The 72,089-nt window shown below is 38.7% G+C and overlaps 3 protein-coding genes and 1 long non-coding RNA gene across 6 annotated transcripts in view; 2 read left to right on the top strand and 2 right to left on the bottom strand.

Annotated features, from left to right (window-relative positions):
• Positions 1–276, top strand: part of Pex23 (peroxin 23) — a 44,986-nt gene extending 44,710 nt beyond the window's left edge. The window contains exon 21 of the mRNA XM_071661301.1: positions 1–276. This exon is cut by the window's left edge and continues 12,594 nt beyond it. The gene's annotated coding sequence lies outside the window, so the exon portion shown is untranslated.
• Positions 277–11,298: 11,022 nt separating this feature from the next.
• Positions 11,299–13,523, bottom strand: LOC139748179 (uncharacterized). Its single transcript, XR_011712557.1, has 2 exons — positions 12,302–13,523; positions 11,299–12,018 (listed from the first exon to the last, which is right to left on the bottom strand). It is a non-coding gene; the product is annotated as an uncharacterized lncRNA (long non-coding RNA).
• Positions 13,524–26,885: 13,362 nt separating this feature from the next.
• LOC139748353 (beta-galactosidase-like) lies at positions 26,886–56,341 on the bottom strand. 3 transcript variants are annotated; one of them, XM_071661433.1, is made up of 14 exons: positions 56,285–56,341; positions 54,708–54,807; positions 53,971–54,143; positions 53,167–53,317; positions 52,421–52,484; positions 52,171–52,265; positions 47,751–47,931; positions 42,800–42,924; positions 40,484–40,577; positions 38,905–39,023; positions 36,473–36,673; positions 34,911–35,108; positions 27,754–28,011; positions 26,886–27,470 (listed from the first exon to the last, which is right to left on the bottom strand). In XM_071661433.1, the coding sequence occupies exons 2-14, from the start codon at positions 54,786–54,788 to the stop codon at positions 27,261–27,263; spliced, it is 1,950 nt and encodes a 649-aa protein (XP_071517534.1). In that variant the 5' UTR covers positions 54,789–54,807; positions 56,285–56,341; the 3' UTR covers positions 26,886–27,260. The 3 variants fall into 3 exon arrangements, with proteins under 3 accessions (XP_071517534.1, XP_071517533.1, XP_071517532.1); XM_071661432.1 differs by lacking the exon at positions 56,285–56,341 and adding an exon at positions 55,628–55,739 and having other exon boundaries at positions 27,126–27,470; XM_071661431.1 differs by lacking the exon at positions 56,285–56,341 and adding an exon at positions 55,186–55,325 and having other exon boundaries at positions 27,126–27,470.
• Positions 56,342–56,824: 483 nt separating this feature from the next.
• LOC139748352 (uncharacterized) lies at positions 56,825–62,454 on the top strand. The gene is made up of 2 exons (XM_071661430.1): positions 56,825–56,872; positions 59,145–62,454. The coding sequence occupies exon 2, from the start codon at positions 60,035–60,037 to the stop codon at positions 62,099–62,101; it is 2,067 nt and encodes a 688-aa protein (XP_071517531.1). The 5' UTR covers positions 56,825–56,872; positions 59,145–60,034; the 3' UTR covers positions 62,102–62,454.
• The last annotated feature ends 9,635 nt before the right edge of the window (positions 62,455–72,089 follow it).

Below are 72,089 nucleotides of genomic sequence, written 5' to 3'. Positions count from 1 at the left end.
AAGAAATAAATATATAGATATGTTGAAGCATGCTAGTCATTAGTTTGAAATGTATTACATTTCAGGCTGGGACAATAAACTAAGTTCTTTTAATAAATTTTGATGGAAGGAGATTTTATATTAAGGTGATGTAGACTTTTCTAGGTGTATTTTATCATGACTTCCTTTTGTTAGACTTTTAATGTTATAGTTGATCTCTGTATTGTAAACAGAAATGGATATCTGATGCATATAGAGTAAGTGCATTAAAGTACTCTTCATTTCTTAATGATTTTTCATGCAGTGTTTTCATATCCCTTGAAATTTGTTTATTCATCAAAGGGATTTTATTGTTTCAGTAATTGCATTTGTAACTGATGAATTAGTGAAGTGATCCCTTTCACGTCCTACTCATATTGTTGAAAAAACAGTAAAGAGTATGAAAAAATTTAATTGCTTTATGTAAAGAGATACTAAGTAGTCCAGCGTTGCTAACTTATGAATATACATCAAAAACGAATTTTTTTTTGTATTGTAATGCATAAGATATACATACACAATGCATCTTGTCATTATAACACCCATAAAGTGCATGAATAATGGTGAAAACAAAGCAAGAGAAATGAATCACTTCAGTGGCTGAGTCATTGATTATGCATGAAGTTTCAGCTAGCCACTGTGTGAGGCAGCACATTACATGACCTTGGTGCCATTTCATGGTTAGGGAAAGCTTTTGAGTTATTTACATTTTTATACCTTTCCTAATTACAATAATGTAATGTTTTTAAAAATCAGGTTTTTCTCATCCAAAACTTTTAGGGTATATTTCTTCTTGCTTCCTCATCTCTTTAGTCTTTTTTTTCTTTTTTGCTTTAAGTGAAATACAGATTTCATCATCCCAATACCCATAGTAAAGGCAGTTTGAGTAGAGAATTCATACAATAACACAGGTATGCTCATACTTTATTTCTCAACTATTTAGAATAATCATGGGGGTATAGTGTCTCCAATAATCCTTAACATCCCTCCTAAGGTTGTACAGTATCATGTTTCAAATGAAATTGATGTATCATAACAAGGTTTATGCAATTATTTTAGCACGGCATAATTATGAGGTAGGCACCGTATAATGTTTTAAATATTCCTTGTTTATCTTCAGTTTCTGTACTTAGTAGCTTTTCTGAAATTCATCAAAAAGATATCAAGAAAGATATTAAAGGATTACTTTGCTGCTGTTTCATTAAACTACTTTTTCTTGTAACACTTAAAAATCTTTTAGTAACACTGTTGTTGAAATTTAAAAATAGTTAACATCATTGAGTAAAAAATCATTTTGTACATTTAAAACAACATAATATTCAGTATCCTCCAGAAAAATAGAGACATGTAAACATGAATGAACATAGATACAGAAGAAGGTATCATCATATAGTGAAAAATCATCCAAATAACATATGTTCAGTTTCTTCATGCAAAGTAGAAAGAACACATCCAATAATGAACACAGCCAGTTCATGAATCTTTGACCATTAAAAATAATTTTTCATTAATGTCATCAGTTCTATCATACACATTTTCATAGTTTACACAGTAACAGCTTAATAGTGTAAATGTCATTTCAAAGAATGAGCAACAAGCTCAGACACTGTTTTGTTTTTTCTTTATGATATGTATTTCATGTATCTTTGAGTATCCAGTTTGTGACTGCAGTAGTTCAAGATGACCTTACAACAGAAGTTTTACATCGATTCATAAATATGGTTCTAATATGCCACTGTAAGTAACTGTACTGTACAGTACCCAATGTTTCCCAATAAAAGTGACTAGGTTTTGAATGTAAATAATCAACAATCACACCCAGAGTAGGAAACTATTTAACTTCCCACTTGCAAATGGTTCTACCACAAATGAGAAGTCACCTTTAGCAAGGCTGTATCATTGTCAGTGGATGGAAAAGAGTACAGTCTTGTCAAAGACCTTCTCACTCCAAAGGAGGCCATCAAAATTTCCCTACTCTTAAATGGAGTGCTGCCTCAGAGTGACAGGTACCACATGAGAGGTCAAGGAATTGTAAAATTATATTTTATTATTATTATTACATTATTTTCATTTTGCTTTGTCGCTGTCTCCTGCGTTTGCGAGGTAGCGCAAGGAAACAGGCGAAAGAAATGGCCCAACCCACCCCCATACACATGTATATACATACACGTCCACACACACAAATATACATGCCCATACATCTCAATGTACACATATATATACACACAGACACATACATATTGACACATGCACACAATTCACACTGTCTGCCTTTATTCATTCCCATCGCCACCTCGCCACACATGGAATAACATCCCCCTCCCCCCCTCATGTGTGCTAGATAGCGCTAGGAAAAGACAACAAAGGCCCCATTCGTTCACACTCAGTCTCTAGCTGTCATGCAGTAATGCCCGAAACCACAGCTCCCTTTCCACATCCAGGCCCCACAGGACTTTCCATGGTTTACCCCAGACGCTTCACATGCCCTGATTCAATCCATTGACAGAACGTCAACCCCAGTATACCACATCAATCCAATTCACTCTATTCCTTGCACGCCTTTCACCCTCCTGCATGTTCAGGCCCTGATCACTCAAAATCTTTTTCACTCCATCTTTCCACCTCCAATTTGGTCTCCCACTTCTCCTCGTTCCCTCCACCTCCGACACATATATCCTCTTGGTCAATCTTTCCTCACTCATTCTCTCCATGTGCCCAAACCATTTCAAAACACCCTCTTCTGCTCTCTCAACTACCCTCTTTTTATTTCCACACATCTCTCTTACCCTTTCTTACCATTTCTTACTCGATCAAACCAACTCACACCACACATTGTCCTCAAACATCTCATTTCCAGCACATCCACCCTCCTGCGCACAGCTCTATCCATAGCCCACGCCTCGCAACCATACAACATTGTTGGAACCACTATTCCTTCAAACATACCCATTTTTGCTTTCCAAGATAATGTTCTCGACTTCCACACATTCTTCAAGGCTCCCAGGATTTTCGCCCCCTCACCCACCCTATGATCTACTTCCGCTTCCATGGTTCCATCCGCCGCCAGATCCACTCGCAGATATCTAAAACACTTTACTTCCTCCAGTTTTTCTCCATTCAAACTTACCTCCCAATTGACTTGACCCTCAACCCTACTGTACCTAATTACCTTGCTCTTATTCACATTTACTCTTAACTTTCTTCTTTCACACACTTTACCAAACTCAGTCACCAGCTTCTGCAGTTTTTCACATGAATCAGCCACCAGCACTGTATCATCAGCGAACAACAACTGACTCACTTCCCAAGCTCTCTCATCCCCAACAGACTTCATACTTGACCCTCTTTCCAAAACTCTTGCATTCACCTCCCTAACAACCCCATCCATAAACAAATGAAACAACCATGGAGACATCACCCACCCCTGCCGCAAACCTACATTCACTGAGAACCAATCACTTTCCTCTCTTCCTACACGTACACATGCCATACATCCTCGATAAAAACTTTTCACTGCTTCTAACAACTTGCCTCCCACACCATATATTCTTAATACCTTCCACAAAGCATCTCCATCAACTTTATCATATGCCTTCTCCAGATCCATAAATGCTACATACAAATCCATTTGCTTTTCTAAGTATTTCTCACATACATTCTTCAAAGCAAACACCTGATCCACACATCCTCTACCACTTCTGAAACCACACTGCTCTTCCCCAATCTGATGCTCTGTACATGCCTTCACCCTCTCAATCAATACCCTCCCATATAATTTACCAGGAATACTCAACAAACTTATACCTCTGTAATTTGAGCACTCACTCTTATCCCCTTTACCTTTGTACAATGGCACTATGCACGCATTCCGCCAATCCTCAGGCACCTCACCATGAATCATACATACATTAAATAACCTTACCAACCAGTCAACAATACAGTCACCCCCTTTTTTAATAAGTTCCACTGCAATACCATCCAAACCTGCTGCCTTGCCAGCTTTCATCTTCCGCAAAGCTTTTACTACCTCCTCTCTGTTTACCAAATCATTTTCCCTAACCCAAAACACTTCACTTTGCACACCACCTCGACCAAAACACCCTATATCTGCCACTCTATCATCACACACATTCAACAAACCTTCAAAATACTCACTCCATCTCCTTCTCGCATCACCACTACTTGTTATCACCTCCCCATTAGCCCCCTTCTCTGAAGTTCCCATTTGCTCCCTTGTCTTACGCACTTTATTTACCTCCTTCCAATCATCTTTTTATTCTCCCTAAAATTTAATGATACTCTCTCACCCCAACTCTCATTTGCCTTCTTTTTCACCTCTTGCACCTTTCTCTTGACCTCTTGTCTCTTTCTTTTATACATCTCCCACTCATTTGCATTTTTTCCCTGCAAAAATCGTCCAAATGCCTCTCTCTTCTCTTTCACTAATAATCTTACTTCTTCATCCCACCACTCACTACCCTTTCTAATCAACCCATCTCCCACGCTTCTCATGCCACAAGCATCTTTTGTGCAAGCCATCACTGCTTCCCTAAATACATCCCATTCCTCCCCCACTCCCCTTACCCCCTTTGTTCTCACCTTTTTCCATTCTGTGCTCAGTCTCTCCTGGTACTTCCTTACACAAGTCTCCTTCCCAAGCTCACTTACTCTCACCACCCTCTTCACCTCAACATTCACTCTTCTTTTCTGAAAACTCATACAAATCTTCACCTTCGCCTCCACAAGATAATGATCAGACATCCCTCCAGTTGCACCTCTCAGCACATTAACATCCAAAAGTCTTTCTTTCGCTCACCTGTCAATTAACACGTAATCCAATAACGCTCTCTGGCCATCTCTCCTACTTATATACATATACTTATGTATATCTTGCTTTTTAAGCCAGGTATTCCCAATCACCAGTCCTTTTTCAGCACATAAATCTACAAGCTCTTCACTATTTCCATTTACAACACTGAACACCCCATGTATACCAATTATTCCCTCAACTGCCACATTACTCACCTTTGCATTCAAATCAACCATCACTATAACCCGGTCTTGTTCATCAAAACCACTAACACACTCATTCAGCTGCTCCCAAAACACTTGCCTCTCATGATCTTTCTTCTCATGCCCAGGTGCATATTATGCACCAATAATCACCCATCTATCTCCATCAACTTTCAGTTTTACCCATATTAATCTAGAATTTACTTTCTTACATTCTATCACATACTCCCACAACTCCTGTTTCAGGAGTAGTGCTACTCCTTCCCTTGCTCTTGTCCTCTCACTAACCCCTGACTTTATTCCCAAGACATTCCCAAACCACTCTTCCCCTTTACCCTTGAGCTTCGTTTCACTCAGAGCCAAAACATCCAGGTTCCTTTCCTCAAACATACCACCTATCTCTCCTTTTTTCACATCTTGGTTACATCCACACACATTTAGACACCCCAATCTGAGCCTACGAGTAGGATGAGCACTCCCCGCGTGACTCCTTCTTCTGTTTCCCATTTTAGAATGTTGAAATACAAGGAGGGGAGGATTTCTGGACCCCCGCTCCTGTCCCCTCTAGTCGCCTTCTACGACATGTGAGGAATGCGTGGGAAGTATTCTTTCTCCCCTATCCCCAGGGATAATATATATATATATATATATATATATATATATATATATATATATATATATATATATATATATATATGAAAAATGTAAGAAATAATTTAGAAAACTGAAACTTCTAGCTTGAAATGAAATGAAAGTGAAAATTATAATAATACTAATAATAACAATAAGAATAATAATCCCTGGGGATAGGGGAGAAGGAATACTTCCTACACATTCCTCACATGCCGTAGAAGGCGACTAAAGGGGACGGGAGCGGGGGGGCTAGAAACCCTCCCCTCCTTGTATTCTAACTTTCTAAAAAGGGAAATAGAAGAAGGAGTCACGCGGGGAGTGTTCATCCTCCTCGAAGGCTCAGATTAGGGTGTCTTAATGTGTGTGGATGTAACCAAGAAGAGAAAAAAGGAGAGATAGGTAGTATGTTTGAGGAAAGGAACCTGGATGTTTTGGCTCTGAGTGAAACGAAGCTCAAGGGTAAAGGGGAAGAGTGGTTTGGGAATGTCTTGGGAGTAAAGTCAGGGGTTAGTGAGAGGACAAGAGCAAGGGAAGGAGTAGCACTATTCCTGAAACAGGAGTGGTGGGAGTATGTGATAGAGTGTAAGAAAGTAAACTCTAGATTGATATGGGTAAAACTGAAAGTTGATGGAGAGAGATGGGTGATTATTGGTGCATATGCACCTGGGCAAGAGAAGAAAGATCATGAGAGGCAAGTGTTTTGGGAGCAAATGAATGAGTGTGTTAGTGGTTTTAATGCACGAGACCGGGTTATAGTGATGGGTGATTTGAATACAAAGGTGAGTAATGTGGCAGTTTAGGGAATAATTGGTATACATGGGGTGTTCAGTGCTGTAAATGGAAATAGTGAAGAGCTTGTAGATTTATGTGCTGAAAAAGGACTGGTGATTGGGAATACCTGGTTTAAAAAGAGAGATATACATAAGTATACGTATATAAGTAGGAGAGATGACCAGAGAGCGTTATTGGATTACATGTTAATTGATAGGCGCGCAAAAGAGAGACTTTTGGATGTTAATGTGCTGAGAGGTGCAACTAGAGGGATGTCTGATCATTTTCTTGTGGAGGCTAGGTGAAGATTTGTAGAGTTTTTCAGAAAAGAAGAGAGAATGTTAGGGTGAAGAGAGTGGTGAGAGTATGTGAGCTTGGGAAGGAGACTTGTGTGAGGAAGTACCACGAGAGACTGAGTACAGAATGGATAAAGGTGAGAACAAAGGAGGTAAGGGGAGTGGGGGAGGAATGGGATGCAATTAGGGAAGCAGTGATGGCTTGTGCAAAAGATGCTTGTGGCATGAGAAGAGTGGGAGGTGGGTTGATTAGAAAGGGTAATGAGTGGTGGGATAAAGAAGTAAGATTATTAGTGACAGAGAAGAGAGAGGCATTTGGACGATTTTTGCAGGGAAATAAAGCAAATGAGTGGGAGATGTATAAAAGAAAGAGGCAGGAGGTCAAGAGAAAGGTGCAAGAGGTGAAAAAGAGGGCAAATGAGAGTTGGGATGAGACAGTATCAGTAAACTTTAGGGAGAATAAAAAGATGATTTGGAAGGAGGTAAATAAAGTGCGTAAGACAAGGGAGCAAATGGGGACTTCGGTGAAGGGGGCTAATGGGGAGGTGATAACAAGTAGTGGTGATGTGAGAAGGAGATGGGGTGAGTATTTTGAAGTTTTGTTGAATGTGTTTGATGATAGAGTGGCAGATATAGGGTGTTTTGGTCGAGATGGTGTGCAAAGTGAGAGGGTTAGGGAAAATGATGTGGTAAACAGAGAAGAGGTAGTAAAAGCTTTGCGGAAGATGAAAGCCGGCAAGGCGGCGGGTTTGGATGGTATTGCATTGGAATTTATAAAAAAAAGGGGGTGACTGTGTTGTTGACTGGTTGGTAAGGTTATTTAATGTATGTATGAGGATTGGCGGAATGCTTGCATAGTGCCATTGTACAAAGGCAAAGGGGACAAAGGTGAGTGCTCAAATTACAGAGGCATAAGTTTGTTGAGTATTCCTGGTAAATTATATGGGAGGGTATTGATTGAGAGGGTGAAGGCATGTACAGAGCATCAGGTTGGGGAAGAGCAGTGTGGTTTCAGAAGTGGTAGAGGATGTGTGGATCAGGTGTTTGCTTTGAAGAATGTATGTGAGAAATACTTAGAAAAGCAAATGGATTTGTATGTAGCATTTATGGATCTGGAGAAGGCATATGATAGAGTTGATAGAGATGCTCTGTGGAAGGTATTAAGAATATATGGTGCGGGAGGCAAGTTGTTAGAAGCAGTGAAGAGTTTCTATCGAAGATGTAATGCATGTGTACGTGTAGGAAGAGAGGAAAGTGATTGGTTCTCAGTGAATGTAGGTTTGCGGCAGGGGTGTGTGATGTCTCCATGGTTGTTTAATTTGTTTATGGATGGGGTTGTTAGGGAGGTGAATGCAAGTGTCTTGGAAAGAGGGGCAAGTATGCAGTCTGTTGTGGATGAGAGAGCTTGGGAAGTGAGTCAGTTGTTGTTCGCTGATGATACAGCACTGGTGGCTGATTCAGGTGAGAAACTGCAGAAGCTGGTGACTGAGTTTGGTAAAGTGTGTGAAAGAAGAAAGTTGAGATTAAATGTGAATAAGAGCGAGGTTATTAGGTACAGTAGGGTTGAGGGTCAAGTAAATTGGGAGGTAAGTTTGAATGGAGAAAAGCTGGAGGAAGTAAAGTGTTTTAGATATCTGGGAGTAGATCTAGCAGTGATGGAACCATGGAAGCGGAAGTGAATCATAGGGTGGGGGAGGGGGCGAAAATTCTGGGAGCCTTGAAGAATGTGTGGAAGTTGAGAACATTATCTCGGAAAGCAAAAATGGGTATGTTTGAAGGAATAGTGGTTCCAACAATGTTGTATGGTTGCGAGGCGTGGGCTATGGATAGAGTTGTGCACAGGAGGGTGGATGTGCTGGAAATGAGATGTTTGAGGACAATATGTGGTGTGAGGTGGTTTGATCGAGTAAATAATAATAGGGTAAGAGAGATGTGTGGTAATAAAAAGAGTGTGGTTGAGAGAGCAGAAGTGGGTGTTTTGAAATGGTTTGGTCACATGGAGCGAATGAGTGAGGAAAGATTGACCAAGAGGATATATGTGTCAGAGGTGGAGGGAACGAGGAGAAGTGGGAGACCAAATTGGGGGTGGAAAGATGGAGTGAAAAAGATTTTGAGTGATCCGGGCCTGAACATGCAGGAGGGTGAAAGGCGTGCAAGGAATAGAGTGAATTGGAATGATGTGGTATACCGGGGTCGACCTGCTGTCAATGGATTGAACCAGGGCATGTGAAGCGTCTGGGGTAAACCATGGAAACTTGTGTGGGGCTTGGATGTGGAAAGGGAGCTGTGGTTTCAGTGCATTATTACATGACACCTAAAGACTGAGTGTGAACGAATGGGGCCTTTGTTGTCTTTTCCTAGCGCTACCTCGCACACATGAGGGGGGAGGGGGTTGTTATTTCATGTGTGGCTAGGTGGCAATGGGAATGAATAAAGGCAGACAGTATGAATTATGTACATGTGTATATATGTATATGTCTGTGTGTGTATATATATATGTATACATTGAGATATAAAGGTATGTATATTTGCATGTGTGGACGTGTATGTATATACATGTGTATGTGGGTGGGTTGGGCCATTCTTTTGTCTGTTTCCTTGCACTACCTCGCTACCGCGGTAGACAGCGACAAAGCAAAATAAATAAGATAAATAAGAATAATAATATTATTCATATTTATTATTTTGCTTTGTCACTGTCTCCCGCGTTAGTGAGGTAGTGCAAGGAAACAGACGAAAGAATGGCCCAACCCACCCACATACAAATGTATATACATACACGTCCACACACGCAAATATACATACCTATACATCTCAATGTATACATATATATACACACACAGACATATATATATATATATATATATATATATATATATATATATATATATATATATATATATATATATGCCCTGATTCAATCCATTGACAGCACGTCGACCCCGGTATACCACATCGTTCTATTTCACTCTATTCCTTGCACGCCTTTCACCCTCCTGCATGTTCAGGCCCCGATCACTCAAAATCTTTTTCACTCCATCTTTCCACCTCCAATTTGGTCTCCTACTTCTCCTCATTCCCTCCACCTCTGACACATATATCCTCTTGGTCAATCTTACCTCACTCATTCTCTCCATGTGACCAAACCATTTCAAAACACCCTCTTCTGCTCTCTCAACCATACTCTTTTTATTACCACACATCTCTCTTACCCTATTATATTACTTACTCGATCAAACCACCTCACACCACATATTGTCCTCAAACATCTCATTTCCAGCACATCCACCCTCCTACGCACAACTCTATCCATAGCCCACGCCTCGCAACCATACAACATTGTTGGAACCACTATTCCTTCAAACATACCCATTTTTGCTTTCCGAGATAATGTTTTCAACTTCCACACATTCTTCAAGGCTCCCAGAATTTTCGCCCCCTCCCCCACCCTATGATTCACTTCCGCATCCATGGTTCCATCCGCTGCCAAATCCACTCCCAGATACCTAAAGCACTTCACTTCCTCCAGTTTTTCTCCATTCAAACTTACCTCCCAATGACTTGACCCTCAACCCTACTGTATCTAATAACCTTTCTCTTATTCACATTCACTCTCAACTTTCTTCTTTCACACACTTTACCAAACTCAGTCACCAGCTTCTGCAGTTTCTCACATGAATCAGCCACCAGCACTGTATCATCAGCGAACAACAACTGACTCACTTCCCAAGCTATCTCATCCACAACAGACTGCATACTTGCCCCTCTTTCCAAAACCCTTGCATTCACCTCCCTAACAACCCCATCCATAAACAAATTAAACAACCATGGAGACATCACACACCCCTGCCGCAAACCTACATTCACTGAGAACCAATCACTTTCCTCTCTTCCCACATGTACACATGCCTTACATCCTCGATAAAAACTTTTCACTGCTTCTAACAACTTGCCTCCCACACCATATATCCTTAATACCTTCCACAGAGCTTCTCTACCAACTCTATCATATGCCTTCTCCAGATCCATAAATGCTACATACAAATTCATTTGCTTTTCTTAGTATTTCTCACATACATTCTTCAAAGCAAACACCTGATCCACACATCCTCTACCACTTCTGAAACCACACTGCTCTTCCCCAATCTGATGCTCTGTACATGCCTTCAAACTTTCAATCAATACCCTCCCATATGATTTACCAGGAATACTCAACAAACTTATACCTCTGTAATTTGAGCACTCACTCTTATCCCCTTTGCCTTTGTACAATGGCACTATGCAAGCATTCCGCCAATCCTCAGGCACCTCACCATGAATCATACATACATTAAATAACCTTACCAACCAGTCAACAATACAGTCACCCCCTTTTTTAATTAATTCCATAATATGATGTATATATACAGCTGTGTCTTTAGGTATCTGCTTGAGATTTATTTGTAATAATTTTACCCAATCAAATCTCAACTTCAACAATGTTTTCTTCTTGGCTGAGATATCAGCTCGAGTTTCTTATACTAAGATGATGAAATGAGTAACTCGTGAATGTTATTAAATGACTCAATGACCACCTTTTAAGAATTAATTTATGTAGACAAGTGATTGACCAGCTCTTAAGTACACAGTCTCCAAAACTGAAACCAGATATTCAACATACTTATGACTGATTAGTTCTTTAGAAATAAGTTACCTGAGGTGGGTGACCAGCCATTTATTATACCAATAATTTGTTTGACCAAAGCTAGAATATAGTTATTTTAACAATGCTAACCCTTTACCACCAATGAAAGTTGAGATGTAAGACAGGATACAGATTTACCAAAGCACTGTATCTTTTAATACCTACCATGTATCATATGAAATGCTAGTGGGTCATGTAGTTACTGTCAAACAATAATGCATCCTTTAAATTTCTTAAAGTGACCAAAATTATCTGAATGAATGAATGAAAATATTAGAATATAAAAAAAATTTTGCATTCCATCCCATTCATTTCTTGTCTTTATCTCAACCCTGACTGTTTTCATTTGGAATTCATTATGTAAAAGATAATGTCTTTCACCATTGTGTTTCTTTACTTGGGAGTCGATCCATCAATCTTGGGGGTGTCCTTGAATGTGACAAAGCATGAACTGGGAATCAGGCAAGGAGAGGCTTCAAATTCTAGAACCAGAAGTGTATTGCTGCCCTTCTTTAAGATACCTCTTGGAACATAGAGTGCTACTTGGGGTCCCACTTCCGGCCAGTAACGACCAAGGCAGAAGTCATTGACCCACACCAAACCCTGCAAAGAATTATCATTATCTCAACAGTGGTTAGATTTAGAGCAACCAGTTCAGTATCTGGCAGTAAGTATTCTTGGACCATGAAAAAATATGATGAACAGTGGCACTGAAACTCATGAAACATTCTAAGTAACATGATACTTTAGAATATTTGTGTTATTCATCTACAACATGCATGAATTTACATAACATTGATACAACACATATATATGTCATTAAAGTAGGGAAGACAGAATACCATAAATGAATCCAATATTACAGGTACTGACTCTGACAACTGACCTTCCTCCAGCCATCCAAGTATAGGAAAGTATCTTGTGGATGTGAATCATTGCTGGGAATGATAAAGGAACCTTTGTAGAAAGACATTCCTCCTTTAGGAGTTCCCATGAGTCTTTCTGGATGTACTTGATTCCCTTTTAATTTCTTTTGAAGGTAGTGCAGAGCATAAGAAAGGCGTGTCATGTTGGTCAGAGGTAAAGGAACCATCTTCCAGTTTTCTAGACTGTAGCCATTGATGGTTACATTGGTAGTCAGACCCTTTAAGAGTTTTAAAAACTGATTAGAATATAATCATATATGTGTGTTTGTTACGTATTTTTATCACCTATTTATTATTTTGATTATTTTACTCGTATGGAACCATCTCTTTAAAATGTTTTAATATTTCATATATATATATATATATATATATGTGTGGAAGAAGAAAGTTGAGAGTAAATGTGAATAAGAGCAAGGTTATTAGGTACAGTAGGGGTGAGGGTCAAGTCAATTGGGAGCTGAGTTTGAATGGAGAAAAACTGGAGGAAGTGAAGTGTTTTAGATATCTGGGAGTGGATCTGTCAGCGGATGGAACCATGGAAGCGGAAGTGGATCATAGGGTGGGGGAGGGGGCGAAAATTTTGGGAGCCTTGAAAAATGTGTGGAAGTCGAGAACATTATCTCGGAAAGCAAAAATGGGTATGTTTGAGGGAATAGTGGTTCCAACAATGTTGTATGGTTGCGAGGCGTGGGCTATGGATAGAGATGTGCGCAGGAGGATGGATGTGCTGGAAATGAGATGTTTGAGGACAATGTGTGGTGTGAGGTGGTTTGATCGAGTAAGTAAGGTAAGGGTAAGAGAGATGTGTGGAAATAAAAAGAGCGTGGTTGAGAGAGCAGAAGAGGGTGTTTTGAAATGGTTTGGGCACATGGAGAGAATGAGTGAGGAGAGATTGACCAAGAGGATATATGTGTCGGAGGTGGAGGGAACGAGGAGAAGAGGGAGACCAAATTGGAGGTGGAAAGATGGAGTGAAAAAGATTTTGTGTGATCGGGGCCTGAACATGCAGGAGGGTGAAAGGAGGGCAAGAAATAGAGTGAATTGGAGTCATGTGGTATACAGGGGTTGACGTGCTGTCAGTGGATTGAAGCAAGGCATGTGAAGCGTCTGGGGTAAACCATGGAAAGCTGTGTAGGTATGTATATTTGCGTGTGTGGACGTGTGTATGTACATGTGTATGGGGGGGGGGGGTTGGGCCATTTCTTTCGTCTGTTTCCTTGCGCTACCTCGCAAACGCAGGAGACAGCGACAAAGTATAAAAAAAAGAAAAAAAAAAAAAAAATATATATATATATATATATATATATATATATATATATATATATATATATATATATATATATATATATATATATATATATATACATATATATATATATATATGGTAAAGTGTGTGAAAGAAGAAAGTTAAGAGTAAATGTGAATAAGAGCAAGGTTATTAGGTACAGTAGGGTTGAGGGTCAAGTCAATTGGGAGGTGAGTTTGAATGGAGAAAAACTGGAGGAAGTGAAGTGTTTTAGATATCTGGGAGTGGATCTGGCAGCGGATGGAAACATGGAAGTGGAAGTGGATCATAGGGTGGGGGAGGGGGCGAAAATTCTGGGAGCCTTGAAGAATGTGTGGAAGTCGAGAACATTATCTCGGAAAGCAAAAATGGGTATGTTTGAAGGAATAGTGGTTCCAACAATGTTGTATGGTTGCGAGGTGTGGACTATGGATAGAGTTGTGCGCAGGAGGATGGATGTGCTGGAAATGAGATGTTTGAGGACAATGTGTGGTGTGAGGTGGTTTGATCGAGTAAGTAACGTAAGGGTAAGAGAGATGTGTGGAAATAAAAAGAGCGTGGTTGAGAGAGCAGAAGAGGGTGTTTTGAAATGGTTTGGTCACATGGAGAGAATGAGTGAGGAAAGATTGACCAAGAGGATATATGTGTCGGAGGTGGAGGGAACGAGGAGAAGAGGGAGACCAAATTGGAGGTGGAAAGATGGAGTGAAAAAGATTTTGTGTGATCGGGGCCTGAACATGCAGGAGGGTGAAAGGAGGGCAAGGAATAGAGTGAATTGGAGCGATGTGGTATACCGGGGTTGACGTGCTGTCAGTGGATTGAATCAAGGCATGTGAAGCGTCTGGGGTAAACCATGGAAAGCTGTGTAGGTATGTATATTTGCGTGTGTGGACGTATGTATATACATGTGTATGGGGGTGGGTTGGGCCATTTCTTTCGTCTGTTTCCTTGCGCTACCTCGCAAACACGGGAGACAGCGACAAAGCAAAAAAAAAAAAAAAAAAAAATATATATATATATATATATAATTCCATATATATATATATTGTGCCATTGTACAAAGGCAAAGGGGATAAGAGTGAGTGCTCAAATTACAGAGGTATAAGTTTGTTGTGTATTCCTGGTAAATTATATGGGAGGGTATTGATTGAGAGGGTGAAGGCATGTACAGAGCATCAGATTGGGGGAGAGCAGTGTGGTTTCAGAAGTGGTAGAGGATATGTGGATCAGGTGTTTGCTTTGAAGAATGTATGTGAGAAATACTTATAAAAGCAAATGGATTTGTATGTAGCATAAATTTATGGATCTGGAGAAGGCATATGATAGAGTTGATAGAGATGCTCTGTGGAAGGTATTAAGAATATATGGTGTGGGAGGCAAGTTGTTAGAAGCAGTGAAAAGTTTTTATCGAGGACGTAAGGCATGTGTACGTGTAGGAAGAGAGGAAAGTGATCGGTTCTCAGTGAATGTAGGTTTGCGGCAGGGGTGTGTGATGTCTCCATGGTTGTTTAATTTGTTTATGGATGGGGTTGTTAGGGAGGTAAATGCAAGAGTTTTGGAAAGAGGGGCAAGTATGAAGTCTGTTGGGGATGAGAGAGCTTGGGAAGTGAGTCAGTTGTTGTTCGCTGATGATACAGCACTGGTGGCTGATTCATGTGAGAAACTGCAGAAGCTGGTGACTGAGTTTGGTAAAGTGTGTGAAAGAAGAAAGTTAAGAGTAAATGTGAATAAGAGCAAGGTAATAATTACAGTAGGGTTGAGGGTCAAGTCAATTGGGAGGTAAGTTTGAATGGAGAAAAACTGGAGGAAGTAAAGTGTTTTAGATATCTGCGAGTGGATCTGGCAGCGGATGGAACCATGGAAGCGGAAGTAGATCATAGGGTGGGGGAGGGGGCGAAAATCCTGGGAGCCTTGAAGAATGTGTGGAAGTTGAGAACATTATCTCGGAAAGCAAAAATGGGTATGTTTGAAGGAATAGTGGTTCCAACAATGTTGTATGGTTGCGAGGCGTGGGCTATGGATAGAGTTGTGCGCAGGAGGATGGATGTGCTGGAAATGAGATGTTTGAGGACAATGTGTGGTGTGAGGTGGTTTGATCGAGTAAGTAACGTATGGGTAAGAGAGATGTGTGGAAATAAAAAGAGCGTGGTTGAGAGAGCAGAAGAGGGTGTTTTGAAATGGTTTGGGCACATGGAGAGAATGAGTGAGGAAAGATTGACCAAGAGGATATATGTGTCGGAGGTGGAGGGAACGAGGAGAAGTGGGAGACCAAATTGGAGGTGGAAAGATGGAGTGAAAAAGATTTTGTGTGATCGGGGCCTGAACATGCAGGAGGGTGAAAGGAGGGCAAGGAATAGAGTGAATTGGATCGATGTGGTATACCGGGGTTGACGTGCTGTCAGTCGATTGAATCAGGGCATGTGAAGCATCTGGGGTGAACCATGGAAAGCTGTGTAGGTATGTATATTTGAGTGTGTGGATGTGTGTGTGTATACATTGTGTATGGGGGTGGGTTGGGCCATTTCTTTCGTCTGTTTCCTTGCGCTACCTCGCAAACGCGGGAGACAGCGACAAAGCAAAAAAAAAATATATATATATATAATTCCTGGGGATAGGGGAGAAAGAATACTTCCCATGTATTCCCTGCGTGTCGTAGAAGGCGACTAAAAGAGGAGGGAACTGGGGGCTCGAAATCCTCCCCTCTCGTTTTTAATTTTCCAAAAGAAGGAACAGAGAAGGGGGCCAAGTGAGGATATTCCCTCAAGGCTCAGTCCTCTGTTCTTAACCATATATATATGGTTGAGAGAGCAGAAGAGGGTGTGTTGAAATGGTTTGGACGTATGAAAAGAATAAGTGAGGAAAAGTTGACTAAGAGGATGTATGTCAGAAGTGGAGGGAACAAGGAGAATGTGAGTGATCAGGACCTGAATGTGCAGGAGGGTGAAAGGTGTGCATGGAACAGAGTAAATTGGAACAATGTGGTATACTGGGCTCAATGTGCCATCAATGAACTGAACCAGGGAATGTGAAACATTCGGGGTAAACCATGGAAAAGTCTGTGGGGCCTGGATGTGGATAGTGACCTGTGGTTTCGGTGCATTACACATGACAGCTCATGTATGGATGTGACTTTTCTTCATCTGTCTCCTGGCACTACCTCACTGATGCAGGGGGAAATGATAAGGTGTGGGGGGAAAAGAAGAGAATGTATGTGTTATCTTTTATCTTTTCCTTCATGCATTTGCGCTGTTTCCTCTGGGGCGGGGTGAAGTATCTCTTAAAAGTTAATAGAGATGATTAAGAGGGCAGAATCAGGAGCCAAACAAGAATTACTCTTCATAGGCTATGTGTGTTGATGTACCATGATGGGAAGAAGCATTATGTTTGTAAGGAGGGGAACCTAGAAATTTTGTCTTTGAGTGAAGATGAGTTGAAAGACATGAGGGTTGAATGATTTGAGAAAATTCAGGGTTTCAATCTGCAGTTAGTGTAAGGACAAAAGCAAAAGCGTGGAGTAGCCTTTCTGATGGAGGAGCCATGGGACGTGTTGAAGGGTGCAAGGAAATAAGTTGAAGACTGATGTGAGTGAGAATAAAAGTAGACTCTACAAGGTGGCTGACTCTCAGTGCTGATGCACCTGATAGTGAGAGGAGTGAGGAAGAAAGGGGAATATTTTGGGAGGAGCTGAGTGAATGCTTCAGCAACCTTTATATAAGAGATCAAGTCCTCTTGGTGGTGCAAGTGAGGGAGCTTGAAAAGAGGCCTCTGTGCATAGAGTGAAGAATGCATATGGTGAGAGTAAATGAAAGGAGAGCAAAACTATTTAAGGAAACAGTGCAATTTGTGGAACACTGGATATGAACATATGAGAAAAAGTAATGCATGGTTGGATAAGTTAAAATACTATTTATTTATTTATTTTGCTTTGTCGCTGTCTCCCGCATTAGCGAGGTAGCGCAAGGAAACTGATGAAAGAATGGCCCAACCCCCCCACATACACATGTATATACATACACGTCCACACACGCAAAATATACATACCTATACATCTCAATGTACACATATATATACACACACAGACATATACATATATACACATGTACATAATTCATAGTCTGCCTTTATTTGTTCCCATCGCCACCTCGCCACACATGGAATAACAACCCCCTCCCCCCTCATGTGTGCGAGGTAGCGCTAGGAAAAGACACCAAAGGCGACATTCGTTCATACTCAGTCTCTAGCTGTCATGTAATAATGCACTGAAACCACAGCTCCCTTTCCACATCCAGGCCCCACACAACTTTCCATGGTTTACCCCAGACGCTTCACATGCCCTGGCTCAATCCATTGACAGCACGCCGACCCCGGTATACCACACCATTCCAATTCACTCTATTCCTTGCACGCCTTTCACCCTCCTGCATGTTCAGGCCCCGATCACTCAAAATCTTTTTCACTCCATCTTTCCACCTCCAATTTGGTCTCCAACTTCTCCTCGTTCCTTCCACCTCTGACACATATATCCTCTTGGTCAATCTTTCCTCACTCATTCTCTCCATGTGACCAAACCATTTCAAAACACCCTCTTCTGCTCTCTCAACCACACTCTTTTTATTTCCACACATCTCTCTTACCCTATTATTACTTACTCGATCAAACCACCTCACATCACATATTGTCCTCAAACATCTCATTTCCAGCACATCCACCCTCCTGCGCACAACTCTATCCATAGCCCACGCCTCGCAACCATACAACATTGTTGGAACCACTATTCCTTCAAACATACCCATTTTTGCTTTCCGAGATAATGTTCTCGACTTCCAAACATTATTCAAGCCTCCCAGAATTTTCGCCCCCTCCCCCACCCTATGATTCACTTCCGCTTCCATGGTTCCATCCGCTGCCAGATCCACTCCCAGACATCTAAAACACTTTACTTCCTCCAGTTTTTCTCCATTCAAACTTACCTCCCAATTTACTTGACCCTCAACCCTACTGTACCTAATAACCTTGCTCTTATTCACATTTACTCTTAACTTTCTTCTTTCACACACTTTACCAAACTCAGTCACCAGCTTCTGCAGTTTATCCCATGAATCAGCTACCAGCACTGTATCATCAGCGAACAACAACTGACTCACTTCCCAAGCTCTCTCATCCACAACAGAATGCATACTTGACCCTCTTTCCGAAACTCTTGCATTCACCTCCCTAACAACCCCATCCATAAACAAATGAAACAACCATGGAGACATCACCACCCCTGCCGCAAACCTACATTCACTGAGAACCAATCACTTTCCTCTCTTCCTACACGTACACATGCCATACATCCTCGATAAAAACTTTTCACTGCTTCTAACAACTTGCCTCCCACACCATATATTCTTAATACCTTCCACAAAGCATCTCATCAACTTATCATATGCCTTCTCCAGATCCATAAATGCTACATACAAATCCATTTGCTTTTCTAAGTATTTCTCACATACATTCTTCAAAGCAAACACCTGATCCACACATCCTCTACCACTTCTGAAACCACACTGCTCTTCCCCAATCTGATGCTCTGTACATGCCTTCACCCTCTCAATCAATACCCTCCCATATAATTTACCAGGAATACTCAACAAACTTATACCTCTGTAATTTGAGCACTCACTCTTATCCCCTTTACCTTTGTACAATGGCACTATGCACGCATTCCGCCAATCCTCAGGCACCTCACCATGAATCATACATACATTAAATAACCTTACCAACCAGTCAACAATACAGTCACCCCCTTTTTTAATAAGTTCCACTGCAATACCATCCAAACCTGCTGCCTTGCCAGCTTTCATCTTCCGCAAAGCTTTTACTACCTCCTCTCTGTTTACCAAATCATTTTCCCTAACCCAAAACACTTCACTTTGCACACCACCTCGACCAAAACACCCTATATCTGCCACTCTATCATCACACACATTCAACAAACCTTCAAAATACTCACTCCATCTCCTTCTCGCATCACCACTACTTGTTATCACCTCCCCATTAGCCCCCTTCTCTGAAGTTCCCATTTGCTCCCTTGTCTTACGCACTTTATTTACCTCCTTCCAATCATCTTTTTATTCTCCCTAAAATTTAATGATACTCTCTCACCCCAACTCTCATTTGCCTTCTTTTTCACCTCTTGCACCTTTCTCTTGACCTCTTGTCTCTTTCTTTTATACATCTCCCACTCATTTGCATTTTTTCCCTGCAAAAATCGTCCAAATGCCTCTCTCTTCTCTTTCACTAATAATCTTACTTCTTCATCCCACCACTCACTACCCTTTCTAATCAACCCATCTCCCACGCTTCTCATGCCACAAGCATCTTTTGTGCAAGCCATCACTGCTTCCCTAAATACATCCCATTCCTCCCCCACTCCCCTTACCCCCTTTGTTCTCACCTTTTTCCATTCTGTGCTCAGTCTCTCCTGGTACTTCCTTACACAAGTCTCCTTCCCAAGCTCACTTACTCTCACCACCCTCTTCACCTCAACATTCACTCTTCTTTTCTGAAAACTCATACAAATCTTCACCTTCGCCTCCACAAGATAATGATCAGACATCCCTCCAGTTGCACCTCTCAGCACATTAACATCCAAAAGTCTTTCTTTCGCTCACCTGTCAATTAACACGTAATCCAATAACGCTCTCTGGCCATCTCTCCTACTTATATACATATACTTATGTATATCTTGCTTTTTAAGCCAGGTATTCCCAATCACCAGTCCTTTTTCAGCACATAAATCTACAAGCTCTTCACTATTTCCATTTACAACACTGAACACCCCATGTATACCAATTATTCCCTCAACTGCCACATTACTCACCTTTGCATTCAAATCAACCATCACTATAACCCGGTCTTGTTCATCAAAACCACTAACACACTCATTCAGCTGCTCCCAAAACACTTGCCTCTCATGATCTTTCTTCTCATGCCCAGGTGCATATTATGCACCAATAATCACCCATCTATCTCCATCAACTTTCAGTTTTACCCATATTAATCTAGAATTTACTTTCTTACATTCTATCACATACTCCCACAACTCCTGTTTCAGGAGTAGTGCTACTCCTTCCCTTGCTCTTGTCCTCTCACTAACCCCTGACTTTATTCCCAAGACATTCCCAAACCACTCTTCCCCTTTACCCTTGAGCTTCGTTTCACTCAGAGCCAAAACATCCAGGTTCCTTTCCTCAAACATACCACCTATCTCTCCTTTTTTCACATCTTGGTTACATCCACACACATTTAGACACCCCAATCTGAGCCTACGAGTAGGATGAGCACTCCCCGCGTGACTCCTTCTTCTGTTTCCCATTTTAGAATGTTGAAATACAAGGAGGGGAGGATTTCTGGACCCCCGCTCCTGTCCCCTCTAGTCGCCTTCTACGACATGTGAGGAATGCGTGGGAAGTATTCTTTCTCCCCTATCCCCAGGGATAATATATATATATATATATATATATATATATATATATATATATATATATATATATATATATATATATGAAAAATGTAAGAAATAATTTAGAAAACTGAAACTTCTAGCTTGAAATGAAATGAAAGTGAAAATATAATAATACTAATAATAACAATAAGAATAATAATCCCTGGGGATAGGGGAGAAGGAATACTTCCTACACATTCCTCACATGCCGTAGAAGGCGACTAAAGGGGACGGGAGCGGGGGGGCTAGAAACCCTCCCCTCCTTGTATTCTAACTTTCTAAAAAGGGAAATAGAAGAAGGAGTCACGCGGGGAGTGTTCATCCTCCTCGAAGGCTCAGATTAGGGTGTCTTAATGTGTGTGGATGTAACCAAGAAGAGAAAAAAGGAGAGATAGGTAGTATGTTTGAGGAAAGGAACCTGGATGTTTTGGCTCTGAGTGAAACGAAGCTCAAGGGTAAAGGGGAAGAGTGGTTTGGGAATGTCTTGGGAGTAAAGTCAGGGGTTAGTGAGAGGACAAGAGCAAGGGAAGGAGTAGCACTATTCCTGAAACAGGAGTGGTGGGAGTATGTGATAGAGTGTAAGAAAGTAAACTCTAGATTGATATGGGTAAAACTGAAAGTTGATGGAGAGAGATGGGTGATTATTGGTGCATATGCACCTGGGCAAGAGAAGAAAGATCATGAGAGGCAAGTGTTTTGGGAGCAAATGAATGAGTGTGTTAGTGGTTTTAATGCACGAGACCGGGTTATAGTGATGGGTGATTTGAATACAAAGGTGAGTAATGTGGCAGTTTAGGGAATAATTGGTATACATGGGGTGTTCAGTGTTGTAAATGGAAATAGTGAAGAGCTTGTAGATTTATGTGCTGAAAAAGGACTGGTGATTGGGAATACCTGGTTTAAAAAGAGAGATATACATAAGTATACGTATATAAGTAGGAGAGATGACCAGAGAGCGTTATTGGATTACATGTTAATTGATAGGCGCGCAAAAGAGAGACTTTTGGATGTTAATGTGCTGAGAGGTGCAACTAGAGGGATGTCTGATCATTTTCTTGTGGAGGCTAGGTGAAGATTTGTAGAGTTTTTCAGAAAAGAAGAGAGAATGTTAGGGTGAAGAGAGTGGTGAGAGTATGTGAGCTTGGGAAGGAGACTTGTGTGAGGAAGTACCACGAGAGACTGAGTACAGAATGGATAAAGGTGAGAACAAAGGAGGTAAGGGGAGTGGGGGAGGAATGGGATGCAATTAGGGAAGCAGTGATGGCTTGTGCAAAAGATGCTTGTGGCATGAGAAGAGTGGGAGGTGGGTTGATTAGAAAGGGTAATGAGTGGTGGGATAAAGAAGTAAGATTATTAGTGACAGAGAAGAGAGAGGCATTTGGACGATTTTTGCAGGGAAATAAAGCAAATGAGTGGGAGATGTATAAAAGAAAGAGGCAGGAGGTCAAGAGAAAGGTGCAAGAGGTGAAAAAGAGGGCAAATGAGAGTTGGGATGAGACAGTATCAGTAAACTTTAGGGAGAATAAAAAGATGATTTGGAAGGAGGTAAATAAAGTGCGTAAGACAAGGGAGCAAATGGGGACTTCGGTGAAGGGGGCTAATGGGGAGGTGATAACAAGTAGTGGTGATGTGAGAAGGAGATGGGGTGAGTATTTTGAAGTTTTGTTGAATGTGTTTGATGATAGAGTGGCAGATATAGGGTGTTTTGGTCGAGATGGTGTGCAAAGTGAGAGGGTTAGGGAAAATGATGTGGTAAACAGAGAAGAGGTAGTAAAAGCTTTGCGGAAGATGAAAGCCGGCAAGGCGGCGGGTTTGGATGGTATTGCATTGGAATTTATAAAAAAAAGGGGGTGACTGTGTTGTTGACTGGTTGGTAAGGTTATTTAATGTATGTATGAGGATTGGCGGAATGCTTGCATAGTGCCATTGTACAAAGGCAAAGGGGACAAAGGTGAGTGCTCAAATTACAGAGGCATAAGTTTGTTGAGTATTCCTGGTAAATTATATGGGAGGGTATTGATTGAGAGGGTGAAGGCATGTACAGAGCATCAGGTTGGGGAAGAGCAGTGTGGTTTCAGAAGTGGTAGAGGATGTGTGGATCAGGTGTTTGCTTTGAAGAATGTATGTGAGAAATACTTAGAAAAGCAAATGGATTTGTATGTAGCATTTATGGATCTGGAGAAGGCATATGATAGAGTTGATAGAGATGCTCTGTGGAAGGTATTAAGAATATATGGTGCGGGAGGCAAGTTGTTAGAAGCAGTGAAGAGTTTCTATCGAAGATGTAATGCATGTGTACGTGTAGGAAGAGAGGAAAGTGATTGGTTCTCAGTGAATGTAGGTTTGCGGCAGGGGTGTGTGATGTCTCCATGGTTGTTTAATTTGTTTATGGATGGGGTTGTTAGGGAGGTGAATGCAAGTGTCTTGGAAAGAGGGGCAAGTATGCAGTCTGTTGTGGATGAGAGAGCTTGGGAAGTGAGTCAGTTGTTGTTCGCTGATGATACAGCACTGGTGGCTGATTCAGGTGAGAAACTGCAGAAGCTGGTGACTGAGTTTGGTAAAGTGTGTGAAAGAAGAAAGTTGAGATTAAATGTGAATAAGAGCAAGGTTATTAGGTACAGTAGGGTTGAGGGTCAAGTAAATTGGGAGGTAAGTTTGAATGGAGAAAAGCTGGAGGAAGTAAAGTGTTTTAGATATCTGGGAGTAGATCTAGCAGTGATGGAACCATGGAAGCGGAAGTGAATCATAGGGTGGGGGAGGGGGCGAAAATTCTGGGAGCCTTGAAGAATGTGTGGAAGTTGAGAACATTATCTCGGAAAGCAAAAATGGGTATGTTTGAAGGAATAGTGGTTCCAACAATGTTGTATGGTTGCGAGGCGTGGGCTATGGATAGAGTTGTGCACAGGAGGGTGGATGTGCTGGAAATGAGATGTTTGAGGACAATATGTGGTGTGAGGTGGTTTGATCGAGTAAATAATAATAGGGTAAGAGAGATGTGTGGTAATAAAAAGAGTGTGGTTGAGAGAGCAGAAGTGGGTGTTTTGAAATGGTTTGGTCACATGGAGCGAATGAGTGAGGAAAGATTGACCAAGAGGATATATGTGTCAGAGGTGGAGGGAACGAGGAGAAGTGGGAGACCAAATTGGGGGTGGAAAGATGGAGTGAAAAAGATTTTGAGTGATCCGGGCCTGAACATGCAGGAGGGTGAAAGGCGTGCAAGGAATAGAGTGAATTGGAATGATGTGGTATACCGGGGTCGACCTGCTGTCAATGGATTGAACCAGGGCATGTGAAGCGTCTGGGGTAAACCATGGAAACTTGTGTGGGGCTTGGATGTGGAAAGGGAGCTGTGGTTTCAGTGCATTATTACATGACACCTAAAGACTGAGTGTGAACGAATGGGGCCTTTGTTGTCTTTTCCTAGCGCTACCTCGCACACATGAGGGGGGAGGGGGTTGTTATTTCATGTGTGGCTAGGTGGCAATGGGAATGAATAAAGGCAGACAGTATGAATTATGTACATGTGTATATATGTATATGTCTGTGTGTGTATATATATATGTATACATTGAGATATAAAGGTATGTATATTTGCATGTGTGGACGTGTATGTATATACATGTGTATGTGGGTGGGTTGGGCCATTCTTTTGTCTGTTTCCTTGCACTACCTCGCTACCGCGGTAGACAGCGACAAAGCAAAATAAATAAGATAAATAAGAATAATAATATTATTCATATTTATTATTTTGCTTTGTCACTGTCTCCCGCGTTAGTGAGGTAGTGCAAGGAAACAGACGAAAGAATGGCCCAACCCACCCACATACAAATGTATATACATACACGTCCACACACGCAAATATACATACCTATACATCTCAATGTATACATATATATACACACACAGACATATATATATATATATATATATATATATATATATATATATATATATATATATATATATATATATATATATGCCCTGATTCAATCCATTGACAGCACGTCGACCCCGGTATACCACATCGTTCTATTTCACTCTATTCCTTGCACGCCTTTCACCCTCCTGCATGTTCAGGCCCCGATCACTCAAAATCTTTTTCACTCCATCTTTCCACCTCCAATTTGGTCTCCTACTTCTCCTCATTCCCTCCACCTCTGACACATATATCCTCTTGGTCAATCTTACCTCACTCATTCTCTCCATGTGACCAAACCATTTCAAAACACCCTCTTCTGCTCTCTCAACCATACTCTTTTTATTACCACACATCTCTCTTACCCTATTATATTACTTACTCGATCAAACCACCTCACACCACATATTGTCCTCAAACATCTCATTTCCAGCACATCCACCCTCCTACGCACAACTCTATCCATAGCCCACGCCTCGCAACCATACAACATTGTTGGAACCACTATTCCTTCAAACATACCCATTTTTGCTTTCCGAGATAATGTTTTCAACTTCCACACATTCTTCAAGGCTCCAGAATTTTCGCCCCCTCCCCCACCCTATGATTCACTTCCGCATCCATGGTTCCATCCGCTGCCAAATCCACTCCCAGATACCTAAAGCACTTCACTTCCTCCAGTTTTTCTCCATTCAAACTTACCTCCCAATGACTTGACCCTCAACCCTACTGTATCTAATAACCTTTCTCTTATTCACATTCACTCTCAACTTTCTTCTTTCACACACTTTACCAAACTCAGTCACCAGCTTCTGCAGTTTCTCACATGAATCAGCCACCAGCACTGTATCATCAGCGAACAACAACTGACTCACTTCCCAAGCTATCTCATCCACAACAGACTGCATACTTGCCCCTCTTTCCAAAACCCTTGCATTCACCTCCCTAACAACCCCATCCATAAACAAATTAAACAACCATGGAGACATCACACACCCCTGCCGCAAACCTACATTCACTGAGAACCAATCACTTTCCTCTCTTCCCACATGTACACATGCCTTACATCCTCGATAAAAACTTTTCACTGCTTCTAACAACTTGCCTCCCACACCATATATCCTTAATACCTTCCACAGAGCTTCTCTACCAACTCTATCATATGCCTTCTCCAGATCCATAAATGCTACATACAAATTCATTTGCTTTTCTTAGTATTTCTCACATACATTCTTCAAAGCAAACACCTGATCCACACATCCTCTACCACTTCTGAAACCACACTGCTCTTCCCCAATCTGATGCTCTGTACATGCCTTCAAACTTTCAATCAATACCCTCCCATATGATTTACCAGGAATACTCAACAAACTTATACCTCTGTAATTTGAGCACTCACTCTTATCCCCTTTGCCTTTGTACAATGGCACTATGCAAGCATTCCGCCAATCCTCAGGCACCTCACCATGAATCATACATACATTAAATAACCTTACCAACCAGTCAACAATACAGTCACCCCCTTTTTTAATTAATTCCATAATATGATGTATATATACAGCTGTGTCTTTAGGTAACTGCTTGAGATTTATTTGTAATAATTTTACCCAATCAAATCTCAACTTCAACAATGTTTTCTTCTTGGCTGAGATATCAGCTCGAGTTTCTTATACTAAGATGATGAAATGAGTAACTCGTGAATGTTATTAAATGACTCAATGACCACCTTTTAAGAATTAATTTATGTAGACAAGTGATTGACCAGCTCTTAAGTACACAGTCTCCAAAACTGAAACCAGATATTCAACATACTTATGACTGATTAGTTCTTTAGAAATAAGTTACCTGAGGTGGGTGACCAGCCATTTATTATACCAATAATTTGTTTGACCAAAGCTAGAATATAGTTATTTTAACAATGCTAACCCTTTACCACCAATGAAAGTTGAGATGTAAGACAGGATACAGATTTACCAAAGCACTGTATCTTTTAATACCTACCATGTATCATATGAAATGCTAGTGGGTCATGTAGTTACTGTCAAACAATAATGCATCCTTTAAATTTCTTAAAGTGACCAAAATTATCTGAATGAATGAATGAAAATATTAGAATATAAAAAAAATTTTGCATTCCATCCCATTCATTTCTTGTCTTTATCTCAACCCTGACTGTTTTCATTTGGAATTCATTATGTAAAAGATAATGTCTTTCACCATTGTGTTTCTTTACTTGGGAGTCGATCCATCAATCTTGGGGGTGTCCTTGAATGTGACAAAGCATGAACTGGGAATCAGGCAAGGAGAGGCTTCAAATTCTAGAACCAGAAGTGTATTGCTGCCCTTCTTTAAGATACCTCTTGGAACATAGAGTGCTACTTGGGGTCCCACTTCCGGCCAGTAACGACCAAGGCAGAAGTCATTGACCCACACCAAACCCTGCAAAGAATTATCATTATCTCAACAGTGGTTAGATTTAGAGCAACCAGTTCAGTATCTGGCAGTAAGTATTCTTGGACCATGAAAAAATATGATGAACAGTGGCACTGAAACTCATGAAACATTCTAAGTAACATGATACTTTAGAATATTTGTGTTATTCATCTACAACATGCATGAATTTACATAACATTGATACAACACATATATATGTCATTAAAGTAGGGAAGACAGAATACCATAAATGAATCCAATATTACAGGTACTGACTCTGACAACTGACCTTCCTCCAGCCATCCAAGTATAGGAAAGTATCTTGTGGATGTGAATCATTGCTGGGAATGATAAAGGAACCTTTGTAGAAAGACATTCCTCCTTTAGGAGTTCCCATGAGTCTTTCTGGATGTACTTGATTCCCTTTTAATTTCTTTTGAAGGTAGTGCAGAGCATAAGAAAGGCGTGTCATGTTGGTCAGAGGTAAAGGAACCATCTTCCAGTTTTCTAGACTGTAGCCATTGATGGTTACATTGGTAGTCAGACCCTTTAAGAGTTTTAAAAACTGATTAGAATATAATCATATATGTGTGTTTGTTACGTATTTTTATCACCTATTTATTATTTTGATTATTTTACTCGTATGGAACCATCTCTTTAAAATGTTTTAATATTTCATATATATATATATATATATATATATATGTGTGGAAGAAGAAAGTTGAGAGTAAATGTGAATAAGAGCAAGGTTATTAGGTACAGTAGGGGTGAGGGTCAAGTCAATTGGGAGCTGAGTTTGAATGGAGAAAAACTGGAGGAAGTGAAGTGTTTTAGATATCTGGGAGTGGATCTGTCAGCGGATGGAACCATGGAAGCGGAAGTGGATCATAGGGTGGGGGAGGGGGCGAAAATTTTGGGAGCCTTGAAAAATGTGTGGAAGTCGAGAACATTATCTCGGAAAGCAAAAATGGGTATGTTTGAGGGAATAGTGGTTCCAACAATGTTGTATGGTTGCGAGGCGTGGGCTATGGATAGAGATGTGCGCAGGAGGATGGATGTGCTGGAAATGAGATGTTTGAGGACAATGTGTGGTGTGAGGTGGTTTGATCGAGTAAGTAACGGTAAGGGTAAGAGAGATGTGTGGAAATAAAAAGAGCGTGGTTGAGAGAGCAGAAGAGGGTGTTTTGAAATGGTTTGGGCACATGGAGAGAATGAGTGAGGAGAGATTGACCAAGAGGATATATGTGTCGGAGGTGGAGGGAACGAGGAGAAGAGGGAGACCAAATTGGAGGTGGAAAGATGGAGTGAAAAAGATTTTGTGTGATCGGGGCCTGAACATGCAGGAGGGTGAAAGGAGGGCAAGAAATAGAGTGAATTGGAGTCATGTGGTATACAGGGGTTGACGTGCTGTCAGTGGATTGAAGCAAGGCATGTGAAGCGTCTGGGGTAAACCATGGAAAGCTGTGTAGGTATGTATATTTGCGTGTGTGGACGTGTGTATGTACATGTGTATGGGGGGGGGGGGTTGGGCCATTTCTTTCGTCTGTTTCCTTGCGCTACCTCGCAAACGCAGGAGACAGCGACAAAGTATAAAAAAAAGAAAAAAAAAAAAAAAATATATATATATATATATATATATATATATATATATATATATATATATATATATATATATATATATATATATACATATATATATATATATATGGTAAAGTGTGTGAAAGAAGAAAGTTAAGAGTAAATGTGAATAAGAGCAAGGTTATTAGGTACAGTAGGGTTGAGGGTCAAGTCAATTGGGAGGTGAGTTTGAATGGAGAAAAACTGGAGGAAGTGAAGTGTTTTAGATATCTGGGAGTGGATCTGGCAGCGGATGGAAACATGGAAGTGGAAGTGGATCATAGGGTGGGGGAGGGGGCGAAAATTCTGGGAGCCTTGAAGAATGTGTGGAAGTCGAGAACATTATCTCGGAAAGCAAAAATGGGTATGTTTGAAGGAATAGTGGTTCCAACAATGTTGTATGGTTGCGAGGTGTGGACTATGGATAGAGTTGTGCGCAGGAGGATGGATGTGCTGGAAATGAGATGTTTGAGGACAATGTGTGGTGTGAGGTGGTTTGATCGAGTAAGTAACGTAAGGGTAAGAGAGATGTGTGGAAATAAAAAGAGCGTGGTTGAGAGAGCAGAAGAGGGTGTTTTGAAATGGTTTGGTCACATGGAGAGAATGAGTGAGGAAAGATTGACCAAGAGGATATATGTGTCGGAGGTGGAGGGAACGAGGAGAAGAGGGAGACCAAATTGGAGGTGGAAAGATGGAGTGAAAAAGATTTTGTGTGATCGGGGCCTGAACATGCAGGAGGGTGAAAGGAGGGCAAGGAATAGAGTGAATTGGAGCGATGTGGTATACCGGGGTTGACGTGCTGTCAGTGGATTGAATCAAGGCATGTGAAGCGTCTGGGGTAAACCATGGAAAGCTGTGTAGGTATGTATATTTGCGTGTGTGGACGTATGTATATACATGTGTATGGGGGTGGGTTGGGCCATTTCTTTCGTCTGTTTCCTTGCGCTACCTCGCAAACACGGGAGACAGCGACAAAGCAAAAAAAAAAAAAAAAAAAAATATATATATATATATATATAATTCCATATATATATATTGTGCCATTGTACAAAGGCAAAGGGGATAAGAGTGAGTGCTCAAATTACAGAGGTATAAGTTTGTTGTGTATTCCTGGTAAATTATATGGGAGGGTATTGATTGAGAGGGTGAAGGCATGTACAGAGCATCAGATTGGGGGAGAGCAGTGTGGTTTCAGAAGTGGTAGAGGATATGTGGATCAGGTGTTTGCTTTGAAGAATGTATGTGAGAAATACTTATAAAAGCAAATGGATTTGTATGTAGCATAAATTTATGGATCTGGAGAAGGCATATGATAGAGTTGATAGAGATGCTCTGTGGAAGGTATTAAGAATATATGGTGTGGGAGGCAAGTTGTTAGAAGCAGTGAAAAGTTTTTATCGAGGACGTAAGGCATGTGTACGTGTAGGAAGAGAGGAAAGTGATCGGTTCTCAGTGAATGTAGGTTTGCGGCAGGGGTGTGTGATGTCTCCATGGTTGTTTAATTTGTTTATGGATGGGGTTGTTAGGGAGGTAAATGCAAGAGTTTTGGAAAGAGGGGCAAGTATGAAGTCTGTTGGGGATGAGAGAGCTTGGGAAGTGAGTCAGTTGTTGTTCGCTGATGATACAGCACTGGTGGCTGATTCATGTGAGAAACTGCAGAAGCTGGTGACTGAGTTTGGTAAAGTGTGTGAAAGAAGAAAGTTAAGAGTAAATGTGAATAAGAGCAAGGTAATAATTACAGTAGGGTTGAGGGTCAAGTCAATTGGGAGGTAAGTTTGAATGGAGAAAAACTGGAGGAAGTAAAGTGTTTTAGATATCTGCGAGTGGATCTGGCAGCGGATGGAACCATGGAAGCGGAAGTAGATCATAGGGTGGGGGAGGGGGCGAAAATCCTGGGAGCCTTGAAGAATGTGTGGAAGTTGAGAACATTATCTCGGAAAGCAAAAATGGGTATGTTTGAAGGAATAGTGGTTCCAACAATGTTGTATGGTTGCGAGGCGTGGGCTATGGATAGAGTTGTGCGCAGGAGGATGGATGTGCTGGAAATGAGATGTTTGAGGACAATGTGTGGTGTGAGGTGGTTTGATCGAGTAAGTAACGTATGGGTAAGAGAGATGTGTGGAAATAAAAAGAGCGTGGTTGAGAGAGCAGAAGAGGGTGTTTTGAAATGGTTTGGGCACATGGAGAGAATGAGTGAGGAAAGATTGACCAAGAGGATATATGTGTCGGAGGTGGAGGGAACGAGGAGAAGTGGGAGACCAAATTGGAGGTGGAAAGATGGAGTGAAAAAGATTTTGTGTGATCGGGGCCTGAACATGCAGGAGGGTGAAAGGAGGGCAAGGAATAGAGTGAATTGGATCGATGTGGTATACCGGGGTTGACGTGCTGTCAGTCGATTGAATCAGGGCATGTGAAGCATCTGGGGTGAACCATGGAAAGCTGTGTAGGTATGTATATTTGAGTGTGTGGATGTGTGTGTGTATACATTGTGTATGGGGGTGGGTTGGGCCATTTCTTTCGTCTGTTTCCTTGCGCTACCTCGCAAACGCGGGAGACAGCGACAAAGCAAAAAAAAAATATATATATATATAATTCCTGGGGATAGGGGAGAAAGAATACTTCCCATGTATTCCCTGCGTGTCGTAGAAGGCGACTAAAAGAGGAGGGAACTGGGGGCTCGAAATCCTCCCCTCTCGTTTTTAATTTTCCAAAAGAAGGAACAGAGAAGGGGGCCAAGTGAGGATATTCCCTCAAGGCTCAGTCCTCTGTTCTTAACCATATATATATGGTTGAGAGAGCAGAAGAGGGTGTGTTGAAATGGTTTGGACGTATGAAAAGAATAAGTGAGGAAAAGTTGACTAAGAGGATGTATGTCAGAAGTGGAGGGAACAAGGAGAATGTGAGTGATCAGGACCTGAATGTGCAGGAGGGTGAAAGGTGTGCATGGAACAGAGTAAATTGGAACAATGTGGTATACTGGGCTCAATGTGCCATCAATGAACTGAACCAGGGAATGTGAAACATTCGGGGTAAACCATGGAAAAGTCTGTGGGGCCTGGATGTGGATAGTGACCTGTGGTTTCGGTGCATTACACATGACAGCTCATGTATGGATGTGACTTTTCTTCATCTGTCTCCTGGCACTACCTCACTGATGCAGGGGGAAATGATAAGGTGTGGGGGGAAAAGAAGAGAATGTATGTGTTATCTTTTATCTTTTCCTTCATGCATTTGCGCTGTTTCCTCTGGGGCGGGGTGAAGTATCTCTTAAAAGTTAATAGAGATGATTAAGAGGGCAGAATCAGGAGCCAAACAAGAATTACTCTTCATAGGCTATGTGTGTTGATGTACCATGATGGGAAGAAGCATTATGTTTGTAAGGAGGGGAACCTAGAAATTTTGTCTTTGAGTGAAGATGAGTTGAAAGACATGAGGGTTGAATGATTTGAGAAAATTCAGGGTTTCAATCTGCAGTTAGTGTAAGGACAAAAGCAAAAGCGTGGAGTAGCCTTTCTGATGGAGGAGCCATGGGACGTGTTGAAGGGTGCAAGGAAATAAGTTGAAGACTGATGTGAGTGAGAATAAAAGTAGACTCTACAAGGTGGCTGACTCTCAGTGCTGATGCACCTGATAGTGAGAGGAGTGAGGAAGAAAGGGGAATATTTTGGGAGGAGCTGAGTGAATGCTTCAGCAACCTTTATATAAGAGATCAAGTCCTCTTGGTGGTGCAAGTGAGGGAGCTTGAAAAGAGGCCTCTGTGCATAGAGTGAAGAATGCATATGGTGAGAGTAAATGAAAGGAGAGCAAAACTATTTAAGGAAACAGTGCAATTTGTGGAACACTGGATATGAACATATGAGAAAAAGTAATGCATGGTTGGATAAGTTAAAATACTATTTATTTATTTATTTTGCTTTGTCGCTGTCTCCCGCATTAGCGAGGTAGCGCAAGGAAACTGATGAAAGAATGGCCCAACCCCCCCACATACACATGTATATACATACACGTCCACACACGCAAAATATACATACCTATACATCTCAATGTACACATATATATACACACACAGACATATACATATATACACATGTACATAATTCATAGTCTGCCTTTATTTGTTCCCATCGCCACCTCGCCACACATGGAATAACAACCCCCTCCCCCCTCATGTGTGCGAGGTAGCGCTAGGAAAAGACACCAAAGGCGACATTCGTTCATACTCAGTCTCTAGCTGTCATGTAATAATGCACTGAAACCACAGCTCCCTTTCCACATCCAGGCCCCACACAACTTTCCATGGTTTACCCCAGACGCTTCACATGCCCTGGCTCAATCCATTGACAGCACGCCGACCCCGGTATACCACACCATTCCAATTCACTCTATTCCTTGCACGCCTTTCACCCTCCTGCATGTTCAGGCCCCGATCACTCAAAATCTTTTTCACTCCATCTTTCCACCTCCAATTTGGTCTCCAACTTCTCCTCGTTCCTTCCACCTCTGACACATATATCCTCTTGGTCAATCTTTCCTCACTCATTCTCTCCATGTGACCAAACCATTTCAAAACACCCTCTTCTGCTCTCTCAACCACACTCTTTTTATTTCCACACATCTCTCTTACCCTATTATTACTTACTCGATCAAACCACCTCACATCACATATTGTCCTCAAACATCTCATTTCCAGCACATCCACCCTCCTGCGCACAACTCTATCCATAGCCCACGCCTCGCAACCATACAACATTGTTGGAACCACTATTCCTTCAAACATACCCATTTTTGCTTTCCGAGATAATGTTCTCGACTTCCAAACATTATTCAAGCCTCCCAGAATTTTCGCCCCCTCCCCCACCCTATGATTCACTTCCGCTTCCATGGTTCCATCCGCTGCCAGATCCACTCCCAGACATCTAAAACACTTTACTTCCTCCAGTTTTTCTCCATTCAAACTTACCTCCCAATTTACTTGACCCTCAACCCTACTGTACCTAATAACCTTGCTCTTATTCACATTTACTCTTTCTTCTTTCACACACTTTACCAAACTCAGTCACCAGCTTCTGCAGTTTCTTACATGAATCAGCCACCAGCGCTGTATCATCAGCGAACAACAACTGACTCACTTCCCAAGCTCTCTCATCCAGAACAGACTGCATACTTGCCCCTCTTTCCAAAACTCTTGCATTCACCTCCCTAACAACCCCATCCATAAACAAAGTTAAAATACTAGTGAAGGAAAAAAGAGAGGTATATGGATGATACCTGCAGGGAATGACTGGAAGGTATACAAGAGAAAGCAGCAGGAGGTGAAGGATATTACAGGAGCTGAACAAAAGGGAAGATGTTATGAGAAAGAGGTAGTGAACTTTAGGGAAAATAAGAATGGGTTGGAAAGAGGTAAATGGTATGTGCTCTTGAGCTCTTTTACTGGTATGTTGATACATACTTTGCTGTGAACAATATTTTAAATGCACATTTTTCTTTCATTCTTGCCTTTCAAAGTCTTGAATTACTCACTTCATACTCTTTTACAAAATGCTTCTACTCTCCATTTAACTCACAGTTATGCCGTCCTTTGCATGACCACCCCCTCACCGTTCATCAATTCCACATCAAATTATATTGCAATATCTCTAGGCTCTGTCATCTTTTATCTCCATTTGATTTTGCATTATCCTATCACATCTATACCACATATTTCCTGCATACTAGAGATTTTCCTTATTTTCTACAAGTAAACTTCGATCATTTGAAGACCCTAATATAAAATATTTTTTTTCTATTAGACTTAAACATCTGGAATTTGGTTGTACTTCTCTTTACCTTGAAGTCATTGATTTCTGAGCCAAAACATACTCGCCCTTGACTCTCCACGATTATAGAGATAGTGTGGTTGGGGAGAGCAGACACAGCCAGGTCATACATTTTCTGTTCACGAGAGACCATTCCAAGAAACTGGGAGTCCACAAAAACATATCCTCGGTCATGTACATCACTGATGCTCATACGGGCTGGATCTGCCTGTTAACATAGTGCTGTTAAAGTAAATTGCTCTAATTTTACATTATCATGAATAGATACTAAAATCTGATTCTTTCTTTTCATACTATTCGCCATTTCCCGCGTTAGCAAGGTAGCGTTAAGAACAGAGGACTGGGCCTCTGAGGGAATATCCTCACCTGGCCTCGTTCTCTGTTCCTTCTTTTGGAAAATCAAAAAAAAAACGAGAGGGGAGGATTATCTGATTATCTAAAGGAAATATTTCATATTTTTGATAAATCATTTCTTTCATTTACCTAGAAGTGTCCTATGTAAAATCAGCTCTTAATTTGCCAGACTCCACCTGCTTGTGGTTGCACTGTGAGTGAGGGTCACTTTCAGTGAGGATTTATCATCGTCAGTTGATGAGAGAGAGTACAGTCTCACTGAGGGACTTCTCATTCCAAAGGAGTCCATAATTTCCCTCTACTGGTAGTAGCATACCTTAGGAGCCCCTTCAAAGAATGGGGTTGAGTAATAATAATGATGATAATGATAATGAAAATAATAACCATGAATTTGATAGTGATAATATTTAAGAGTTTCAAGGACCTAACAGCCAAACTCGAAACATTTATTTGTGTATTCTTTAAGAAGTAGATTCACTTCATGTGACATTCAACTTGCTTGCAATTTGCATAGTACTAAGAAAAATGCTTGCACCCACCGAGTAAAACACCCATGAGATATCAGTATAGGGTAGATAACAGGACTAGTGGGTAAAAAAAAGATAGATATAGGAAACTGCACTGATTTTTATGTGCACATGTTGAATTCTGAGAATGCAGTTTAGATACCTCTGGAAAGTAAAATAAAAAAAATTATTTTGTAAGTTTTCTCTGAACATCTCTCAGAGTTTATTCATATTCTTTGGTCATATCCATGGTGTATTCATTTCAACTTTTTTTTTACACAACCAAACAAACAAATTTTGAACCCAATGCTGCTTTCTATCTCTTTCTCTCTTCCAGTTCATCTGGTTATTTTTCTTATGTATCATGAGTCTATATTCTTTTCAATATTACCCATATGGTATTTGAAATGAAATAAGAGAATCAGATGTTGCTATTAGATTTTCTTTACTTCACTACTTAGTGATAAATAAGAAGGATGTATTCAGTAAAGGCCCTACCCACATCAAACCTCTGTCAGAGAAAAAATTAATTGCAAGATGCAGACAAACTGATAGAGGTGATTAAAATGTATGAAGCTGGAAAGCACTCTACTATCAGGGTCTGTCTGTAAGACTTGTTTTAATGTATTTTTGAACTAAAGATAGGAAAAGGCAACTTACCTCTAATTTAAGCTGATAGATCAACCAACATATTCATCATTGCTTTACTTACAATCCTAAATGGGAGGACTGTCTCATACAAGACTAATCCATTCGGCATCAGAAGTTGCTCAAATGTGATAGGCCACTTTTGTGTGACAGACTGAAGAAGTGGAGACATCTGGAATACACTGCCTAGAGGTGCCAAATGTGCCCTCCCATAACTGTACTTTGGGGAGGCAGGTGGGACATCTCCAGATGGTAAAGGCAGGTACTGTAAGGAGAATCTCTGGTTTAATCAATGTTTTTTTCATTAATTTTCCTTCATAATTCAATGCTTCATGACATCAGGAATTTAAGCTTTGCTTGTGTTCAGAGAGAGAAGCATTTTCAGTGTGAAAAGAGATTATGATGAGGGACACAGGATATAGAAGAGCATCAGGGGGTGAAGGAATGTTCGAGTCATCCAAGGAAAGGTAGAAATGAGAATCAAAGAGAGTTGAGAGGGGTCTATGTACCTGAACCACCCTACAGAACTTGGATTAGATTGAACAGTGGTATATAGATAGATATCAGATTTATCATTTTTTTATACTGGGGCCTTGTTATATGTGAAAGTTGCATTAAAAATATTCATATAAATTGAAATTGCATATAATGAAAAGCTAATTAAAAATAGGGATGCATCCTATCAACTAATGTGTATCAACCCCTGACCCATTTCTGTGAGTTGTCTAAAATTCCGACAATAATTACCAAATTAAAAGAACAAAAAATAATGATAAATGAAATATTTACAATATGATATGAGTACTCTCTACAATAAAAGCAGACACATTGACTGATGGACAAGGTAGTGGTGGGTGGTGGTGGTGGTGGTCAAGTTGTATGGAGATGGGAATGACACTGTGCCATCTGGGTCAATATCATTACGTAATGGAGGGTAAAATCACAGTGCAAGCAAGGTAACATCTGGTGGAGAACTCAAGGGACTGTCCTCACTACATAGAACCAATGGTAAGGATGTACTGGAGGTGCTGCAGCCAGATGTAAGAGTGGAAGCAGGTGTGGAGTTGGAGGATGACAAGCCAGGATAGGCAGACCAAGGCATACAGAACTGCACAACAGTGGACTGTTTAGTCAATTGTTTTGGGGCATAAACCCCCTTGTAGTAAGTAAACAGGCTGCTTTCCAGGATAAGGTCAATGTCCAGTACCAAATAAGCAAAAGCCTAATCCTGTTCAAAAACATATACCAACTTCTTCATTGTCAGGCCCTTAACATCAAGGACCACAGTCTGTTCCTGTTCTTCATGTCTGTTAGACAGTTTCCACAAGGTCATCCATACTCAACTTCTCACCAAGGGAATAAACCAGCTCCTTGACATCAGCCCATCTTTGGCTGCCTTGAACCTAGCAGCTTAGGGCTGTACCACTGCTTTGATAACATCTTGTAGTTTGTCAGAACTTTGGTTGTGGCTACATGATCAGCAGCTGCTGACTCTTCAGTAAGCATTAGATTATGAAGATTTTGACAACAAAGTAACATGTCAAGCAGCCCTGACTAGCTATAAGGGCTCCTCAGGATTTCCATCCTACTGAATTATGCATGTGGAAATCTTGAGAATCCTACCCCTGATGGTAGTGTTGCTACGATCCCTCTTCTTTTGATTCTGATCCTCTTCCCACAGTCTAATTATGCCTATCTTTTCCAACACTGTATTCTTTACTTTGGTGATGATCTTGGCCAAAAGAGGCCTTGAATGGAAAACAACTTATCTTCTCTTCCTTCTTGATATCCCTGATGGCTGACTTACTGGGATCAAATGTTTAACCAAGTGCTGCGGGTCTTCACTAGCTTCTGTTTTTTAGAATTTCCAATTTCAACACTTGGGTATGTGAAGTTCTCTTCCTCTTCATGGTAGGGACAGGAGTAGAAGATGAACTACCAAGATACATGAAGGCCATGCCAAAAATGTAGATGTTAACAGAAAATGTACATGCCACAAAATCAGCACATGTAGTACAGATCCTTATTAATGCAGCAGACAGTGTGATACTAACTATTGACACCTGCTGCAGTGCACTTCCTAGTTGCATGCACAAGGCTCCATGCACATCTGTACTGGCAACACAAGACCACAATTTTCCCACAAAAAATGAGTTGTAAGTAGGAATAAGGTCATTATATACAAGTGAAAACACATATGCTGGATACACATATGTCTAGGACCCCTAGTAAATCTAACCTTGTTAGAATCCAATGGTAGAGAAGTAAGAATATGGTAATAACACTGAGCTTGAAAAACTGTTTTTTTGACAAAACATTTTCTTGCTTCATCATTAAACAGCCTCCAACTTTAATATCATTGAATATAAACTGAGTGTTATTTCATCATAATGCTAAAATATTCAACTGATTAACCACTGAAAAAAGTTAGCTTGTGTTTTACATGAAAACATAGAGGTGTAAATGATATACATATGAAAGTTTTCAGACTATCACCTTTTTTGTAATATTCCTGATGATCCAATACTTCTCAGTTGGGTCACCTGCCTCAGAGAGTGGTGCATCATAGTCATATGAAGTTGGACAGGCCTGGAAACTTCCATCCAAATTCGATCCTGATATAAAGATGATCCTTAATTTCAAATACAATAGCTACCGTCAGTAATATAACAGCCTGTCTTTGTAGTTTCTTGGGATATATATATATATATATATATATATATATATATATATATATATATATATATATATATATATATATATATATATATAACTACAAAACAGGAATCATATTTAGTGCCTCCTCCGCTAAGTAAGATTCTAAACATTTTTAAAAAACATTTCAGCAGTTAGGACACAGAGAAAACTTTATTTTCTAGTCACTGTGGCTGAGGTTCAAAATTACACTATTCTGAATTGTCCATCTCTGTTTAGAGGTAAAGTATATGGCCATGAATGCTTATGGTGGTATCATACATATTTTCAGTAGATGCTACAATCTAAAGTTTTTCCATACACTGTTCAGTCTAGGCAAATATGTCAAAGAGGCCCATTTGAGGACTGTTCCCTCTCATTATGTAATAATTTGTGAAGATCTTACACAGTAATAGGTATTAGTTATGAAAATTTTTGTAATCTCAATCATATGACAAAATCACTTCAGTTAATACCATACACCTCACTACATACTCCTGACGGTACATCTGGAATAACTTAAAGAACACTTAGCACACATAAAAAAATTTCACCAGATTGAGTTGTTTAGCACTTTCTTTCGAGAATTTCTTCTAGTTAGTCCTGTTAAAAAAATTATAGAAGTATTTTTCAGAATACTTGAAAATCTCCTGCATACAGTTTAACGATGTTAGTGCTGCCAAAGTGAATGGGTTACGTAAACCTGCAGCAAACAAATGTTCCCTAAAGTTACTTTCATTGCGACCACAAAGAAACCTTGAGTGTCATGATGGGATGTAAAGGATTATATCCTAAGGAATGCATTAACATGGGTTTATTACCAGACTTAACAGAGATTATCAGCATGAAAGTTTAAGGCTGGATTTATCTATTCCAATGAAAGACTATCTTCAAAATACAAAATATTCTTATGCCTATTATGTAGACAACATGTCAGGTAAAAGTAATTTCAATAACAACAATGGAAAGAAGCTTCTGAAAACACTGCACTAAAGTTGCCATCCATTGGTGTCCTGTTTAGGATGAGGCACTAAAGGCTAAAGAGCAGCATTGGAGTTCACCAGTTATGGAGACTCATGTCATGGCCACACCTTGAGGGAGTTCCCAAAGGGAACAGGCATCAGATGTATAGACAGATATATGGATCTTAAACTTTACATGAATTTCACTCACTTTTTTTTCCTGATCCTAAAATTTACAGGAACAGGGTTATCATGAGAAGACATAGTGCAGTCATACTACCAGCAAGGGTATTCCAAATCCCCATATAAATATAAAGAAATGCAGAACATTAATCCATAACCTTGATATAACTATTGAAATATTATTAAAAAATATTTCAGCTAATCATAATATTTCTAAAGAGCTATTTGTGACTTACCTGAGCTCAAACCAAAGGAGGTGCCACCGTGAAACATATACATGTTGACAGATGCATTCATGGCCAGCATATCATCAAATGACTTGGCTACAACCTGTGGCAAAATAATATTCAATTCCAAACCCAGACACTAAGAACTTTGAGAAATTCATCTACATCCTGAAAACATGTTATTCTAATCCAATGTGGATACTCTGCTACTGGACAAAAGCCCTGAAATATAATAACTCAAAATTTCTCATCAACATGTTGTAGATGCAGTATCTCTGATACAGGAAAAAAAACTATTTTCATATTCATTAATCCAATAAGAAACAAATTTTGAATTCATCAAAAGCTATTGCTTCCAGCAGAAAAGAACAGTGAGCAAAGGAAATAAGACAGCCCATTCCTCTTTAGGAATAATTTGCCATCCCTGCAACAACCTGCGGGTAATCTCACCATCTGTCCCTAAGGGCAATATCACCATGTGTGAGCCACTGCTCACCAGTGTTTCATCTCAAAGACCAAAACTTACCTCAAAAGCTCATATACAGCATGGATATTACAAAAACAGCCAAATCACTTATTCCAGCAAAACCCCCAAACTAAACAACAGGAAGAGAGAGTAAAAAGGAGAGAGTGATGGGAAGAAATAGCTTTTTGTGAGTTCAAGTCAGCCAGTGAGCAAGGGAAATGAGACAATAGCTGAATGAAGGCCAATTAAAAATTCTCAAAACTTACTTCAGAACTGGTGAACAGAGGGTTATGCAGAAGTACCTTTCAAATCCCTACCCACCACACAGTAGAGTATCCTGCAGCAATGGTGGTCAAAAATGCTGGCAGCACCCTACAGTTCTAGAATACCAATCTCCTCCGGTGAAAGGTTCATCTGGCTAAAGTGGAAGTCATCTTTCTGACACTATTGGCACGGGCATTTAAGACTGGCAAGAACTTCAAGATGTGTGGAAGTTTTTCTTTATGGAAGAAGCTTGAAGGTAACAGAAATGAAACTGTAATTTGTCATTTGTTGAATTACTAGAATCAGATCCATACCCAAATGAAAAGAGAACAGTACCTGAAATATAAATTCTTAGGAGGCCATTGTGTTGGTAGCCTTACTCTGGATATGGAATGGAAAAGCAAAAGGAAACAGGCACTGAGATGTTAATGAGTAGCATCTCTATGAGTCCGAGGGCCCAGGACAAGAACCTCACTGCCTTTGAAGATTTTGGTAATACTCTGTTCAAAGTTTTAATCTCAGGAAATCTACCAAGGAGACATCAAAACTGTTACCATAACTACTACCTATTTTTCACATACAAATTAACTCAATTTACATCTTCTCATACCATAAAATATATATATCTTATGGTATGAGAGAATGCAATTGAGTTATGAATCACAGTATGTACTATCAAAGTGAAAAAACTGCAATTTCCTACATACAGTAAAACCTTGTTCTGATGGACTTCAATGTATCAGAATTTGGCTTCAATGGGCCTTTTGGAACCCATCAATTCAAGTTTGCAATCTAATTGCAAAAGCCAAGAAATTTCATTGCATCACAAATTCAATTCAGTAAGGTTGGCTCTGAGAGGCTATGTATAGTGTGTATCATCTGTGATTTGACAATAGTTACTGAATCAGACAATCTAAGGGGTGACTATGAGAGAAATCATTCAACCCCATCTTAATACAGGAGCACCTGCACCTGCACCTGCAGTTACTATACACTTACATTCATCTGCATTACCTTATTTTCTTCTCTGTTTATCAGATGCAATGATTTTTCATGATTGGTTATTTTGTCCATGTTTATTCCTTTCATATCTTTCTTTGGTTGCAATAAATCAAATATAGTTTCTTTTTTAGCAATATGAACTGCAGCAATACATATTTCACTTTGGTTAGTTTTTTAGCTTTCAGCCCATTGACTGCCAAGGTTATTAAGAATGAGGACATCATTTTGGGTCCATCAGTTGAAATAGACTGAAACACCTTCAGGTATTTCAGATATATCCTAGAACCATACATGCTGTCACTGCATATGCTAGAATACCACATGCTTCCCACACTTTTACCTTTTTCTTTTCATAACAGCTTTTGTAGCTCCTGGTTGGTTTCTTGTCTCAATGCACATGTCTAATTTTTCTATCTTAACTCCATGTTGTGCCCTTAAACCTTAAATCTGTCTAAAATTTTTGATAGATGTGTTCTTTCCAATTCCTATAACAATCTCTGTAAGATATGTCAAATACTGGCTGGCTTTGGATACATTGGAAAGCATGCATAATATAGAAAGATACTTATATTCATGAGCAGAAATTCTCTTACCTTGGCATCTCTAGTACTATGAGGAGCACCCCAGTGGTCTAGCCATCCAGGATAATATTCAGAGTTTACCAGAGGCCCCTGTGGTTCAAACAACCTCATTGCTTCAAATGGTTTGGTTATATCTCCTGAAAGAATAAAGAAATATTTGAGACAAGATTGGGAGATTAAATTGCCATAATAATCTCAATACATTAAATGCAAAACCTTAATGAAAATTTGAAAAGATGTTTTTGATGCATAAGTCAGGTTTGGCGTAAAGAAAAAGATGCTTAATCTATAAATATTACCGGAACACCACAGATGTATTGCTTAATTGATAAACACTGTTACAAAGGGTCAGCATATCCTTAAAAGAAAGAAGCAGTGAAATTCTTCTTGCCCAGGGAATAATACTCAAAAAGTGACATTAGAAACAGGAAACAATGATAATAAGATTTACTCACATGAAAGTCCTGAAACAGATTACACATGCCTGGAAGATCTTGTGTCACATTATCATACATCAGGATATACCTAGCCAAGCATCCAAATAAATATACGAGAGAACTTTGAAAATTTCCATCATCTCCAGTTATTCTTTCATATGACTTAATGAGGATCATCCTTTCAGCTAACTTTAGGTGCATGTTCATATTCTTTCCATTTATTCATACTGTGCTGTAAGTCAAATTGTTGAGGTACATGTATATCACAAACTCAAATGTCTCTAAATACGGGGAAAGGCTGGAGGCTTAAAATTTACCCACCTTGGAAGAAAGAAGACTAAGGGGTGACCTGATCACAGCTTTTAGATTTCTAAAAGAGTTCAATGAAGTTGATAGTGGACAGCTCTATGCGAGATATAAGGAGAGAGCAACCAGAAAACATGACATGAAAGAATACTTCCCACTCATTCCTCACATGTCATAGAAGGCGACTAAAAGGGACGGGAGCGGGGGGGCTGGAAACGCTCCCCTCCTTGTATTTCAATTTTCTAAAAGGGGAAACAGAAGAAGGAGTCATGCGGGGAGTGCTCATCCTCCTCGAAGGCTCAGATTGGGGTGTCTAAATGTGTGTGGATGTAACCAATATGAGAGAAAAGGAGAGATAGGTAGTGTGTTTGAGGAAAGGAACCTGGATGTTTTGGCTCTGAGTGAAACGAAGCTCAAGGGTATAGGGGAAGAGTGGCTTGGGAATGTCTTAGGAGTATAGTCAGGGGTTAGTGAGAGGACAAGAGCAAGGGAAGGAGTAGCACTACTCCTGAAACAGGAGTGGTGGGAGTATGTGATAGAGTGTAGGAAAGTAAACTCTAGATTGATATGGGTAAAACTGAAAGTGGATGGAGAGGGATGGGTGATTATCGGTGCATATGCACCTGGACATGAGAAGAAAGATCATGAGAGGCAAGTGTTTTGGGAGCAGCTGATTGAGTGTGAAGTGAGTTTTGATGCACGAGACTGGGTTATAGTGATGGGTGATTTAAATGCAAAGGTGAGTAATGGTGCAGTTGAGGGAATAATTGGTGTGCATGGAGTGTTCAGTGTTGTAAATGGAAATGGTGAGGAGCCTGTAGATTTATGTGCTGAAAAAGGACTGGTGATTGGGAATACCTGGTTTAAAAAGAGAGATATACATAAGTATACGTATGTAAGTAGGAGAGATGGCCAGAGAGCGTTATTGGATTATGTGTTAATTGATAGGTGTGCGAAAGAGAGACTTTTGGATGTTAATGTGCTGAGAGGTGCAACTGGAGGGATGTCTGATCATTATCTTGTGGAGGCGAAAGTGAAAATTTGTAGAGGTTTTCAGAAAAGAAGAGAGAATGTTGGGGTGAAGAAAGTGGTGAGAGTAAGTGAGCTTGGGAAGGAGACTTGTGTGAGGAAGTACCAGGCGAGACTGAGTACCGAATGGAAAAAGGTGAGAACAAAGGACGTAAGGGGAGTGGGGGAGGAATGGGATGTATTTAGGGAAGCAGTGATGGTTTGCGCAAAAGATTCTTCTGGCTTGAGAAGCGTGGGAGGTGGGCAGATTAGGATGGGTAGTGAGTGGTGGGATGAAGAAGTAAGATTATTAGTGAAAGAGAGGAGAGAGGCATTTGGACGATTTTTGCAGGCAAATAATGCAAATGAATGGGAGATGTATAATAGAAAGAGGCAGGAGGTCAAGAGAAAGGTAAAAGAGGTGAAAAAGAGTGCAAATGAGAGTTGGGGTGAGAGAGTATCATTAAATTTTAGGGAGAATAAAAAGATGTTTTAGAAGGAGGTAAATAAAGTGCGTAAGACAAGGGAGCAAATGGGAACTTCAGTGAAGGGGGCTAATGGGGAGGTGATAACAAGTAGTGGTGATGTGAGAAGGAGATGGAGTGAGTATTTTGAAGGTTTGTTGAATGTGTTTGATGATAGAGTGGCAGATATAGGGTGTTTTGGTCGAGGTGGTGTACAAAGTGAGAGGGTTAGGGAGAATGATTTGGTAAACAGAGAAGAGGTAGTAAAAGCTTTGTGGAAGATGAAAGCCGGCAAGGCAGCGGGTTTGGATGGTATTGCAGAGGGGTGACTGTATTGTTGACTGGTTGGTAAGGTTATCTAATGTATGTATGACTCATGGTGAGGTGCCTGGGGATTGGCGGAATGATTGCATAGTGCCACTGTACAGTGGCAAAGGGGATAAAAGTGAGTGCTCGAATTACAGAGGTATAAGTTTGTTGAGTATTCCTGGTAAATCATATGGGAGGGTATTGATTGAGAGGGTGAAGGCATGTACAGAGCATCAGATTGGGGAAGAGCAGTGAGGTTCCATAAGTCGTAGAGGATGTGTGGATCAGGTGTTTGCTTTAAAGAAAGTGTGTGAGAAATATGTAGATAAGCAAATGGATTTGTATGTAGCATTTATGGATCTGGAGAAGGCATATGATAGAGTTGATAGAGATGCTCTGTGGAAGGTATTAAGAATATATGGAGTGGGAGGCAAGTTGTTAGACGCAGTGAAAAGTTTTTATCGAGGAGGTAAGGCATGTGTATGAGTAGGAAGAGAGGAAAGTGATTGGTTCTCAGTGAATGTAGGTTTGCGGCAGGGGTGTGTGACATCTCCATTGCTGTTTAATTTGTTCATGGATGGGGTTGTTAGGGAGGTAAATGCAAGGGTTTTGGAAAGAGGGGCAAGTATGCAGTCTTTTGTGGATGAGAGAGCTTGGGAAGTGAGTCAGTTGTTGTTCACTGATGATACAGCGCTGGTGGCTGATTCGTGTGAGAAACTGCAGAAGCTAGTGACTGAGTTTGGTAAAGTTTGTAAATGAAGGAAGCTGAGAGTAAATGTGAATAAGAGCAAGGTTATTAGGTACAGTAGAGTTGAGGGACAAGTCAACTGAGAGGTAAGTTTGAATGGAGAAAAACTGGAGGAAGTGAAGTGTTTTAGATATCTGGGAGTGGATTTGGCAGCAGATGGGACCATGGAAGCGGAAGTGAATCATAGAGTGGGGGACGGAGCGAATGTGTTAAAGAATGTGTGGAAGTCGAGAACATTATCTCAGAAAGCAAAAATGGGTATGTTTGAAGGAATAGTGGTTCCAACAATGTTATATGATTGTGAGGCGTGGGCTATGGATAGAGTTGTGAGGAGGAGGGTGGATGTGCTGGGAATGAGATGTTTGAGGACAATATGTGGTGTGAGGTGGTTTGATCGAGTAAGTAATAATAGGGTAAGAGAGATGTGTGGTAATAAAAAGAGTGTGGTTGAGAGAGCAGAAGAGGGTGTTTTGCAATGGTTTGGTCACATGGAGAGTAAGAGTGAGGACAGATTGACCAAGAGGATATATGTGTCAGAGGTGGGGGGAACGAGGAGAAGTGGGAGACCAAATTGGAGGTGGAAAGATGGAGTGAAAAAGATTTTGAGTGATCGGGGCCTGAACATGCAGGAGGATGAAAGGCGTGCAAGGAATAGAGTGAATTGGAACGATGTGGTATACCGGGGTTGCCGTGCTGTCATTGGATTGAACCAGGGCATGTGAAGCGTCTGGGGTAAACCATGGAAAGTTCTGCGGGGCCTGGATGTGGAAAGGGAGCTGTGGTTTCAGTGCATTATTACATGACAGCTAGAGACTGAGTATGAACGAATGTCGCCTTTGTTGTCTTTTCCTAGCGCTACCTCGCACACATGAGGGGGGAGGGGGTTTTATTTCATGTGTGGCAGGGTGGCGATGGGAATGAATAAAGGCAGACAGTATGAATTATGTACATGTGTACATATGTATATGTCTGTGTGTGTATATATATGTATACGTTGAGATGTATAGGCATGTATATTGGCGTGTGTGGACATGTATGTATATGCATGTGTATGTGGGTGGGTTGGGCCATTCTTTTGTCTGTTTCCTTGCGCTACCTCGCTAACGCCGGAGACAGTGACAAAGCAAATAAAAATACTTGTGAATAAGGATGCAAAGAAACACTTGCATAGTATAAGAATGGTGATGAATGGAACAGATGACTGAAGACATGGTGAATGCAGACAGCATCTATTAGCTCAAGAGGTTGTATGATAGTAGACAGTGCTCAAGATATGAGGCCCTATGAGTGTAAACTACCTCCCCTACAATACAAGTAAGTAATTACATATAACTAGACACAAATAAAAGCCAACAGGCATAAAACTAAGGAAATATTTAGTTCATAATCTTTTACAATTCCCATTATCTTTGCCATTAAAACTATTTACAAAGGTAGTTTCCTTCTTTGTGAGAAGGTATGTCTATTCTAAGTAATTCATGTTATTCAGCAATCCATGTGATTATGACTGTGGGATGCCTAAGAATGAGGAAAAACGAAGATTTTTGCAAAGATTCAACACACCCATTGATTAATACATACCACTGCATCTATAATGATATCCTACAAGAGCAACATACCTATGACTATCTGTTGAAAAATTGACATGAAGTTATATAATTTTTTTTCTAATTAAACAGTGATCTGCTTACCAGGTCCAAAGTCCACAGTACTGTACACTCCAGGTATTTTGCCACATTTAAGGTATCCAACCCCTCCTCCATCAGTTGTAAAAAGTACAACATTATCACCAAGCCCTTTCCGTACCAGATTTCGCATATGTGATGTATACGCAAAATCACAGGCTGGATAACTGCCATACTCATTCTCAACCTAAGGAAAGACAAAAATTTTCATATAACATGGAGGTAAAAAATTTCTCAAACTTACGAAGAACATTTCGGTTATAAAAACACCAGCCTCCAGCATTCACTACAACTTGTAAAGATGGTCCAGATAGGGTGTGATGTATCTGAAGTGTAAGCTACAGTAGAGATTGTTGCAAAAGTTGATTCTATAATCCTGTTCTTTGCTTATACAGTGCTTACAAAAAAATGAATAATGGAGACAGGAAAATTGAAAAGACCTTAAAAAACCACACAGCTATAGCAAGCATTTGCTCTGGAAAATGACCACTTACCAAAGCAATGATTTGCTTGCAATTGGTGGTTTCACCAAAAAAAATAGAGTATATAAATATCAAAAATTAATTTACTAAGTTTAAAAAATAATAGTTCAGACCCATACTAAGCAATCACACTGAGTGAAGATTGTTCACTGGCAAGTGATAGAATTACCCAGGCAGTTAGTCCAGTGCACATTATGGTGGATGTATGATCCACTCATATTGTACATTTACAGCATACAGTACAAAACACTACAAATGCCACACTGAGTCTTGTGTTTCTAGGAAGAAGAGGAACAGGAAGGGCATCAGTTTGGGAGAAGAGTTAGACACCTTGAGGCATTCTAATACTAGTCAATGTGGTACTCATATTGCCAAAGTCCTTGGCTTGCCCACTATATCAGTGAGATTAGTTTGTGAACATGCAGAAAAAGTGAGACAGTATCTTCCAATATGACACCTTTAGGTGCAACAAAAATCACTCATGTCAGATCACATGCAACTTTATATAAGTTTTATTTTTGCAATGTTGAACTACTTTGCTATGCAATTTTTTCTGTTGTATGTTTCTTAAAATTTGTTCATCTCTTTTATGTGCAAATTTGGGTGAGAAATCTCCCTCATGAAAATAACTCCCTTTTATCTAATTAAATCCTATGGTGAAATTTAATCCACTATCTGGTGTTACCATTGTGATTTCTAGAATTGCATCCCCAGTGTTATGAAGGGGCCAGATGTATGTGACTGAGGGAGGGACACTTGTTGGAGCACCTAAAATTGTATAAGAATAATGCTCAATACAAAACACTGTAATGGTAACTTGCTGGAAGATAAGAGACAAATGTATCCTATAAAGACTCACAGTTGTTGTTGTTGCTGTTGTTGCTTTTGATAGCAACAGCATTTCGTTACTATTATTAATATGTACAATTCCAATTTAGAGGTACCACATGAATAACTCGTGGATTTGGAAGGAATGCCTTAAACCAGGTGGGTATGATCTGGAGCTTTATCTTTTGTATTATGATAAAGATTATGACAGTGAAAAAGGTTTTAATAATCAGAGAAAATATTGAGAAAAAGTAAATCAAAAACCTCTAGGAATCAATAGAACCTATTAAATCCACACTAAGTTCTCTTAACTACCTAAATTTACTAATCTTTTTTTAGATTTGAAAAATACAAGAATACTATCATGTTTGTATTTAGTTCATGGGAACTTTGTTTGTTGACTGTGTTTGAGATGTATTCACAAAGTAAGTGCAATGCTTCTAAACAAATAAACCAATTTCTATTCAGAAGACTTACTATCATCATCATATCCATTTAAAATAAATGGCACTAAGCAAGGAAACAGGTGCTGATATCAAGGTAAGGGAAAAATAAGTGCCATTAATTTTTCAGGTGATGGCAAACCTATCTTTTAAATATGATGATAAGCCTATCTTGAAAAGAAAGACAGACTGTATGAGTCAAAAAAACTATATGGAGGTTAAGTCCACAGTACAGCCATGGATGGAGAGGTGAAATTAACTAATTAACCTCAAAGATGCTAATGAATCACACAAAATCTGTGAGACGTGGTGAATTTCTGGATGGTGTTATAACTTCCATTAATCTTCATATATCTTAGAAAAGTAATCTCCATTATTTAAGTTTCAATACATTCACACAATTGACCCTCTGTCGTTTCTTTTTTCATTATTTAGTATCCATCAGTATTACTTCTAAGTTTTGATATTCATATTCTGTTCACTTCTCTATTGCATACAGAACAACAAAAAATCACATTTTGTTCAGCTGGAGTTCCATGCAAACAAGAGCCTGTCTTAAATGAATAAACAATACTGCACAGTTTACGACAGTGTTAATTCAGGAAGTGCCTCATCAAGGCACCTCTAAATATGGTCTTCCATATTGTACTTTCTCCCTAAGTTATTTCTAATATTATTAATTATATGAAATTCTCAGTCTTCTGTTACATTAGACTTAATGATTACAAGAACATCACAGATCTCATCAAATCATGGTATAGACTGTAATTAAATGATCATCATGTGAAAATAAAAGAATATTAATATAAATGCAACTAGTGGATTTAAGATAAACAAAGTACCTCCTCCAACAAAAGGATCTGTTATTTCAAAAGATTCAAAATATAACCTTTATAAACACATAATCCTCAAAACTATCATATATGATAGATATCTCACAATGTTTGCCCAGCTGTGGGATATTTCCAGATGTTTTGGATTGCTAAATGGGTACATTTTCTCTTAGATAATAAATGATGGCTGGGAAATCCAACAAACTTTTTGTACTGTGGTCTTGATATGTTGCTACGGCAACAGGACCTCATGAGAAAATTAAGTGATTGGAGCTCACTAGTCACAAACCGGTTATCTTGTACGACCTCTTTTACAAGTATCTATTCCAACCTATACATGCTGATGGCATATCAAGCTTGACATATGACAGTTGTTTACTAATTCTGATTAAATAATGCTGGTAATGAAATCATACAAGTGAAATTATGTAATATGTCTACATTTTCTGATAATCAAGTAAACGTAATTATCAGCATGTTGATGTATACTGACCATTCTCCTTCTACTGGCTACTGTTCAATCAAAATACATAATCCACATTACTGACTATTTCAGGCATAATTATCATTATCATTATTCATTCATTATTATTCCATACTTCCTTTGTCATTCTGGTCTACCACAAACAGCTTCCTCTCAAGTTAGCCTGTTTCTTTTACTGCTGATAGCTCACTGTCTCCATCTCTCCCTATCAACACTGGCGGCACTCTTGCTTGTCTCCTGTCCACTATTCTTCCAACCTTTTATCAATGACTTCCATTCCAGACCTTCTCTCAACTTTCTCATCCCTATAAGGGCTCCATAATACCACCCCTCAACACAACATGCTCATGGAATCAACTAAACATCTAATCCATAATGGAAACTCTACACTCCATTGTTAACTAGGTCTACCTCTAAGAAACTAAGAACCTAGTTAACAATGGAGTGCAGAGTTTATACCCAAGATTCCTTTCTTCTAAACAGTTTCTTTGATTACACAAATACATCCATCCCTATTTTCTCACTCAGGTTGGTTCTACCTCTACATACCTGACAGAGTTAATTCAAAAGAAATCCAACCTATTAACCTGAAATAATACCAGGAAGTTTGACAGGGAATATTGGGTTTTGACCATTGGGGAACAAAAAGGAAGATTCTCTGTGCTTTTCTTAGCATTTATACAATCAATTGACCGTTAAGAATGCAATATCATTTCAGAGAATAATTCTAAATCTCTGGACGGTACTATGCAAAAAGATGCTGAGCAAAAACTGAATCAATGTACAAATATATAGTATTCACGATACAGTCATGGTGAAAGAAATTTTTTTCGCTTCCAACTTGATTTTACGTTTTGATTTCCAGCATTACGCTATATGGCTGTTTTTTCAGCAAAAGTACATTCTTATTTTACTGGTTTACTTCATCTTTTTTCTGTTCTACATATTTTATGCTATCATTTAGATAAATTAGAATTCTTTTAAAAGAAAATTCAATCAAGTTAGTTCATCCCTAAAAAAGTTTGGAAAAGAGGGATTAAGTGAACAACTGCAGAAATAAGAAAACAGTTATTTGTATCAAAGCAAAAATAATGCCTTTTCGTAACCCAAGTTTAGGTTTACATTAACTAATAGTACATCCCAAATAGCATTAATGGCACTACTTAAGAGGGGAATTGAAAGTTTTTAATAATATCCCTCTAGAAGCTTTAAGCCTGCACTTCTATTAGAAGCACAGAAATGACAGACTCTTTTAGTGCAAGAACTTCTTCAATGAGATTGTATTCCTTTTTGTTCACTGACAATAATACAGCTCAGTAACATTCTATAGCAATCACACAGAACCTCACAGCTTACCTGTACCATGATAATGGGTCCACCATTTTCATAAAGAAGTGGCTTAATCTTTGGTAGCAAAACAGCAAACCATTCATCCACATATGTAAGATAAGCTGTAAAAGAAAGTCGATTATCATCTTTAAGCAATAAATCACATTTACATCTCATAATATACTAATATGTAGCAAATTCTACTATTGATCATAAGTTTGCTTGTATAGGTACAAACAACAGTACACATGTTCATGTTCAAACAAATATTACTCACAAGGATCAGAACTTCTGAGTCGCATATCTTGGTTTTTGTGCAACAACCAGTATGGCAAACCTCCCTGTGGAAAGAAATTCAAAAATTTAACAGTTTTCCTTTTATCTTTACATATGTAGGAGGAAGTGGTAGAATCATATGGCATCAGTGAATCAACTAACAGTGATCACAGACTCTGCAGTATGCTATGACATTAATGTACACAAAATATATTAATGATATACCAAATACATTGTTAATAAAACTTTCATTCGTACATATTCACCATTTCCCACATTAGCGAGGTAGTGTTAAGAACAGAAGACTGATCCTAAGAGGGAAAATCCTCATTTGGCCCCCTTCTCTGTTCCTTCTTTTGGAAAAATAAAAACTGAAAGGGAGGATTTCCAGCCCCCCGCTCCCTCCCCTTTTAGTAGCCTTTTACGATACTTAAGGAATATGTGGGAAGTATTCTTTCTCCCCTATCCCCAGGGATATGCTGATAATACTACAACAATGAAAATTAGTTCACTATGGTAAAAAAAAATAATAATTCAGGGGAATCACATGAGTATATAATGAAGAGTAAGTTACAATAATCATTAAAAGGCTCCTACAGATAAAATTTCAATTTTAGTGCAGCATTTTTTAGCTTTTGTGACTGACTACCTCAACTGAAAATAGTCGTAATTTTTCATTTTGATCAAAATTCACTTTTATGTTACTGCAGTTACACTGACACAACCTTTTTGATGAATCAAACTCACCATATCCCGTTCAGCATCAATAAAAGGACCAAGTCGCAAAATGACAACTAGGTCCTCCTCCTGAGCTGTCTTCAAGAAGGTCTCCAGGTCAAGAATGTCATTGAAATCATACATCCCAGGCTCAGGCTCATGGCTTGACCATTCCACATAGCTGAGAATATAAGATATAAATCATCATGATTACCATCTCCATAAAATATATCGGCATAAATAGGTCACATAAAGTATTTCCTAGCTGAATAATGCTAGTTATTATTGTGAAGCAATATTAGCAACAAAATTAATATGAAATGGCATAATGGATGAATAGGTGTAAAAAGAAAATGTCAATTATAATATTTCTGTATACCCTTGAAAGATGATACTGGTGATCATGAAAGTAAGTTGATATTCATGATTGTTCATGAACAAAATACAACAAATATTTCAGAGAATTTGTTAACATGACATTAACAATAACATATAATATCTGTTCTCAGTTTTGTATGTAGTGCTTATCCACCAGATCTTAAATCTCAACTTGATGGATACTATATTACCTAAATACTATAAACATATAGAAATAAAAAATTTGCTGTTCACAGGATGCACAGCATTTGGAACCAAATGCACACCAACTGGAAGATATATCAAATAAGCAATGTGGATCATTTACTGCAAAATTGATTTGTCAAGATAAAGCTGAATAATAAGTTATACATTATACATGACAACTAAAGCCTGTGCAAAACGAGGCTGTTGTTCATTTTTTCCTAAAGGTGCCTCATAAAGGCAGGATAAACTTTAGTTATATAAAAAGGTTACGTTTGGAGAGCATTGAATCCAGCCATACGCATCTTCTTGAGACGGTCTCTCCAATCTGATGGTATAACACGAAAATAGTGGATGGATCCTGATATGTAACGGAAGGGTTGGCCATCTTTCAGGAACTGGTTATTGTTGTAGTCAATCACAAAGCTCTTGTTTGAAGATCTTTCCTGTTTACAATATGCCACAATCAGTACAGATGAATTAAGATACTCAACAATAATTCATGTATATTTTTTCACATCACCTTGTCTTTCCTCCAATACCAGAAAAGTGACTTAATAAAATTCACAAAAATGGTTGTAATTTAGACTAGTCAGTACATGTAGGCTTCATCATGCAGTTTATGAAAATTGTCATAAATTGTATTTCATAATGTAAGTTACTGTATATAAAATTATCGAAGGAAGCAAGAAAATAGTAACATCTGAAAAATGGAGAAACATTATGGAGTACTGAGTATAGATCTCATCAAAGTTGATAAGAAAGATGGATTTCATTGTGTAACAGAGAAACTTACTACTGCATATTTATCAATTTAATATATTCCTTATGCACCCAAAAACTGTTCAATATTGGTATGAGTTATGACATAAACTTTAGCCTAATCACAGATACAAATCAATCAACTGAGACAAGCCTTTTGAAGCATAATAAGTGATAAGATATATTTCAAATCTTCCTTATTTTTCATAAAAGCAGTAGGGATGACTTCCTAAACAAGGACATCTTACCTGTACATTTGATCTTCCAAACGCCAACAGAGCCAACAGATAGAATATACAAAGTATACTCGTATTAGTTATCCCTCTCATGTTCTCGATGGCTGGTTTTCTGTAATTCAAAAGCATAATAGAGCATGTACATAGCATTGATTGTAAACATTGTACCCTCTGCACTACAGAACTTGACACAATCAATGTTAAAAGGTAACAAATCAAGTATTTCGTGAAGATATGATTATAAAACTTCTATAGCCTCATAAATATGTTCATTTACAACGGCAGCAATCAAATCCCAAACTTGCCAAGGTTCTGACATCAAAAATCCTCTTGGAAATTAAAGTTATATATATACATAGAACTTGCATTATAACTAAATATCTTTTGTTATATATATTTCTGAACCCAAATGTATCAATCTACCCTTTAGGCAGAAATAGATGGAAGTGAAAAGATTAAAGTAATGATTTCAAAATGGACGGATCTTTACCTCTGTCAAGTGTAAGGTATGAGTTACCCCCTACGACTGAGTGGGCGAGCGGGACAGGCAGAAGGTACATCCTATTGAACCCATATGTCTGTTCCCAGATTATCAGTTTTGATGTAGACTTCCTGATACTGCCAGAAGTCCAGTATCTTCCAAACGCATACTGTAACTAGTTTTACCTTTGGACTCTTAAGGGTCGTAGGTGGATGGACGTCAGAATGATTTATGGAGAGATTCACCAAAGTTAGACTTTCAGGGAAGGATTTGAGTATATATAAGAGGGTGGCAGAGTTTGTTGCATAGGGTCAGAAATTAGTCATATAGAAGTTACTAGCATGTTGCAGGCAGCTATAGCTTGCATCCTTGTCTCGTGCCAGTCTGCAAAATGCAGGCATGTATTAATTTATCACCAGTTTCCACCATATCATTAATATATCACACATACCTTTAGAAAAGTAGGAGGGACGTTTGCATATGCTCTGCAACATGCAAGAAACTGGTATGCAGAACCTCACAGGAAAATTGCAGGTTGGTATGTAAAGATACTGTAACTTTAACTGTTTCTTTTTTTTTTATGATGTGGACAATTGCATAACAGAGAGGTTTCATTACATGAATGATTAAATGGATGGTGGTGTTCAAGAGTAATGGTCTTTGTGATGTAAATACTCTTGTGAAAAAGTACTTGAGTTGGCAACAGTCTGAAGATAATAGATAAGCAATAGATAAGGGAGTGACCACAATGTTACTTCGAAATTATTTTTGGGGGTGGGAGAATATTGAGCAAATACACTCTGATAGAGCATATAACCATACACTCTTTAAAAGAAATATGATAATCTAGTTTAACCTGATTCATTTGAGAAAATGTATCACAACATGAACAAAATGTGACATTAAAGTGTAACATGAGACATACATCTTTCCTCTCCCACAGTTAATCACTATGAGACGTCTGATAAAAAGTAAGTTAATGTTTTCTCCGATAACGTGAGAAAGAAAAAAGGTTAATATGATTAATTTGACTAAAACTAAAATATCACTTGTACTGTATGGGTAAAGTTTTACATACGTGAGGCTCTAACACTTAAACTCTCTATACCTGAAAAGATTTTCCTATTTGGCATGGCTGGTGGGCAACGGCCACAAGAAAAAGTTAAGAGTGAAGGATAAAGAGCCACGTGAGCCCCATGTTCTTGAAGGATATGTTTGAAATGGAATTCTGAGAACTTTACTGTCACGTGAAATATCTTCCGCCATTAACTGGTGGAATTATGGACAGTATTCTAAATGTTTTGGGTTAAGGTATATTATTTACTGTGAGATTAGTTTAGGATTTACAAGGCATTGCATTAATTTGCATGAAAATAGTTGAGACTGAGGTAGATTAATTAAACTCGAGGATATTTGATGTTCGTATCCCTTAACGGGTCAGGGTGTGTTTACATATACAGGGTGAATCAAAAGTCCGGATCCTCTGAAGGCATTTACTATACTTTTGATTAAATATGAAAATTTCATATTGTATTGCTTGATATTGAAAACATATACCTTGACATATGTATGCATGTTTATATTGTGTAACGTAGACATTGATTAAACTAAAGGTAGATAATTATGCCTGGTGAGCTCAAAACTTTTTACACACCTTGTTTATTCAAGTTGACATATTGTACTACGTATGGTTGAGGTATGATACATGTCATTGTTTTAAAGGTTTAATGTTAATTAGACGTACCTAATCACTTAATTCAACAAAATACTTGTCTTGAGGTGGGTCACGTTACGATCATTATATTCTAAGCTGTGAGAATGCTATCGGTGAAGCTTTTACTTTGAGACATCCTGTTACTCTAGATATTTCCTGTTTGATACTAAGACGTGAAAATAAAGTTTGTGGAGCATATTTACTGTCAAACTTTGCCCACAAATTAAGGCAGAGCTTGTAGTTCCTTACGATTTATACTTTAGCAGGTAAAGAGTGTAAGTGTTGCAATCAGGATATTCATCCTTGACGTAAGAAAAGTTTATCCTATGTCAACTGAACTACAGAAACCTTAAATTTGGTGAAGATTTCTCCCTAAAATGTAGGATTTATGTATAGGTAAATTAGGAGAGTGATTGGGGTAAATGTTAGGTAAAAGTCTAGTTTGGTTCAGCATCGATATTGACTTTAGATATTAAGACCTTTTTGAGAAGATTGAACTTTTTGTTGGACAGTATCTGTCTTGTATCACTTTGATCAGGCATAGATACCATACACAAGGTTTGGAGGTATTAACGATTTCTACAGTATCGTGAGAATCCTTTTTTGTCAATCTATCTTTTTGAAAGTTTACCATGCAGATCAAGTGATGAGTGCTTTCCAGCCAACTTTGGAACAATGCTATTTTGGTTTCCTGTCTTTACTTCTTAACATTCCAGTGACGTTGTCTTCTTCAACCTCACCCATTCTTTTTTTATTATCTTTATGTGATATAATAAATTTTGTTTTTTCACTTCTGCTGTGCATCCCTTCCCTTCCCTCCTCCAGTGTAATGAATATTTATCCCCAGCTCTAAAAAACTTTCATCCCCTTTCCACACCACCCTTTCAATAAAGAGATAAAAAAAACCATGGTGACATCACACATCCTTGCCACACATGGTGACATCACACATCTGCATTGTTCGTGAACCACTAACCCTCCTCTCTTCTTATTATTATTAGTATTATTTATTTATTGTCTTTTGTTATCATTTGATATTCATAATTGTGATGCATACATAGTATTGCAAATAGATGGAGATCACTTTGTTCATTGACTTTCATCAGGTTACACCCTGACCTAGCGAAAATGCATTCGAGCTTACCTGTAAGGGCAGGTCAGATGCATCAAACTGTATACTTCAGGCATTTATTCTCCAGTATCCAAAGAATTAAATGACTTAATAACCATAACTATAGTTTGAATTTTGCATGACTTCTGCCATTTATGAAAAGATGCTATTTAGATCTTTGTCTGGCTCATAACTTCAAGATTTGGTGGGACATGTAAAAGGAAGGTCAGCCACGTCAAACTATATGCTGTTTTTATTCAGTTGTTTCCCTAAATATAAAGATTTGAGTGGTGTGATGTTCATAACTCCAGGTTAGTTTTTCCTGGAAAGGTTTATTTTTAAGCTTAACATGGCTCAGAACTTGAAGAAATCCCATTTATGGCCATGGAACTTATTGCAGATAATATATATTCTGATTTCCAAATATATGATTCCATTGTTATTTAATTCCAAATTACTGTTTTGCAAAAGTGCAGGGACACAAGTGTTCCATTCAGTATCTCACTTATTATTATTTTGTTATTATTATTATAATCATCATTATTATTTATTTTTTCTTCATACATATTCACCATTTCCCACGCTAGCAAGGTAGCGTAAGAACTAAGGACTGAGCCTAAGAGGGAAAAGCCTCTATTGGCCCCCTTCTCTTTTATTATTATTATGAATATCATTATTATTATGAGTTGTAGTGGTACACCTATCCCTGGGGATAGAGGAGAAAGAATACTTCCCACGTATTCCCTGCGTGTCGTAGAAGGCGACTAAAAGGGAAGGGAGCGGGGGCTGGAAATCCTCCCCTCTGTTTTTTTTTTTTAATTTTCCAAAAGAGGGGACAGAGAAGGGGGCCAGGTGAGGATATTCCCTCAAAGGTCCAGTCCTCTGTTCTTAACACTACCTTGCTAATGTGGGAGATGGCGAATAGTATGAAAGAAGAAAAGTGGTAGTAGAATTGTAATTTTTCATTGCTATGATTAGTAGTACTATTATGATGTTATCTTTATTATGAATATTATTATTATTATTATTATTATGAGTTGTAGTAGAAGTAATGTTATGTAAGTTTTTAATCTTAGCATTTTAAATCTTACATATTTATATTTGGAATTCATGTGATGCATTTTGCAAACTTTTTCATTACAGGTGTGGTATGAAGACAAGATTATTCCAATTATTCTAGACTGGTTGGTTGACCCTGAGAGCTAAGGATCTACTCTAATGCAGTCTGTTAGAATTTGAAGATTATTAGATTTAAAGATCTTCACAGCCTTATATCATAAATTGAGGGTCCTGAGAGCTAAGGATCTTTTCCACAGCCTTTTAATAAACTTTTAAGACCCCAAGAGATAATAAGTGATGTCCACAGCTGTAAATTAAATGTTGAGGACCTAAGGGGTAAGGATTTTGATGCATGGAGTAAGGAGTTTTCTCTGCAGCCCTCTTCTAGGTACGAAGAATGCTTGAGCTTAGAACCTTCACAGCCTCTTTTGACATTTAGAATCCTGAGATTAGGATCTTCACAACCTCTCTGTACATGAGAATCCCTTGTATGACCATGTGTTAGATACTGAGGATCCTAAAACATGAGGACCTTGAGAGTTTAGGATCTTTTCCTGAATCCTCTGTTAAACAAGAATAGTCCTGAGAGCTAAGATTCTGAACAGCTCTTTGTTGGACTTGAGGATCTTGGAAGCTAAGAATACTCTCCTCAGCTCTATTAAATGATGAGTGTCCTAGAAGCTTAGGATCTTCACTCTCATGTTTTGGTGAATGGTGAAGACTGGAATGACAAAAATCTTCTTGTTTTATAATATTGGTATCAATATTTTTAGTTTCTGTTGAAAGTGGCTTTCAGTAAATGCACAACATTGCATTGTTGCTTAGTAAATCCATGACAAGAAGATTATGATCTCATTTTCTCTGAGCTTAAAGACTTGAAATTTATGATACTTCAGAAATCACAAATGAATTTGTTGCAAGCACTATTAAGTATCTTGTTTTCACCATCATTTCTTGCATGAAAAACAGAAAAAATGGAGCTTAGTACTTCAGAATTGATACTAAGAACCTTACCAGAAAACATGAAGGAGAATGGATCCAAGCTGATAAAGGAAACGAGAGTATCTGAGGAAGAACAACTAAATCGTCAGAGTTGTAAATACAGAAGATATCGTGTTGAGTCTGTTCAGGAGGCTCTTAGTGAAGAACAAGTAAAGAAGAATAAAATTAAGACAGAAAAGTCAGCTTCTCCAATTTCTGTAGCAAAATTGGTAATGGAAGTTTGGTCACCACAAATGCGTCATCATGCTGAAAAAATAATCCTGAAGAAAGCAGTAGAAGAAAAGTTCCTTAGAGATGATGATCTCAAATGGGTACATGTGCTAAAGAAACCCGAAGAAGAAGTTTGTGACAAAGGATGGTTTATAGATGATGTAGATGATATCATAATTGAGTTATTGTGGAACAGGTTCAACATAAAAGAACATTTTCAGCAGACTAGTTGTCGTCGCATGTGGATCCAAAGGAGTTATGATCGACTGAAAGAGTTTATGCCAAATCTTCCAGCTGAAATTATTGAGCGCCATGATCTAAGCAAGTTTGCCTTTAGCCAAGCCATCGGGTACACACTGAAATGGGTACACAGTATACACCATGAGATATGGAAGGCTGCTTGTGATCTTCACCTACACTATGAACCTCATCATACTCAAATGTGGAGCAACTTGTATACACCTGAGGAGAAGGAAAAGAAATTAAAGTGCTGGGTGCATGATACTTGTGATTTCCATAAAGGGTTTCCATATGGGCTTGACATAGCAAACTTTGATTTCACTTCAGAGGATTTCCCTGAACCTTTCTTACTTGAGAGTTTCCTTGATATGGTGGCTGTTGAATGGGAGAGGAAGAAAGGAAAACACATGGACATTAGCTTAAGGGAACTTGTTTATATGGAGGACAAGTTTTTAAGTAGATATAGCAAAAAGCAGCATCAGATGATAAGCAACTTAATGGTACAGATTATTTCATCTGATGATTCTCTGAAGTATGTGTCCTTAACAGAAAGAGAAAAAATGCTTATGAGTACTGTACCTCAGTGTAAGCATGCACTTTTTGTGTGTCAGGCTGAAATTCAGAAAAAATATGAAGAGAACAGATTAATTAAGTTGCCCCAAAAGGCAAAACAGGAGAATGAAGAGATTCCTGATTGTGATGGTGTGCTAACAGAAGCAGCTATCAAGAGAGCGCATAACACTGCATTCCTGATTATGATTGCTAGAGCTATTATAGAAATGTGGAATGATGACTTAAGAAAGAAAGCACAGCTCCTCATCCTTAACAAAGCCATTGAAGAGAAATTCATCAGTGACAACCATTTAAAGTGGGTTTTAGTTTTTGATAAGTCAAGTAAAGATGGGGAAATGCAACCTCAATGTGAATCAACAGACATGCCGTTAAATGATGATGCTTTACTTAGTCTACTGTGGGTGGACTTCAACATTCGTGAGCATTTTTCAAAAGTGCACACTCATCGCCAGTGGTTAAAGCATAGCTACTCACGCCTTGCCCGCTTCATGCCTGAATTACCAGAAGAAGTAATAGAACGCCATGACCTGTCTAAGTTTGCCTTATCACAAATCATTGGTTACACTCTAAAATGGGTTCATGGCATAAACCACTCGATTTGGCGTAAGTCTTGTGATCTTCATCTTCATAATGAACCACACCACACACAAATGTGGTCAAACAAGCACACACCTGATGTTAAACAGGCCTGCTTGAAATCTTGGCTATGTATGGAAACAGATGGATCAAATTATGGTGTGGAAATGAAAGCTCTTGACTTGACTTCAGAAAATATGGCTAAGGTATTCCTTTTGGAAAGTTTGCTTGACATGGTTGCTGTAGAATGGGAGAGGAAAAAGGATAAGAAACCTGACCTGACATATACAGAGTTAATAGATATGGAAGATAGATATCTTGCTCGATATACTGAAGTTGATAAAGCAATTCTTTCAGATATAATGAATGTCATCAGAAGTGCTGATAATGAAAATTTTAAAGCTGAAATAGCAACTCCTTGTACCAGTGAGCATGTATAATATATTTTATGATTTTCATGTGATCATGGAACAGTTCTCACTTGATTTCCCAGTAGTTTTCAATGATATTGATGGATGTTTGTACCTGACGGATATCAACAAGGAAGATATTGGAAATATTACATGGTGGGTAATAGTTTTGTGATGTACTTTTGATCTGGTATGTTTTATGATTTCAAGATTTGAGAATGTATAGTTTTTAAGAATATATGTAAATTGAATGGTGTGCATATCAGAAATGCATATTAAAAGTTTTTTTGATTAGATCTGTCATTTGTGCAAGACAATACAAAAGATTGTGGTATTGAGGATGATATCAGAAATATTGTGAGGAAAAAAGAATTGTTAATGATCTGAATACTGAATGTGTATTATTAACAAACAGGAGAGTGATATTGCCAGTAAGAGGTAAAGGCTCTTGCATGTGTAACGTTTTCTGCAATTAAAAAAGATGATGTTTGTCATTACTACGGAAGCATCCAAGATCATAAGAAAAACGGAATGGGTTATGGAGGGTAAATTGGGTCCTGTAATGAGAAAAGTAGTAGACTGAGAGATGAAATGTCTTCAATTCAGGCAGAACTAGTTGCTATTAGTAAGGTTCAAAAGGTGAGAAAGAGATTAACTCAGAGAATTAATATATTGGCTGTTAGTACCTAAGAGAGTTAATATATTGGCTGTAAGTGACTAAGTTTGTTCTTCTTAAACTTAGAGGAGAGGATAATAGGATGAGGTTGTAAAAACAAAGGAAATTAGATGTAGTTTTTTTGGGGGTTTATAAAGTAAGAGAAGGCACATTATACTCCACTGGGTGCCTTCACCTGCTGGATGTAGAAGTGTGTTAGCAGATACTGTATGACTAAAGATGAGTGTGAGAGGAATGGGGAAGAGGACAGGTAAAATGAAATTATCGAAAGGAATTTTCAAGAGAGGGAGCTGTTGAAAAGAGAATCTATGAAAGTAAACCTCAAGAGTATCAATTTTTATTTATTGTTAGTATTATGTAGCCCTAGGACCCCTTTTGTGCAGCTCCAAGGCTGCATAACAATATTTACCAAGGAGAGAATGGAATCTTTTGTGTGAGTTCTTTGACAAGATTGTATGTCAGTGATACAGGTTTGCCAAAGGTTACTTCTTTCATGGCATGACCAGTAAAGCTAAGTGGTATACTGAAATTTACAGATGTGTTGGCTCTCTTACATAAGGAAATAAATAGGGGTAAAGATATTACTTTGGCTAGATTAGTAATAGGTTACAAAAGTGGATGGGAATGTGTAATAAGATGAAAGGATGATAAGGAAGATGTGTCTAATGGAAGAAAAGGGTGCACTTGGGCATTATGTTCTAAGTTATAACACATTGTTTAAATTTTGAAAAAAATCACTATGATCAGTAATGTTTTTTATCAAAACAATGAAATTCATTAACTCGGAAAATAATATGAATGGAATATTGTATTTTAATAGCTGTAGGTGTGAGGCCAATTATTATTGGTACTGTTGTAATACAGGCTCCTCATTGTACTGTGGATGGGACCCCTTTCTCTTGAAAATAAACGAATTTGAATTAGAAACCATCCTGCAACTTTTTAAGGTTATGGATGCTGTCCACAACATCATTACTCTTTCTGAAGGTAGCACTCTGGCAGCGGTTGAGTATAAATATCGGGGTAGAACTCTGGCAGCGGTTGGGTATGAATATCATATCCAAAGTTCCTTTCGCACAGATCCCAGCATCATGTTTCAGAGGAGCCATTTCTAAGTGGGTTCGAGTTACCATTGGTGTCCCGCATGGCTCCACCTTCTGACCGCCGCTGTTTTTGATCCGTTTAGATGACTGCAGAAGGAGCAAATTCATGTATGGATGTGTTTAATGATGATGTGGGAAGTAAGGATGATGGGATGCCATCATTCTATAAGGGGGCTTGGACAAGCTCCAGAAATGATCTCACCCATGGTCCGATGAAATTCAAAGTAATGAACAGGTAAGGAGAGAACAGACTTGAGTTAAGCATCTCTCCAATGAGTCCCCATATGTATTATACTAAGATTCTGTCCACCATGTTAATATCATAAGCCATGTTTAGATTCATGGGAAGAATTTGCGTTTAAACTGCGCTGTGCATTGTAACACTATGCAAAGCAGGGTTTTGGTGTACCAGGGAGAACGGATAGACAACGCATGCTTAGTCATGTCCCTGTATGTGTAAGTGATAGCATCTGGCGAGGGCGAAGTGCCAGCACCAGAATCTCTTGCACCATGGTATATCGATGCCCCAGACTTGCTCGCTGGTGTTTGGTTGTGTCTTTGTGCGTAAAACCTGGTCGTACGATGTTTTATTTCTCCTTGTTTCCTTGTCTTTGGCAAGAAAACTGATGAACTGGCGAGTGACCGACCTACAGACTGACGGAGTTATAAACTAACCCACCAACATTTCATTTCGGCTTTGTATATGTGCTGGGCACAGAAATGTTTTGATGGCGAATACCAAGTTTAAACTCATGTTGTTACAGTTGGGCAGGAGCAGTGTGTGTATAACTTAACCAACCCCGTTTTTAGGCGGTGTTCCTCTTTGTGTTATTGTCAGTTTGCATTTCATACGATGATAGAAGTGTAAAAATGTTTCATGTTTTCAGCGGACTGGGCTGCATCTAGAGAACATTGTTTCACTAACAGATGGAATTAACAATGTAATTGTTTCGTCTGCTTCAGCGTTGGCTCGGTAAAGTGAAACATTTCTCTGTCTTTCGTTCTGTTTATTCATGAGTATTCCCAGAGACTTTAGATAACAGGATTGCATAAAAGGTTCAGTAGAGAATACACCGGTTTGGTAATTATAATTTGTTCTCTTTGAGAACAAGAAAAATCCAAAACATTCCCTCAGGCACAGAGGGAAATGAAAAAGGAATTAACTCGCAATTTTTTTTTTAGGAGGGAAGCACGAAATGTTGCACTCATCAAGTCAGTGTCAGCATATGATCAGGGTAATGACTCATTGGTACAACTGCTCAGGTTAAACAATTGTTACCAGACGATTTAGAAATATGCAAGATTTAATAATGTTTCTAATGGGGGGAGGGGGGAAAATTTATTTGACAAAAGTTTACTCTTGTCTTATGGCGAACGCTACATTATGCGTATTTTGTTCAAGTGGAAATGTCTCACTCTTGAGGAAAATGCCAAAAGCATTTCTGACATAATATACGAGAGCCATGTAAGAAAACGAGAAAGTATTCTTCCAAGAAGAACCATGCATGGAAGAAACTGCAAAGGTATTTGAAAGAAAACCTGATGTTTAGATGATCAGTCCCAGATGAATTCAGAGGAGCTAATTATTGAATATGCTTAGTGGTAGAGAAATGTAGTATGGGGTGGTCGCTCACACGCTAGTCGTGCCTTTGGGCAAAATTCTCTCTTGAAAACAGTTCCAGATGATCCCATGTAATGTGGGTGGCGACAAATTATTGTTCTTTTTGCTAGATAGGAAGTGAGGGTCTCGCGCTGGCTCTACCTACCTCTTTACATAACGTAGATTTCTCTCTCTCTCTCTCTCTCTCTCTCTCTCTCTCTCTCTCTCTCTCTCTCTCTCTCTCTCTCTCTCTCTCATATATATATATATATATATATATATATATATATATATATATATATATATAGTATGGGTAAGGCTAACGTAAACTACGGCATTTGATTTTTATTGATTTTTATAATGCTATGGAAATAGCATTCCAGTGCATTAGAACATCCAGATGATCGAAATGAACATGGTTAAGCAGTGGTACTCAAACGCGCAGACGAGAGAACGAATTGATATGTCGAGGTCATGAGCCGTGCAGTGTTTATCAGCTAGGCCACACATGCCATCGTGGTTTGCGTGTCTGTGTATTGAGCACATGCTGCTCAGTAAGCATGCAATGCCCCAAGTCATATACTGTTTTAACTGACTACATAACACAGCTCACACATTCCAGACCTTTATATACGTTGCATTTTTATATGTTATACATCGCCCATATTTCTACCCAAAATACGTATTTTATATGACATGTACGCTAAATGCAACACCCCAGACTACACATATATACTCCTTACAGCACAATTTTTGCCCAACAAGTAGCACATATCACATCTCCATTCACATACGAGAATAAGATATTGGGAACCATGAGTGTGAATCGCCTTCCCCTACCCATCCTCTCCTTTCACCCACATGTGCACAGATTAGCACACGTAAGTCAACGTACGCCCCACCATATAAATGCTGCATCACATCATAAAATGTTCGAAATATGTGCATTTCCACATATGTGGTGCTTCACGACATGTAAGGAATTCCACCTACTGCCCTTTAGCTTCATGGACTGTATCCACCACACACCAGGTAGGCAACGTGAGACGTCGAGTCAGACTCGAGCATAACAAAGCCATCAGCCTTGGGCTGCGGGGAAGCCTAGTAAGAGTTCCTCCTCCTGGGTTGATGGTACGACAGCTGGTCGCTTACAGTTCACTCTCGTTCCCCCATGGCGTCCCACAGGACACACTGGTAGGAACTTGAGTTTCACCATCCTTCTGAAGTAATGTCTTGATGGATACACCTGCTCGATTACGGAAATAACCGTCCAACACGTCAACATGAAGCAGGCCAAGACTGTATTGATTTGCATGTTTCGTTACCCGCCGTGTCTCACCCTCTGCAGCTCCCTCTCAGGTTGTTCAGGTCACCAGACTGGTCGATGTCACTCAAGAGGTTAGAGTCTGATTTCATTATATTATTACATAACAGCTAGAGTCAAAGTATGCAGATCAGATAAGTCTATCTATCCCAGATCCTACTACATGTAGAGATGAATACCAGTTAGGTCAAGAATATATATTTTCTTTCTTTTTTTTTAAACTTCGCCATTTCCCGCGTTAGCGAGGTAGCGTTAAAGCGTTAAGAACAGAGGACTGGGCCTTTGTGGGATATCCTCACCTGGCCCCCCTCTGTTCCTCCTTTTGGAAAATTAAAAAAAAAAAAAAAACGAGAGGGGAGGATTTCCAGCCCCCCGCTCCCTCCCCTTTTAGTCGCCTTCTACGACACGCAGGGAATACGTGGGAAGTATTCTTAATCCCCTGTCCCCAGGGATAAAGAATATATATATATATATATATATATATATATATATATATATATATATATATATATATATATATATATATACGAAAACATAGGGTTACAATTGTTGCAAAGGATTATATATGTGAAGCTGCACCAAATTCTCAGGGAGGTGATATAAACTTAACCCAGTGTATTTAAACTTATAAGGGTATCTATGGTGAGGCGGGGAAATTGAGAAGTCTGTTGTTATTGTATGATATAGTGAGGAAGGAGGCAAAGTCACTCAAGAATAATAGTAACCGGTTGTGTGCTAGGCCATCATGAGTTCTGGAAATCCCATACGAATATCTATGAGCCAATATGGAACGCCTTGTGTATAATTGACCCTGTGCTGGGTATAGTTTTACATTTGAAGGCTCCAGTCAAGGACGAAAGTCCACATCAATGCCAGGCATTAACTGAAACGTAGAGAGGATCATGAAAGGGAAAAAAAAAGAAGAGACAATGGAAAGTATTTACGAATTTACGAGGAAGTGACGACCGCACTGTAATTCTAGAAATTCTTAAGCAGTAAACACGAGAGTAGTGTAAAGACATCCACTGATACGTGAACACAGACGTAACGAGTTAGGGTGAAGGCAATGATAACCCAGATGTACCCAACCCGGAAGCCAGGCGGGATGACCCAAGCGTCGGAAAGGGAGTAGGAAGTTAATGAACGTCCCTCAGCTTCTTGGGTCATGGGGAAGGGAGTAGGAAGTTAATGAACGTCCCTCAGCTTCATCAGAGAAGTGTTGCATGATGACCCACACGTAATCATAGTCGTCTCCGACGACACCACCAGTGTGCTCAGTTAGGGGAATGTCGTCCACCTCTCCGTGAAAGGTCAGACATCCTGGATGTGGCCTATGGGTAAACCCTACCTTACCACAAATTTACATTGGAGGACAAGTTTCTTATATCTTTACTACGCGAGAATCCGTACCCACAGCAGCCTTCAGTAAAAACCATAGATTCTTAAGAATTAGTTAGGAATGTAAGGGAATATGGGAGAGGGTGAAAGTGTATGTGGGAGACAGGAAATGGTGGTATCAATGTGTGGCCTCGAAGATTATGTGGCAGTGAGCGTCAGGTTTGTGTGATATCACCGTGGTTCATAATATTCTTTTCCCCTCGTGGATGGAGCAATATGTAGGAGAACGTGCTGGGGGAGGGGAATGGTTTAGTTAAAAGAAATAAGTCGTGGCGTGTGCACGAAGCCTGCACGATGAAGTTTTTGTTTCAACGCTACGCAGGGCTGTGGAACCCCAAGTGAATGTTAGGATAGGACGGATATATGAGTAGCTGAGATAGCTGCCTGATTTGTAGGGTACAGTTGCAATCAGGAAAGCAATAGTTAAAATGAAGATGTAAGTAGAGTATGTGGTGTAGATATGTCATAAGAAAGACGCACAGATAAAAAGTCTTTCATGTAGAGCGTGAAGTACATATGATCAAGTAGGTGTAACTCTCAACGAAGGAAACAAGGAAATCAAATATATATATATATATATATATATATATATATATATATATATATATATATATATATATATATATATATCCCTGGGGATAAGGGAGAAAATACTTCCCACGTATTCCCTGCGTGTCGCAGAAGGCGACTAAAAGGGGAGGAAGCGGGGGGGCTGCAAATCCTCCCCTGTCATTTTTAATTTTCCGAAAGAAGGAACAGAGAAGGGGGCCAAGTGAGGATTTCCTTCAAAGGCTCGGTCCTCTATTCTTAATGCTACCTCAATAACGTGGGAAATGGCGAATAGTATGAAATATAGCAGGAATGTTGGCTGAACCTCTGCTTAATTGGTCACCTATGTAAAGTAATTGGTCGCCTATATACGGTGAAATGAAATTTATATTCATGTCACCTTTGCCTTGCTTTCCAGACACAAGGACATTCAGAAGCATGGACATACAAACACAGAAGCATGGATATACTTGCAACCTTGGATATACAACAATCGAAGGCTAGGATATGCACATACACACACACTCAAACACGTGCTTGACCATACATACGAAAATAATCACAGCTTCAGATCAGACACAGTAAGCTCCACACACTATTTTTTTCCCTTCTTTACAGCCTGTTGGCTTGCCAATGTAAAACCTCCTTCACTATTATTCAATAACTACGGGAGTCTTTTCAACCGTGGGCATATTACAATTCCACTACATTCTACGACCTAACTATCATGAGTACCACCAGAATATATATCTATCCCGCATCAAGGATTGGGTTCGTGTAGCTCAGAATTGTAATGAGGTTCAGTATTTACCAGGAAAAATAGATAGAGGTGCCATCTCCTCCAATGCTCACCCTGTTAAGGTGTCTTTGCCTCTGCTAACATGATTCTGGAATAACGTAGGCAGTGCAATTCCTCTCACTGGTCAGGACTTCCCTAATTTATTTCCTTATATCCTACACGACAATGTCCTCTGCATCTGTATTGGGAGCTACCTCATACCTTACAGACTTGAGTTTCAGAAGTCTACAGGAATTGTTCATCTTCATATTCTTCTTGTAGCTTTCCTGTTTTTTGTTGGAAGAGATTGAAATTGTGAATACATCTTAGGGTCAAAATTTCTATTTACTCATAGGTCATGTTCCTTCAAATTCCCGCTGCCACAAATGTAGCCAACTTAAAGCATTTCACCATTTAATGGAAGCATAAGCGAAGCCAGTTGAAACAGGTAATACCGTAAGGGAGTAACCTCACCCAATTGTGGATGGCTTCTCATTTCTCCGGAAAAAAGAAGTTTTGAACTGAAGTGAAGCCTCTCACAGACATACATGGCAGCTCTAGTGGCGCTATATAGGCTGCGGTAATCCTTGGCGCTCTCGCTTGTAATCTTAGAATTTAAGGTTAGTTCCTATGTTACCATGTACTAGATATTAAAAGACAATTTCAAAGGAAGGATCTTAAGTTCTGGGATGATTTCTAGGCAGTGCCGAAGATTCTTATTAAAGCTTTTTTGAATAGCTTTGTTTGCCTGCTTTTATCGTCTGTTGTGAGTACAAAAAACTGGATACATTTTATAGAAATCGTGAGGTTGGCTGGGTATAAAGTTTGAGAATGAGGTACCATAAAATTCCGAGTCACGCCCAGTGCGTGAGACTTGGCAATTAAGAGATCCACAGCCAAGTACAGGATGTGGAAGCAGACCGCAAGAGAGATTGGCTAGGTGTATTGAGAGACTCGATAAAAGCAAAGGACACACATCAGAAGAATAGCTTGGATTAGATACAGTGAGAAGCATTTTTGTTTATGGAAGTTATGTGAGTGAAGACACTGATGTTACTTGATGATTCTCCTTGTTGAACGAAGTGAGAAGATAAACTGTAATTACAGAAATCCTATATTTCACTCCGTCACTCTAAACATGGGTTGACTGTGTTTGGTTGTGTTGCAAAGACTGAATGTAATCTAATTGATCCACTTCAGACTGGGAATGAAATGAAGTTAGAGTCCACTGGTCAGAGTGGAATGCAGGAACAGATCTTGGTAGTCAGGGTGTTTCAAAATCAAGTCTCCACAAAGGGCGGAGTGTGGGTGGATATGTGATGAGCATCCAGTGCGCTGACCTTCGTACACACACACACACACACACACATCCTTATACCTCCACGGACTCAACAATAATGCTAAAACTCTTTTCATGCAATGAAATTTCAAATCCATACAGGGTGAGCTATCTCCCTACTAGAGGCTTCATTATACGGTGGTGAGGGTGGCAAAACAAGAGATATAAAGGCCTGTAGTGCTGTAAGGTCTGTTGACGGGATCATATTGTTCACAGTATATATATATATATATATATATATATATATATATATATATATATATATATATATATATATATATATATATATATATATATATATATATATATATATATATATATATATATATATATATATATATATATATATATATATATATATATATATATATATATATATATATATATATATATATATATATATATATATATATATATATATATATATATATATATATATATATATATATATATATATATATATATATATATATATATATATATATATATATATATATATATATATATATATATATATATATATATATATATATATATATATATATATATATATATATATATATATATATATATATATATATATATATATATATATATATATATATATATATATATATATATATATATATATATATATATATATATATATATATATATATATATATATATATATATATATATATATATATATATATATATATATATATATATATATATATATATATATATATATATATATATATATATATATATATATATATATATATATATATATATATATATATATATATATATATATATATATATATATATATATATATATATATATATATATATATATATATATATATATATATATATATATATATATATATATATATATATATATATATATATATATATATATATATATATATATATATATATATATATATATATATATATATATATATATATATATATATATATATATATATATATATATATATATATATATATATATATATATATATATATATATATATATATATATATATATATATATATATATATATATATATATATATATATATATATATATATATATATATATATATATATATATATATATATATATATATATATATATATATATATATATATATATATATATATATATATATATATATATATATATATATATATATATATATATATATATATATATATATATATATATATATATATATATATATATATATATATATATAT

The sequence above is a fragment of the Panulirus ornatus genome, chromosome 73 (genome assembly GCF_036320965.1).
Source record: "Panulirus ornatus isolate Po-2019 chromosome 73, ASM3632096v1, whole genome shotgun sequence".
Lineage (NCBI taxonomy): Eukaryota > Metazoa > Arthropoda > Malacostraca > Decapoda > Palinuridae > Panulirus > Panulirus ornatus.
The sequence above is the reverse complement of the archived record's forward strand: the minus strand, read 5'-3'. Positions and strand labels throughout refer to the sequence as shown.

Excerpts from the sequence above, each read along its gene's own strand:
- LOC139748353 (XM_071661433.1), bottom strand. The coding sequence starts at position 54,788 with ATGAGAGGGATAACTAATACGAGTATACTTTGTATATTCTATCTGTTG. Across the intron at positions 52,485-53,166 it reads TTGATGCTGAACGGGATATG|GGAGGTTTGCCATACTGGTT; the intron begins GTGAGTTTGATT and ends TTCTTTCCACAG. Across the intron at positions 47,932-52,170 it reads GACCCATTATCATGGTACAG|GTTGAGAATGAGTATGGCAG; the intron begins GTAAGCTGTGAG and ends GTCTTTCCTTAG.
- LOC139748352 (XM_071661430.1), top strand. The coding sequence starts at position 60,035 with ATGGAGCTTAGTACTTCAGAATTGATACTAAGAACCTTACCAGAAAAC.